This window comes from Carlito syrichta, unplaced genomic scaffold (assembly GCF_000164805.1).
Source record: "Carlito syrichta isolate Samal-C Ts95f unplaced genomic scaffold, Tarsius_syrichta-2.0.1 Scaffold301531, whole genome shotgun sequence".
Classification (NCBI taxonomy): Eukaryota; Metazoa; Chordata; class Mammalia; order Primates; family Tarsiidae; genus Carlito; species Carlito syrichta.
In genome coordinates, this window is record NW_007245627.1 from 290,038 (window position 1) to 362,126 (window position 72,089).

Genomic DNA, 72,089 nt, shown 5'->3' on the forward strand with positions numbered 1-72,089 from the left:
CCTAGGCATAGAGGGTACATAAACCTCAAAATAGTAAGTGCTATCTATGAAAAACCCATAACCAGCATATTGCTAAATGGACAGAAACTGGAAGCATTTCCCCTGAAAACCAGAACACAACAAGGTTGCCCACTCTCGCCTCTCCTGTTCAACATTTTGTTTGAAGTCCTAACTAGAGTAATTAAACAAAAGAAGGAAATCAGGGGTATCCAAATAGGAAAAGAGGAATATAAGTTATCCTTCTTTGCTGATGATATGACCCTGTACTTCAAAATTCCAAAATAATCTGTTAAAAACCTTCTTGCACTGATAAAGAACTTTGACAAAGTCTCGGGGTACAAAATAAATGTGTGCAAGACAGTTACATTCTTATACACCAACAACAAACAGGCAGAGAAACAAATAAAAAGCACAATCCCACTCACAATAGCCACAAAAAAATGAAATGCCTTGGCATCTTCCTAACCAGAGAAGTGAGAAACCTTTACAACAAAAACTACAAAGCATTGCTCAAAGAAATCAAGGAAGACACAAACAAGTGGAAAAATATTCCATGCTTGTGGGTAGGAAGAATCATCATTGTTAAGATGACCATCTTACCCAAGGCAATCTACAGATTCAACACAATACCCATTAAATTACCAACATCATTCTTCTCAGACCTGGAAAGGACAATACAGTAATTCAAATGGAAACATAAACTACCATGAATAGCCAAAACAATCCTTAGGAAAAGAAACAAAGCAGGAGATGTCACACTTTCAGACTTTAAACTTTACCATGAGGCCAACTAATCAAAACAGCCTGATGTTAGTACAAGAACAGGCATAAAGACCAATGGAACAGAATAGAGATTCCAGAAGCAAAACCTCAATTTCTCAACCAACTCATCTTCAACAAAGCCTCCACCAACAACTACCCAGGAGAGGAGAACCTATTCAGTCAATGGTGCTGGGGAAAACTGGCTAGCCACATGCAGAAGATTGAAACAGGAACCCTACCTATCACCATACACAAAAATCAACTCTAAATGGATCAAAGACCTAAATGTAAAACCTCAAACTATAAGACTCTTAGAAAACACGAGAGACACCCTTATTGGAATCAAAGTAGGCAATCAATTCTTGATCAAAACCCCAGATATCCATGCCATAAGAGATAGACACGTAGAACCTCATTATACTGAAAAACTTCTGCAAAGCAAAATAAATCATCAAAAGAGTGGGGAGACAACCCACAGAATGGGGAAAAATATTTGCCAACTGTATATTTGACAAAGGTCTAACACCCAGGATCTACAAGAAAGCTAAAGGTGCCAAAAAGAAAATAATAAACAGTCCCATTAAAAAATGGGCAAAAGACATGAATAGACACTTCTTAAAAGATGGCATATGTGCAGCCAACAGACACATGAAAAAGTGCTCAGCTTCACTAATCATCAGAGAAATGCAAATCAAATCCACCTAACCCCAATAAATATGACCATCAAAAAAAAAACACACAAAAAAACCCCACAACAGATGCTGCTGAGGATGCAGAGAAAAGGGAATGCTTCTACACTTCTGATGGGAATGCAAACTAGTTCAACCTCTATGGAATACAGTATGGAAATTTCTAGAAGAACTAGAAAACTAGAAACTGACCTTCCATACGGCCCAGGAATCCCCCTCCTGGGAATATACTCAGAGGAATTCAAATCATTCTACTAAAAAGATACTTGCACAAGCATGTTTATTGCAGCATTATTCACAATAGCCAAAACATGGAACTAACTGTGCTGCTCATGGAAAATGGACTGGATGAAAAAAAATATTGTACATATACACGATGGAATATCATGCATCCATAAAGAAGGACAAACATGGATTTCACAGCAACTTGGATGAATTTAGAGTCTTCAATACTCAGTGATCTATCACAGAAGCAAAGAACTGAGTACCATATATTCTCGCTCATAAATGGTTCCTGAACATTTACCATAATACTATAAGAAAGGTAATGATAGTAGCCAGAAACTACCAGGGGAGGGAGTGGGGGAGGACAGTTGTGTCAGTAAGAATACTTGATCTGAAACTAGGCGAAGTAGGGACCAAAGGGAGACCCAAGCTTTACTTGTACGATGACCACTTATATACCTAATTCTGAATTGTACCCCACATCTTTAAAATACAATTAAATTAAAAAAGAAAACAATCAGAGATGTTATTTCAGTGCTGTTATAATTGCCAAAATTTGGAAACAATACAGATTTCCAAGGTAGAGAATAATCCATGTTATAACAAAAGAAAAAAATAGGAAACTCAAAGAAGTAGTCAGGAATTATTATAGACTGTATAGTATAGGGAAGGGAAGAATTGAAGGCATTCTGGGCAAAAGGAAAAGGTCATGGAAGGGCCAAGAGGTGAGGTAGAAAAGGGACCCATCAAAGGATATGAAAACATATCAGTTTCACTGGAATCAATGTGACATAACTGAAAGAAAATAAGGATTAGATTCTTAATATTTCTCATTTTGAACTCTGAGGGAGATTATTTTAAATTTTTTCAAAATCACCAGTTTACTTCTATTCATTTAATTATTGCATATATATGAATTGGAGAGACTTCTGCCAGGTCTATGGAATCTTTAAATACAGGTAATTATATTATATTATCTATAGTCATGTTTTAATATAGTCAATTCCTGCTAAACCCGTATGCAAATGAGGACAGTTATGCTGCATGGTGCTATCAGTCCAAGGAGAGCACAATGAGGCACCCCAGAAGCTGATTTACTGTGATCTTTTGGGAATGAAATTGGAAGAAAATAAGAAGCCAGAAGGAAAGACCATGGGAAGATGTGAGCAAACCTTGTCTTCATGCTGTGTCCCTCCTGGCGGTTTGATGCTAAAGAATGGTTCTATTTGAATTTGAATAAGAAGGGGGCTCTGTTTTAAGAAGTTTGCCCAGAAGCATTCCTAGGGAGTTTATTGTAAGGATCTATAAGAATATTTTTCAAGATCCTAAGAACTTTCAACTACGACTGGCTGTGAACACCATTAGGCAGGTATACAGTGGGAGACAGAACCAGGGGCAGGGAGACGAGAATCTCCAAGCTGTGGAGTTCTTGCTACTGAGAGATACGCCACTGAGGAGGAAGAAAGAGTGATCCTGCTCCTCCTGAATGCTCACTATTGCCAAAACAGCCAAAGGCACAGAAACCTAGAACCCCCAGGAGGTGACCCAACGTGGAACTGAGTGACCCTTCCAAGTGGGGCAGCCCAGAAGATACCAACAACAGAAAATTCTCACCCCTATTTCTTAATGCCAAAGTCTTCTCAACAGTATGGTATTATTGAGGAAGTTGCCCGAGCACCAGCAGATCGTGATTCCATTTTTTAGTAGTTATTTTCTCATACATTTGGAATATTTTGAGATGGTGGCGATACCTTCCCTGAGATGATCTAAATGGGGTGGGCAAGTGCCCAGCTTGTGAACATGATATCCCTGCAAAATAAGAAGATCCAGGGGAATCGTATGCCTGGAAAGAATTCCCTCAGGGCCACCAAGTCCCCTGTGGCCATCTTTGGTGAGCACATGTATTAGCTGGCCACGAGGAAGACCACACTTTCCTGCGCTGGCCGCTGCTTCTCGTAGTCTTGGCTGTTTGGTGGCTTTGCCAAGCTGTTCCCCACGCCCCATCCCACTACAGGGTCCCAGTTTTCTGACAAATTCCTTCGCTTCCCTAACGCTTCAGAAACATATTGCTAGTAATACGGCCCAGCCCCCAGTCCTGAGGGACTGAAAGGGACTGCAGCAGCTTCTAGAGGTCCTAGAAGCCTGGACCTCTGGGGGTGTCTCCCCTCTGATCCAGAGCCCATGAAGGGGTTTTGCACTTGTGGAGAGCAAAGTGAGCAAACGTCTGCAGGAAAAACCAGCACCCAACACACAGAGAGACTTCTCCTGCCCAGCTTGCTCTGGAAGCGTTTTCTTTGTTGACTGGAGGAAGTCGATGTACTTCTTTTTTTTTTTTTAATTTGAGTTGGAGTCTCACTCTGTCGCCCAGACTGGAGTGCAGTGGCCGCCCCGGCCACGGCAGCCTCAACCTGCTGGGCTCCAGCGATCCTTCTGCCTCAGCCTTCCACGTAGCTGGAGCTACAGGCACGTGCTACCATGCCCGGCTAATTTTCTGATTTATTGTAGAGATGAGGTCTTGCCTGCCCAGGCAGGTCTCGAACCCGAGGGCTCAGGCAATCTACTTACCTCAGCCTCCCAGAGGCGCGGGATTACAGGCTGAGCTACCAAGCCCGGCTCAATGTACTTCTAACTGCAGGTAGAAACCTATTTGTGGGTCTAAAAGTCACCCTACTGAGTGCTAGCCAATATATATACTCTTTTAAATTTCTGTATAATTTCTGGAGATTTTAAAAATGTTTTCTTTAAAACCAATAAGACACTCATTATTGACTGTCTCACATTTTTACTATGAACCACTTTTAGATAGAATTTGCCAGATCCTAAGGGCTCTTAGCCATGCCTGAGAGGGAATACCTTCAGCTCAGGTGTCCCACTGGGTGACGCACTGGGTGATGAGAGCCCAGAGAAAAATCAGCCGAATAAATACTAAGTAAGAATAAACAAACAAATAAACAAGTAAATAAATCAGAATTAGAGCAGCCAGACATAGAAGTATTATCTCAGGAAGCATTAACATATGAAAACATAGTAAGATGCTCTTATAACACCCCTGTCACCATGTAGTAAAGTTCCACACAAAACAAAGGATCACCCTTCTCAGTGTTTGTAGAAGGAGAACATGGGGGAAAACTGATTAGTCGGAAGCAGTTGACCTCTCTGTGAAAAAAAAAAAAATTTTTTTTTGAGTCAGAGTCTCATTCTGCCACCCAGACTGGAATGCAGTGGCACGATCACAGCTCACTGAAACCTTAACCTCCTGGCCTCAGGTAGTCCTTCTGCCTCAGCCTCCAAAGTAGCTGGGAATACAGACATGTGCCACCACTCCTGGCTAAATTTGTTTGTTTGTCTGTCTGTTTGTTTTTCGTAGAGATGAGGTCTTACTATATTGCCCAGGCTGGTCTCAAACTCCTGGCTCAAGTGATCCTCCTGCCTCAGCCTCCCAAAATGCTGGGATCGCAAGCATGAGCCACCTCTGTACCCGGCTTCTAGTGAGAGCTTGAATATTCCTTTTGAGTCTAGGATCTGCGAGGCTTCATATATCTTAACGTCATCAAACCAACACCATTTCCCACCAAGGTGGGAAAAATCAGCACGTACTGAAAGGCCTTTACAAATCAGAAACTTCTATATGCTTGATCTTGTTTAAGCTGTGTAGTAGTCCTGGTTAGAATGTATCACTGTCCTCACTTACAAATACGTAGCCAGGAGCTTTGGATTCCAAGCAACGTTTCCAAAGTCACCTGACCAGTAGGTCGTGAGAATGAGAGCCGCTGCAGGACCAGCTCTGCAGAGTGGGCTTTGTTACCTGCAGTATGGAATGCTTCCTCTCAAGTCACATTTAAGAGACTCTAGCTCACTTTCCTTGGATGTCGTCAATCTCTGTGCCTTCTTTTTCTGTGTATTTGGTTGTGATCATGGGACTCTCGGTTTCAGAGTGTCTTACAGAATCACAAACGGAGACGACCAGTCTCAGATGGCATGTTTCTACCTAGTAACTCCGTTTTGAACTCTTTTCTTGAAGCTTCGACTCCACAAAAGATGGAGCACCCCTCAAAGCATTTTACTGCTACAGTTTTGCACAAACCAAAACACGTTTTTTGGAATCTTAGTTCGAAGATTGACTGCTTTAAGAGCCTGCTTCCATTACCACTTGAATTAAATTACTTTTCTCCACAAGATGTATGCTTTTGTCTAAAAAGAGTAATGTGGTGTGTAGCTCAGTGAATACTTCATTCCAACAATGTGTTTACATTCTTCCATCTTCCATTATTCAGGACCGGAATGTCTTCTTGGTGGATTATCTAAACTTCAGTGTTCCCTCTTGGCTTTCTAATATTTGCTCCCTGCTGGCTTTCTAACATTTGTCCACTCTTTCTGAAGTTGGAACTGCTTAGACGTCAGGAAAAAAAAAAAAAAGAAATAATTTAGACAGGAGGTAGAGCTATTTTAAGGATACATTTGTCTTCTTGGCCATGGCGTTGGGAGATTCTCTGACAGCCTCTCTCAGGTCTTTTTCACAGGCTGCATAATCTCTCTCCTCTCTGCTTCCCTCTGTGCATCCCCCTGCCCCCTCCATTGTCCTTTCTGTGAGTAGCTTCTCATTTTAGAAAACATTTTTTCATTTTATTAGACAATTAATTGTTGAAATCTAACGAGTGCTTCCGCTTGTTGAGGGAAAGTGTTTCGTTTCTTCACTGTCCCAGAGTGTAACCAGTCCCTGAGAGTCAGGGTGAGTGCCAGATGTCAGAATCGATTTTTAGAAATACTTCTTCGTTTCTCCTTGACAGAGTATGGAGTGAAAGTGGATCTGCCAATCAAGGACGTCGTGTTAAATTTTCCAGGGATGCCGATGTCCGCTGTGCCCCCGATGCTCACCCCCTGCAAATCCCTTCCCCACTCATCAGCTTTCTGGGAGTCACTTTAAAGGAGTAGCTGTGATCACCCAAGCACTTCACCCTGCTCTTCTGACTGGCCGAGTGAGCTCAACAAAATCAAAGCCAGGAGAAACTTGAGGAAGGCATAACAGAAACACGAAGCATGGCATGTCAACGGCAGAAATGTGCTGCTAGTCTCGCTGAAGTTGCCAGTCAGAGAGAGCTGGGGAATGATCCTTCAAGCATGCGCTCTAAGAAGAGTCCTGGACTTCGCGGGAGCTTGCTTTAGTACTGTGTTTGCTGAGCCAGGCAACCTAAGAGGTGCCCTGGACATTCACCAGAGATGTCAGTTTGATCTCTCTGGCACTAAGGGGACTTCAGCTCAGTCCGGAGAACTCTCCAGCGCTCTGCAGTTGCCCTTGAAGCTCACCAACTGGAGGAAGTGCTTAGCAGGAGAGAGGAATGACCCTCGAATGGTGGTCAGGAAACAATAAATCTTCAGCAGGGCCTGATTGTCTTGGCCAACTAGGAAGACCCAGCTTTCTGATAAAGTTAGTGTTCCCTCTTGCCAGAGACCCTCTCCCAGAGCATGCTGCTTCCTGCTGTCTAACAGAATATCAAGGAGGGCCTTGAAGGCACTCTCGAAAGGATACTAGTGTTTGGGAGATCTAAGCAGTGGGAGCCAAAATGCTTGTCCATTAGGAAATGCAGCCTCTAATCTGTAGCGTGAAATGGGACCTCAAAAGTACTTATGCTGGTCAGTGCTTTCATGCTGTAAAGGTAATTGTGGCAATACTGATTTTCCCAGGTCTCCTGCTGCAGTAAACTGCCATCTTAATCTTCAAGAGCTTGAGTTAATACTTGACATCCTGTTTCCGGAGAGTTGAGTGTCAATTTCCTCATCAGGAACTTGGGGCATTGTCTCCCACAGCGTGTGAGGTCCTCTTAAAGATTTCATTCCAAAGGGCTGGATTTATCTTGTCATACATGAGTTCATTGAACAGTATCAACCTCAGATGTCATCACTGGCATGATAGTCCCTCAGTCCACCAGCTCCTTGCTTCTCCCAGGGTCTGTCTTCTTATCCCTGCCCTCCTCAGGGAAATGACCCCTAGGCTCCCCTGCCGTTTCTCAGGAAGGAGGTCCAAGACAGGACTTGTCTGAAATTATGGAGACTAGGGCAAGTGAGAGGGCCTGGAAACAGGAGCTGTGTCTTACTGCCTTCCTCTGACAAGAGACACAGACAGATAGAACCTCAAGAATTTCAGCAGTTGAGTTTTTCTTCTGAGAGGACCGTAATAAAGTATACCATAGACTTAGGTTAAGAGCATACTATAACCCAATAAATATGTAATCGGCTTGTGGACAATAGCACAGTCATTTTTAGTTTTTAGTTTTCTGTCTTAAAACATAACCTGTAACTGTTTAAAGTTCCAGTTATGGGAAAAACTGCAAAGCTCCAGTTATTCTTCCCTTATCTCACTTTCCCCTTAGCAACAACCAATCAGGTGCCAGGGGTAATCACCTAAGTTTCCAGATGTCTCTGCAACTTCCCTAGCTAGTGGGCCAAGGTCAGCCCGAGTCAGGCTAGCCAATCCTCCACGATTAAGCTGACCACCAGAGGAACTACCCAATTAAATGGTAACAAAATTGGAAAGCCCCCCAAACTCCTCCTCCCTTTGTGTAAAAGCATAAAAGGCATATGCTTAAGGAAATCAGAGCCTCTGAATGTACTCCGCTGTGTCGGTTGTCGACAGAGGTCCAGGCTCGAGCTTGTAAATAAAGACCCTCTTGAACTTTCATCGGAATTGGCTCTTGGTGGTCTCTTGGATTGAACATTCGGCCACTACACTTCAAGGGACAGGGCTTCTGTTTCTTCACAACTTGATGTGTCTGCTGTTTGGCTGACCATAGCACCCACTCTAGTTTTTTCAGCTTGTTTTTTCAGAATAAATCATTATCACAGGATTTGAGTCTCCTAGTTTAATTTCTCAGTGGAGAGAATCTGATTAGCTCAGCTCAGCCTAGCAATGGGCTCCTCTTGGGCCAGGAGATTGCCCTGAGTTTAATCAGCTGTGGAAAGATTACAAGGTTAGAGTCCCATGGATACTTGGTAGAGAAAACTCCAGGAGTGGGGGGCGGGGGGGGGGGGAGTAAAAGACTGGGATGAAGCCCTTAAATTATCTATATTAATTAATTTTCTCTAATAGAAATGATTAAAAAGTTAAAAAGCATAAAACCTAAATCTCATTTATTGGTGACTCCAGTGATTTACCAGTTAGTTATGGAGCTATGTTGCCTATACTATATAGCACTTTATCTAAATAAAACAGCACTTTTGGATTTGTTTTTACTGATTTGCATTGTGGCTGTGATAAAGTCTAGGAAATTTAATAAAGGAATGTTAGTAAGAACACTGTGCTCTATATCAGCCAGGGTCCCTTAATGAGGATCTTGAGACAAAATCTCTTTAAAGGTCTTAGTTTCAGGAAAAGTATATTTCTTCTGAGTAACTGTGCTAACTTTATGATATGGGCATTTTGACTCTTAGACATGATTGTTTCTCTCTCTTCTTTGGCTACTAAGAAACTCAGATCTTATTTGTAGACCACTTCCAGCAAGTGTATATCATCTTAAGATATGTGTTCCTGCTGGCTCATCTTTCATCTGGCTTTATTTTTTATTCCTCTCATTGGCTCTGTCTTCTATGTATAATCTCTTTCCTCATTTACTTAGGTGGTCTCTGCTATGCCCCAGACAATTCTAATCTGAAAGAGACTCTGGTCCTTACTCTATCTGCAGGGAAGGAGAGCTCTAAGGTAGTTCAAATTCAGAATGGAATTTCCAGGCTAACTAAATTAGGCTACCATATTGACAGGAGGGGGGAGGTGAAGATTTTAGTGAGCAGATGAACCAAATTATAGACCAAAAAAAAGGAGATATTTCTCCCACATCATTTTAATTTCCTTATCTTCTCTCTCTCTCTCTTTCTCTCTCTCTTTTTCCCCCTTTGTCTCCCAAGAACTGGCGTGGTGAATCAAGGACTGGAAGTGCCTTCTGTCTGAGGTGTCCTGCCTTGGAAGATCGAGTAGAAAGAAATCTGAACTGGGCCCAGAAAAAAGAAAACTTGGATCAACTGATCATGTTCGTCTGTGGACTCATCTTCGAAAGGCGTCGGTTACTCAATACCCACTGAGTGGTTCCATTCGCCAGGTTGACTGGGGCAAAGCCCTAAAGAGAAGAGTCTATGTGGGCCTGGAGCATGCCTTGTGCCTCTGTTCCTCCAGCCCTCACGATGGTGGTGGGCAACCGGAAGCGGGATCTGAATCCTTACCACAGAGAACCTGAATAACAGCCACCACTTCCTTGTCTATTTACTTAATCCCATTAGCTTCTATTTATTCTTGAAAACTGCCTCAAATCGCGTTGTGAGCAAAACAGGTTATGCACGTGTGAACAAATGCATAGAGGCCCAAAAGAAAACATGAGGATAGTAAGCCTGTCCCTAGTGATGCCAATTTCTTTCACGTGGTGGTCTGTCACAACACTCACATTCCACCATTGCAGACACTTCTTTGAAATGACTCCGTTTCTTCAAAAATATGTGGTCAAAGGAATACATTTTCTCCCACCAACACATTGATGATTTATGGTTGTATCTTCAAACACTTTGTAAACTGAAAGCCCTTTACACATATAAAGAATTGTGTTATTAGTGCCTTACCTTGGATTCATCAGGATTAGGTTACTGTTATCTTGGAAATCAGAGGGATGAACCCTGGCACAGTACGGGTAGAGGACTGACGAATCTTAAAAGCAAGGGGAGTGACGCTCAGAGGGAAACCTGGGATTCAGAGAGAAGACCTCCGTGCCTACAGGAGGTCAAACGAGTCCCATGGAGGATGGACCCTAGGGACAGGCTGTCCAGTTCAAATCCTGGCTCTGCCACACTATGGCTGCATGATCTCAGACAAGTGACAACCCTCCTGTGTTGTTTGCCCATCAGTGAAATGGAGACAAGAGTAGAACGAACCTTATAAGGTAGCAGTGAGGACCAAAGGAGCTGACATTAGGAAAGTGTTTAGAGCAGTGTCTGACACATGGTAATACCATGTGGGTTAAATAAAATATGGGGAGAAAAAGTAGTTCTGGGAGGGGCTAGGTGTCATGGATGTCACACATTGCTTGTGATTTTACCTCCAACATGAGCTTATATTTCCATTTTAAGAGACAGATTCATAAGACGTAGTATAAGATAAATACATATAAAAAATGATTAGTGAAAAAAAGAATGCGTGAAAATGATGGAAGAGAGAGAAAAGAGTAGATTGAAGACTATTTTAAGGCAAAAACAGAATTTGAAGACAGATGGAGTGATAAGGCTTTTTTTTTTTTAAGAACAGGTGAGATGTGAGATAGTCCTTGAATGCCAAGAATTGTGGTTACTCAAGTGTAAGTTCCTGATGTTTATGGAAAAGTATCCTGGGCCTGTTGTGAGCACGGATGTTAAATAGATTGTGATGATGCTTTTAATGAATGGTGAGTGGCAGGACATAGTATTTCAAGACTTAGCTTCTACACCAACACTGCCCAGTAGAAACAAATGAGCGTCACGGATGCAATTAAAAATTTTCCAGCTGTCTCATTTAAAAAGAACTAGGGGCAACCCCTTCGGATCCCCTCCCACTGTGGGAGCTTCTCTGTCCTCTCAATAAATCCTGCTTTCTCAAAACAGAAACAAAAATCTAATAAAAAAACAGACAGAATCAGTATTAATATTATATTTTATTTAAATTAATATATGCCAAATGTTTCAATAGGCAATCAAATATTTAAAAATTAACCATGACACATTTTACTTTGTTGTTGTTTGATCTTTACTCAATGTGTGTAATCTGGGAGGTATCTTATACGTCCAACACAGCTTAATTCTGACTGGCTGTGTTTCACAGATAACTTGAGAGATCAACGTGACCAGCGGCTACGTACGGTGTTGAACTGAACAGCTCTGGACCTTCAGTGAGAAGGACCCTTGTCACTAGCTTCTGCCCAGGGCTGCAGATTACCTTTGTCCATCAGATTAATATCTAGTTGTTCCATTTTGTTCGTCCATGGCTTCACTACATACATTAAGTTCCCATTTTGTGTTGGGTCCTGATTTAAAAACTGAAGATTTAAAGATGTGCATAGGAGTATAATTTTATATCCCCAGTGAGCTTTAACTGGATTAAACTAGGACCGACCCATTCAAATGGAATTCAACCACATTAAACTAGTTCAAATGTAATCTGTTGAATACTGGATCAAACTGCTTAAGACAGCAAGCCAGTGTGAACCTGTTTTAACGAGAGCAAAGATTTCTGGTTAGTATAGCTTAATTACATTCTCGAAAAGCTGTTCTGATTTTAAATGGTTCTTATGCATTTTGATGATTTAACCTGGACTCTGTGTCTTCCAGCCATTTCAAAGTAGCTCATAATATATTCCAAAATTGCTTATCAATTCTAAGTTGAGCTGTATGATTCTAATAATATTAAATATTTTCAGTCACTTATGAACAGATACATGTTTCTAAGCCCACAACACCACGGGAAAGAAGGCAGAAATCAGGTTACAAGAATTAGGCCCTATGATCACAGTTCTTTAAGCAAGAAGCCTGTCTTTAACCTGAACTGGTGAATTCTTGCGCGAGAATTCCCCAGACCTTCCGGATAAGGGAATGCTCATTCCCAGAAAAAAGTGCAAACATGAAACATTTGAGTTCAAATAAAATAACCCTGGTGGTAAGTTGAGGTCAGACTTAGCCCTAAGGTGCTAAGTGATTCCTGACACTTTGGACTCTACGTAACAAGTGAGTGGGGAGAGACCTGGGTTGGACTCCAGTTCCCCCGCTGGGGTCAGGCTGAGGTGCCCAGTAACTGTACTGGAGAAAGAGACAATGACAAAGGAAGCAGAGAATGGAGATAAGTTGCCCAGCACCCTGAGCCCTTGCCTGGGTAAAGGCAGATGGATGGTGGGGTGAGTCCCAAGCATGTCTTGGGCCATGGGGAAGGGATAGGAACGGCGAACTGAGGCAGGAACAGGAACGCAAGTCCTCAGTGCAGACTCTTTACCATTCAACCCATGCAGCCCAGCACTAGTAGGCTAATTTTTCATGAACTATCCTTTCCCTTGTTTTAGCTCTTTCTTCTCAAGAATACTCAGTGGCTCCCGCTTGGATACCAAGTTAAACTTTCAATCTGGCTTTTTACGTATCACCTGCTTTATCTTTGCTAGCCAGGATACTGTTTTGGCCACTTTCGGGTTGCTACTGAGCCCTACAGTCAGAACTGTTATCTTTGAAGTTTCATGTTAATTTATCCTATGTATTGATCTCCCTGTCTTCATTTACTGTTTTTTATGCTTGTCTAGTTCTACTCATTCAACAAGTTCCTACTTCCCCCGCCCGGGTGTCATTTTCTACCAAAACTTCCAGTCCGGTTAGCATCACACAACTTGTTGCCTATATTACCAACCTTATTCCTTAAGAATTTCTTCAGTGCTAACCTCATCACCCCTGAGTAGCTTGAAAGATATTCAATAGCAAGAGCCATGTCTTTGCCGTGATTTCCCACCAGCATTATCGAGTTATGAACACACAGATTCTCAGTGTATTCATTTGCATGGGTTTTGATGCTTACGACCTGTGAGGCAGCAGGGAATAAGGGCCCTGGCTTCAAGGAGCTTCACGATCCAGTGGGGGGGAAATAAAGATGCCAATTAATAAATAAATCAGTTTACTTCTGACTGGATATATTTTAAAATATGAGAAGAGAAAAGGAGGCCATGGGTAAAACTTTAGTAAACAAGATTCAGAGAAAGCATCTCTTGGGAATTTTTTAAAAATTGTTTTTGTTTGTTTTCTTGAGTCGGGGTCTCACTCTGATGCCCAGGCTGGAGTGCAGTAGCATGATGACAGTTCACCACAGCCTTGACCTCCTGGGCTCAGGCAATCCTTTCACCTCAGCCTCCCAAGTAGCTGAGACTACAGGCATGCGCTACCACGCTGGGCTAATTTTTGAAATGTTTTGTAGAGATGAAGTCTTGCTGTGTTGCCCAGGCTCATCTCGAACCCCTGGGCTCAAGCAATCCTCTGGCCTTGGTTTCCCAAAGTGCTGGGATTACAGGCATGAGCCACCACACCCAGTCCTAGAAAATTAAATAGAAGCAGAGACTGAAATAATGAGAAGGAGGAGGCAACCCTACAAAGGAAAAGAAATACTGAATGTTTTATCCTTTGTGTTATCTGTAAGGCAAGGAGGCTGCCAAACACACTTAGCCTCTCCATACCTTTCTTCCAGGTATGAAGGCAAAGGTATGAAGAAAACTTTACCTACTTGACATCATGGACTGTAAAAATAGATACCAAGCCTACAGGAAGCAAAGAAAAAAATTGTCCATAGAATGATAGAACATTTTCCCAATTACTTTCTGTCTTTGAGAGGATATTGATTTAGATGTAATGGTTAAAGCAATCTTATAGTAGAATTTATGACCTAGAGAACATTTCAACAGATTTTTTAAAAATGATAATATAAAAGAAAGGCTACCAGAGATATTGAGGAAAATAAAGAATGGATCTTCTAGTCACACCTTCTGTCTTCTGGAATGTCTAGGAAATATGAAACTTGTATTAGTCAGGGTTCTCCAGAGAAACAGAATGGTGAAGGGCGTGTGTGTGTGTGTGTGTGTGTGTGTGTGTGTGTGTGTGTGTATACACACACTCTCACTTTTCATGATATATATTTAAATATAAATATGCATATATTTATGTATATGGAGGGAAAGAGAGTGAGAGAGGTTTTAAGGAATTGATTTTCTTGGCCGGCAAGTCCACAACCTGCATGGTTAGGCCAGCAGGTTGGAGACCCAGGGAAGAGTTGCTGTCTGAATCTAAAAGCAGTCTGCTGACAGAATTCCCCCTTTCTCCAGGAAGGTCGATTGTTTTTCGGTTAGGCCCATGATTAAGGTGTGAACTATGGCAATGGTTGTAGGGATAAGGTGAGGGTTATACTCAAGAGATGTTTGCAAGATAAAACAAGCACGACTTAATAATTAGATGCATAGAGAGACAGGTTGACTTCCAGGTGCCTCGCTTGGATATCCACGTGAATTTAGGCTCTATTATTTGGGAGCAGAAACTGGAGAGAGAAACAACCTCGTTGAGGAGAGAGGTTGAGGGGATTTGACACAAATAATGAATTTGTATTGGAACATAGTGATTTCGGACTCTCAGTGGGACTTCTAACAGAAATGTGCAAAGGTTCTGAGAGGCTTCGGTTCAAAGGCGGTTTGGGAATTTAAGACCAAAATGTGGGTCTCATCAGGGCAAAGATGGTAGTGTTCCTCCAGAAGTTCAGTGAAACTTGACAGACAGAGCCTGAAGAGGAAAAGAACAGTGAATCAAGGAGAAAGGAGGAGGAAGTCATGAGGAGGACTGGGAAGGGGTAGTTGGAGCAGCGGAAACAAGCCAGAAATAACAAGTATCCCAGAAGCCAAGGCAAGAAAGGAAGCAAAGGGAATGACAGCTCAAGGTTGCCAGTTCAGCAAAGAGCTGAAAGACCGTAACCACCGGCCTAGGTCCACAGCATCTGGCAACAAGGAGACCACTGGCAGCTTTATCAAGAACAGCCAGAGTCGCGTGATGGGAAGAAAGCCAGACTGCTCAGGGTTGAAGAACGAGAGGGAAGCCAGGCGATGGCAGCTGTGACAAACCTCTGACAAAAACTGGCTGAGACGGGAAGGAGAGAGTCAGAAAGGCTCGGGTTAAAGGGAAGATTGTGACTTTTAGTCCAGGAGAAACCTGAGTGTGCTTACAGACGACGGGAAAAGAGCCAGGTGGAAGGACGGGCGGAAGTCGTGAGATGAGAAGGCAATCAAGGATGGAGCCCAGCAAGTTCCAGAAGAAACGAGAACAGATCTGCCCAAGGGCCCAGCCCGGAAGGGCTGATTTGTGGCTGGAGGGGAGCAGAGAACACGGGTCACCAAAACCGGTCCATGTGTCGTCGGGGAAGCCCCACACCGAAAACTTCACGTATTCCTCAGAAAGATAGGAGCTGAAGTCATCGTCAGAAAGCAAGTGGGAGAGAGATCTGCTGAAGGTTTGGGATGGCAAGTGAAGAGCAGGAAGACACTGCCAAGAGACCGCCTCAAGACTGTGAATTCCCAGGTCGTTGCTGCTGTGTGATGTCTCTGTGCGGTGACTAACACAACCAAAGGGAGGGCTAAGAGCGCGGAGAGTGCCGATGAAGAAATGCTTTCAATAAACCAACACTTTAGTCCTTTTTTCTTTTACCTTTAGGTCGTTATAGAGAACCCACTAAAAATATGTCCATGCTGCATGCTCTCAAAAGCCTCCTATCTGAGCCTGTTAACCTAGTACTATCCTTAACTACTTCAGCTTCATGTGAAAAGAAGACTAATTAGAATTTCCCTCATGGGAGAGGAATGTCCCCTCCAAACACGCAGGTCTCAAAGCTATCAGATAAATAACAAGGGGAGCTTAGCTGTAAACACTGCATTTCCTTCCAGCGAACCCCTAGAATTCTGAATATGGAATTGTAAAGATATGCCTATGCACACAGGTGCCTATATTTGACACAGGACAGACCTTTCATTGGAAAACTAAATGCTATTCATGTTGAGTAGTTTCCGTAATTGTTTTCTTTCTGTATTATTGAAAGAGAAGCAAATCTGCTTCCTCTGTATTCACAGGAATGGAAATTAGTATTGGAAATAAGCAATTAAAATCCCCAAGAAGACTGCATTAAAGACAAATACAATAAGTTAAAAATACCATATGGAGCAGACAGAATCTGATATGGAGCCAGGAGAAAAATAACCATAAAGGTCCAGGATTCAAGGACAAGCTTTCCCTGCCCCTTCATTCCCCGCAAGGTGCAGGATTTCCACACATATGGTGTTAGAATCTTCCGCTGCTTACAACCCCTGGTGCAGGACCATATGTGCTGAGATCTACAAGCACAATAGGATGAGATGGGAAATATCTGCCAGTTTTTCCTCAGAGTTCCTTTGTGATAAGGAGTTTTATACCTCGCCCCTATTGTTATAATTCATTCACTAACTGCAGAAGCTTTTAAATATTTGACATCCCTCTACTGCCCCAGCCTCATGTATGAGGCTTTTTGTTCAAGTCTGTGTCTAAGATCACCACTACAATCCATTTGGGCCTCAATTTAATCTCATAGAAAATCCAATCAACTAAGTGATCAGGTACTAAATTGTACTTTTGGTGGTGGGGGGTGGGGTGGCGGGTTCTGTTTTTGCTTCTAATTCAAAAATGTTATAATTACTGACTCCTTTTCCCTCCAACCCTTCACCCATTTTGCTTAGTTTTAAGAAGTTAAGAGTAGCATCTTGGTATGCCATATTCCCAGTTCTGCATCTTGTTTGTTTGTTTGTTTGAAACATGCAGCAAGGATCTCTAGATGCAGACATTAGAGGCAACTTCTGCAGTATTATTCTACTTGACCAGCTTTATGAGGACATATAGGGCAAAATTTGTGTTTCTTGGCACTATGAACATTTGGGGTCCCATAATTATATCCTGGCGGGGGGGGGCAGACCTGAGTATTGTAGAATGTTCACCAGCACCCTTGCCTCTATCTGCTAGATGTTGGTCACCACCCCCTGCCATTGTAACAGTCAAAAGTGTCCCCACATTGTCAGATATCCCCTGAGTAGCAAAATCATCTCGGGTTTAAAACCAAAGATCTGGGGAATCTTTGAGAACCGTGTGATATATACCCACACCAACAGATTCATCCTACTAAGAGCAAATAGCATAGGAGGAGACAAACATTAATCCTTACCACAGTATTTGACGAGTGAATATAAAAGACTACCAAACCCTGAGAAAATATGTGGAGAGAGGGAAGGAGGGACGAAGGAATGGAGGGGGAGAGAGAGAGAGAGATTTATTCTGGAGAAGGTTGAGCATTTCAGAAGTTAGAAACTAAAGAAACAACACTGAGCAGGAACAAGAAAGGGGGAGGCTGAGGGCATGGAAAACAGAATTCTCTGTCCAAACTTTCCTCAGTTCTGTCGTCACTGAACTGGTCAGTAAAGACTGATTGCCACTTATCTCTCCCCTCACCCCCACCCCCAATCCATTTGTCTTGACCTCGCTTACTCCACCCACTGGTTTCCATCCCCCTCCACTAGTCTAAATCACCATCCCTTGTCCAGACTACATCAACACACACCTACTAACTGTCCCTTAGCTTATATATATATATATATACATACATGAAATTGTTATTATTTTCTTTTAAAGATGTGGGGTACAATTCAGGGTTAGGTATACAAGCGTTTATTATACAAGTACCCTTGTTGATGTGGTGTGCCCCTCCCTCTCCTGGCAGTCTCCCTCAACTGCCAATCCCTTTCGTATAGTATCATGATCATTGTTCAAGGTCCACTTATGAGTGAGAACACATGGTACTCTGTTCTTTGTTTCTGTGATAGATCACTGAGTATGGTAGACTATAAATCCATCCAAGTTGCTGCAAAGTTCATATGTCTGTCCCTCCTTATGGCTGCATAATATTCCATTGTGTATATGTATCACTTTTTTTTAATCCAGTTCAGCTTTGATGGGTAGAATGGTTGGTTTCATGATTTTGCTATTGTGAATAGAGCTGCAATAAACATGCATGTGCAGGTATCTTTTTTTGTAGAATGATTTGTGTTCTTCTGGGTATACTCCCAATAGGGGGATTGCTGGGTCACATGGAAGGTCAATTTCTAGTTCTTTCAGAAATTGCCACTCTGTCGTCCAGAGAGGTTGCACTAGTTTGCATTCCCACCAGCGGTGTAGAAGCGTTTCCCTTTCTCCACATCCACATTTTGAGAAATGTCTATTCATGTCTTTTGCCCACTTTTTAATGTGTCCTCTAGGCTCTAATCTGACCTTACTTCAATTCCTTCTCTACCCTGTAGTCAACACGATGTCTTCAAAAATTCAAATCCCGTCAGGGCTTCTCACTGCTTTCCATCCCTTAATGTGTTCCCTTGCTCTTAAGGGAAAAAAGAAAAACTCCTTAATGTGAGCAGCATGCCCCTACACGGTCTCTCCCCTACATGGCTCCAGCCTCACATCTTCTCATCTCACTCACTTTACTCCTTCTTTTCTTACATGTTTGCACATTCTATTCCCTTTGTCTTGAAGGCACTTACCTCCCTCTTTTATTCATCTTCCAGATCTCGCTTGTGATTTTGCATAGATGTCATTCATATTCATCTCCTCCCATCAGAATGCTTGGTCCCTGAGAGCATGAAGAGATCTGGTGTCTGGGTCTAGCTTGTATCACCAGAAACCAGCGGCACAATGCCGGTAGAGAGTAGGTAGCCAGTAAATATTGGTTTCATCACTGAATGAGCAATAGGTAAATGAATAAATTCTGTTGCAGAGAAATCTTTAAAGAACTTTGAGGGAGCAGTATCTTCTTAATGTCTCATGCTATCCACATATATGCAAATGTTACCCATTCAGTCCCCAGTTTATGTGCCAACCAGACTAGCAGGTCTTGGTGAACTAGCACTGTCCTAAGTATTTTTGTTTTTCCCCAGGAACCGCATTAGGTGCCAAAAGTTGACTAAATGCATATGAAAGGGTAAACACAAAATGAATCAATCAATAAAGAAAAATGTTTTGCTACAATCTGCATAAAGTCGAGGCCAAGTCTACACGTTCCTTTACATTTTAGCGCTAGAGACTCAGTCTTTTTGCCATTAATCTGGTAGGAGGATGCGTTTCCTCGTGTTCTCCCTTATCACTGTTCTCTCAGAGTTGATTCTGAAACAGTTGGCTTCAGGGTAAGGAAAGCCTGGCTGAGTCCTGAACGAACCAGGGTGAATTTATTGAAAAGCTGCTTCTGCAGAACAGAACTGCTGATGAACAGAACTGTGGTCTGGGCAATGCAGACCTCATCTCTGTTGGCTTCTTCTGTGGTCTCAGACCTCCAGCTGGAGAGAGAAAAGGAAGTTCTAGGAAGGCCTGAAGATGAGAGTGGCACATGGCAAAACATTTGAAAATACAATGGATTGGGGACTGTCGTCCAGGGGAATATGTTTTCTTTTATACTTGCATCTTCATGATACAAATGAGAATTAGGATAATAACAGCGATGATAGTTATTTTGATAACTATCAAAATGGTTAGTTATTTGATAGTTTTCGTGAACGCTTAACTAAGTTCTAGACTTGGCGACTGGCCGTCTTCATATACATCACTTAGTCTTGATGACTACTCTATAAGATATACAAGTTAAGGTCTGGGAAATGACTGAGAGAGACTAATCCCTGAGTTCAGAGTCATATGCTATTTCTGTCTCTCTATATTGGAGCATGAGAGAAAAGAGAAGAAGTTCATAGAGGTGGAGTTGCCATTAAAAAAAGTTATACTAAAAACTATGGTCTGCAACCGTAAGTCGCTGTGTTTTGACTCAGTCATGGCCAGTATTTCTTGGCAGTGTGTGTGTGTGTTAATACTAACTCTGCTCAAATTTGAAAAGCGTTTTGCTTTTACAAATCAATTTCGTATGTGTTGTCTCATTTGATTCTTAAACAATCTTCTCAGAAATTTTATCCCCATTTTGCAAATAAGGATGTTAATACGCAGGGCTAGGCCCGTAGCCAGTCAATAGTTCTGCCAGACCTTCAACCAAAGTCTCGGAACTGTGAGTTCAATGCTCCAATTCTGACAGCATTTACCAAGCTGAGGAGAGAAGAAAATCACCGCTGTCCAGGGCAGGAAAGGATCTGTTATGAAAGAAGCCTGTAGTAGTGTGTGGAATCTTTAGGGTTAAGTGATGGGCTGTGTGGTGTGAAGAGAACCTTGGCATGGGGGTGAGAATTCATGCAGCGCTAAAGACAAGTCAGGATTGAGATAGGGGAAATGGCTTGTAGGATTAGGAATTTCCCCAAAAAACTTTAGAATCAGGGAAGAAATTCAAAATTACCTGTGGGATGATGTCGTGAAGAATCTGAAGGAATGGCTTAGAGACTTGGCCTACAAGGTTGAGACTTGAAGTGGAAAAGTCAGGCAAGAACGTACTGATGTGTGCATGGAAAAAGATCCATGCAGGCTGATCTAGCACTACGCTGCTTTGGCCAAGTGTGTCGGTTCGACAGAGTTTTAAAGATAGAGCACTGCCTGCAATGGTCATAGCTAGTAATGGTCTTGAGATGTTCCAGGTACAATTCTAAACACAAAACAATAACTCATCTAATCCTCTCCACACTTGCATAATGCTTGTAGGAGGAAGAGTCCAAAGCAGTACTGCCTGGGTGCAAGCCCTGTCTCTGGCTTTTGCTAACTGGTTCACCTCGGTCAAGTGGTTGACCCACTCAGTTCCTTGATTGCCACATCCGCAAAACGAGAATCATAACGGGAGGCTGAGGTGAGAGGCAGCCTGGAGCCCAGGAGATGGAGTCCAGCTTGGGCAACACGGTGAGACCCTGTCTCTAAGACAAAGGAACGGATAGACTCGTGTTGTCTGAGTCCGCTTGTCGTCATCTGCCATAGCAGGAATAGAAAACCAGTAGAGGAGATTACAGTGTGGCTAGAGAAAAAAGGATGCAGCGATGGCCCTGCTCACTGAAGACCGGCCACGACGACCTCGTGGTGTGGAGGGTGGAACGGTGGCTGAGAGTTTCGTGAGCAGATCGAAAGTGTGCTTTTTAGTGTGGCAGCTTTTTGGGGTATTTTGAATTTTTTGGCCTCCGAGGCAATGGATTGTTTCTGAATAAAACTGATGGTTGCACCTCAATAATAATAATAGCCCTTGCTGTCTCTGAAGTACTGACTCTCCCCCTGCCACCTTTTACTCTTGCGGTCCTAGGTGATCAGGGAAGGCTGTATCTGACACGGTGTGAAAGAGTGAGAGAGACACAGCTCTGGGGAATTAGTAGTCCCAGGTTCAAGTGCCATCTTCACCCATGGGAGCTGAGCATGGGATGAAACCTCGCCGAACTGCCATTTCTTTATCGGTAACCCACCAGTGCTATCTTTTGGTGAGAGTTAAAGGGAATGCGGTGCTGAGGGTGCCTGCCGTTCAGGCAGATATCCTGTAAGTGAGTTCCAGTCTCCCCATGTCACAGGTGGGAAGACCAAGGCCAAAAGAGAGGACAACTTGAGTGAAACAATCAACTAGTTGGTCACAGAGCCAGGACTCGATCTGTTTTAAAATCCTATTACGGAATTCTTTTCATCACATCTTATTGTTTTCCTGAAATGACTTCTTAAAATGCATTGCTGTAATCAGTTACTTGCTAAACTAATCCGACTGCGTTAATCAAGTTATTTATAATTTACTCCCTGCCTGCTTCCAATAAGAATTGGAAGTGGCTCGATCAGATTTAATGCCTGAAGAAGGTCCCTTTGTCAGCCTCCCCGGCGGTGCTGCCACTAAGAGCAGAGCAGGCCTGTTGTCAGATAGCACGTTCTAGATCCCACAGGTACTGCTGGTTACGTGTGGTGACACAGTCCAGAATTCATGGATTCTCTGACTTCTCCATCTAGCGTTTGAGCTGCGTGTAGATGGAACTTGCTCTGGAGAATATACTATCAGGAGTCCGCTAACGAAAACGGTCTGTTCTCACAATTCAGGATAAGTTCAAAGTCAAGACATGAGTTGGATCACAACTGGAAGGACAGAAATGGTCAGTGAATAGCAAAACTGGCCACTCGCATTAGAAAATGACTACCCACATCGAATGAGGTAATTTTCTTCAGGAAATCAGTTTTGAAAAATATCTTGCAAACCACTCTCAACATTAAATCTAATGATAACAAGGCTTAAAAAACTAAATGATTAAGTTAGTAGGTTACCAAGCTACTCCTCAGAGTGAGTTCAAATAGACTGGGTCTTGATGTTGGCCAAATTAAGGAATTGGAGATTAGAAAGCAAGTTCAATTTTAATGTTATAACTGTAAATCTTTCTAGTTCAGACTGTAGCCTGAAGTTGTCTGAAATGGATATACAAATTTTATATATATATATATATATATATATATATATATATATATATATATATATATATATGTTAAACTATATTTTCATGAAATACACTCATTAAACTTTTTGTTCAGTTTTTAATAAATATAGATTTTAGTGGTAGCCACTGTGTAAGATACGAATCAGTGCTTGACCTCGTAGGTCCATTACAGAGGTGGGCCATTTCCACGCACAATTGTAATGAAGGCAGGGAATTCAGGGAACCGTAAGTATACTCAGAGTGGAACCGAAAAAGCATTTGCAAGTTCAAGGAACTTTAGTTGGGGAAATGAGGAAGGGCATTTTGGAAGAGCCATTTTGATTTAAGCTTCCCAGAATAAATAAGACTTGCAGTTGAGGTGACAGGATAGAGGGAAAGCCAAGTATGAATGTGCGTTGCGTGTGTGGGTTGCGTCTAGTCATGAACAAATGAATAAGGTGGGACTTTTTCGGTGGGAAGATCATTACAGAAATATTAATTTGCTTATTCAATCACAAATATTTGCGGAGTGACTCCTGTGTGTGCGCGCTGTGCTCATTTTGAGGACAGAGAGGTGAATACAACAGACAGCATGCCCACCATTCCAACAGGTAGTAAATGTTGTCTGTGGACACAGTGCGTTAAAAGAAAATCGAGATAGAAGATGTCAGAACCAGAAGACGCACACACAGGCTCTTGGAATAAAATGAGCATTCTTTTTACTTTACCATATAAGGAGGTTGTATTTATGAATAACTGTTCAAAGTAAATTCATCACTCGCAGATTGATTTCACAACCACAGACAGGTCTGTAGTTTGTCTAACATACTTGGGAAGAGACAGAAAACACTTTTCACTACCCCGCACCTTACTTTTTTTTAATAGAAAAGAGATATTAAAAATCCTCAATAACTGCTTATATAGATGCCTTTATTCCACAAAAACAGTAATAGTATCTACTATCCATATTGAGTTCATGATGCGCGTTGTATGTGTACTTGCAAGTTAATACTTGCAACAATACACAGTAGCTATCACTGTTATGATGTCCATTTTACAGATGAAGAAATAAAGGCATTGGGGGATTAGGTGACTCATCTGAGGCTAGTGGTTTTGGCAACAGAGCTGAAACAAACTCAAGTGGAACAGTTAAAGAGTCCATGTTCTCAGCTTGTCTAAGCTGCTTCTGTTAACAAATTACTCACTCCTCGAATTTTCCTGGATGAGCTAACCACTGAGGTTGTGCTAGATACTGCCTCACATTTCTCCTGAAATTCTCTTAAGTGATAACATTTACTGCTGGACGCATTCCAGGGGCCTATGTGGATTGGTGTGAGAATGCGGCACCCACATCTGAAGATGAAAGATGTCACTCCTTCCACCCCTGCGAGGATTCTGATTGCAGTGAGTGGTGCTTGGCCGTCTAGGCTTGTGATTCCTTTTTGGGAGGGCAGCCCGTCAAACTTCCTAGACCAAGGAGGGCCCGTACAGTCCAAAAGCGCACACTCAGCTTTTCTATAGCAGGGAAATAGAAATCTCCTGCTGGGTTTAGCATTCTGGCTTTGTTCTCTAATCAGCAAAAATGCTACCCACCCCCAGTCAGTATTCGTTCATGCATTTCCAGAGGCCTAGGAGGAAGGATATTATGCAGAGAACACGCCCAAGCATATAACTGGGTAGATTAAAAGATCCAGATGGACACCCAATGAACTCGCATAAATACAGAAAAAGCCAAACTGGAGGACTAAGTGGTGGCACTTATTGTAAAGTGGCGCTGAACACTGCCGCTTCTTCTGTTTCTAAACCCATTTAGATTTCAGGGCTCATTTGCAGTACTGGTTCTACAGCCACTGGTCACCCAGGGGACTTTTGCATTCTCCACATATATTAGTTTTTTTTTCTTCTGTTCCTTTTAAAGGCATAAAACTTTTTAACAAACTTATTCTCAAATCTTTCCTACACCAAGCCGACACTCCCTGAGCCTCTCGTTGCAAAGCCAGGGAAAGCGAGCCTTGGGTTGTGTGTTCCTGAACACCTGGGGGTGTTTGGCTGCTGTGAGTTGGACTCATGGCAGTCACCTCGCAGGTCAAGACAAGCACCAAATGTAATGAGGAAAAAAAAAAAGAAGCAGTTCAAGAGATATCTTTACACAAGGTCATGGGGATCTTGGGAAGCCTTTGATGTGTGTTCTTTCCAAAAAATTAAGGTATTTTCAGATGTCACAAATAATTATTTCTGCAAAGAACCAGAGATGGTTAACTCAGTGCCAGGTCTCGTTATGAGCTGAGACAAAAGGTTCGGCGATTCATCCTGAACCTTCAGCACCTGATCTCCATGTTTGCATAGAGGCCTGTCTGGGACAGTTACTCGCATACATGAACCAGAGGGGTAGGGAGATTTTACATAGAAATATATTTTTTAATATTGCTATTCTTGTAAATACTTTAAAATTGAAAAGGGAAATCTACTTTTACAAGAAATCACTATGTGCTGAGGTTTTAAGATCGCGTGATAGCAAGGGCAGGGTGGGGACAGCGGGGGAGGACACCAGTGTTTCCATCCCCGAGGAGTACGATGAGAACCCCTTGCGCCCCAAGATGACCTGGAATGTCATGCTGTCATTGGAATACTTTTCATGAGTGGCTGACATGACTAGATTCTGGAAACAAACACATTAAAGAAACTCCAAGAGTCCGGTTTATATTCACAGATGCCTTGGTATCCCCGTAGAGTATCTTGCACGTACTGAATACATGCTGTGCTTTTTTATTTTTTATTTTTGTATTTTTGAGTTGGCATCTCACTCTGTCGCCCAGACTGGAGTGCAGTGGCCGCTCCCGGCCCCCGCAGCCTCGACCTGCTGGGCTCCGGCAATCCTTCCGCCTCAGCCTTCCCAGTGGCCGGAATTACAGGCGCGCGCTACCACGCCCGGCTGATTTTTTGATTTGTTGTAGAGATGAGGTCTCGCTGCCCGGGCAAGTCTCGAACCCGCGGGCTCAGGCAATCCACTCACCTCAGCCTCCCAAAGGTGCGGGATGACAGGCTGAGCCACCGAGCCCGGCTACTTGCTTTTTTAATAATTGTTAAAAGTTCACCAAAAGACAGAGATTGACAAAACTACACACATTTCCAAGCACACTGGAAGCCATTAGGATGTGCAGACAGACTATAATATGAGAAGGTGTTAATTATGTAGCAGAGAGGAGCGGATGAGACTTACAGCTGGGAAGCCTGGGGGTGGAAGGGTCACTGTTTTCAGGCAACAACTGCTTAATGAGTTGCTGAAACTTTAAAATTATGCGTGCTGCAATTTGTTAATAATTTGGGGGCCTTAAATAAATATATTGTATGCATAAATGGTTAAACAAGTGATCTTTAAAAAAATGTTCCCATGGAACCCTGTTCTTTTGAGAGATACTTTAGAAATTGGGGGTGAGGGAGGGATGAGGAGAGGCTAAACTTTTGGAGATACAGAAAAAAATCTGCAGTTTTCATCTAAAGCAGATTTGTTCTATGTATTTTATATATGTGGAATTTCCGCATAAGATTTCAACTACAGAACTAGTCCTACTGATGAAACAAAAGATTGAAGACCACTGAATTAATTCCATTCATTTGGGTTTGGAATTATGAAAATAGGAGACGCCCCAAATGTGCATGAACCGGAGATGAATAAACAGCTTGTAGTGTATTCACATAATGAAATCCTACTCAGCACTGAAAAGGATAGGACTACTTATGTACACCACAACATGGATAAATATCAAAAATATTATGCTGAGGCAAACAATCCAGACACAAAAGGAGAGATGCCTTACTGCTTCATTTATATAACCATATGTTTAGGCATCTTCCTCTAAAGAGCTATTGACTGAAAGGAAGCATGAGATAACTTTTCTGGAATGAAAGAAATCTTACATATTTTGATCTGGCAAATGGTTACTCAGATATAAAAAAAAAGTCATTGGACTGTATGCTTAAGAGTTTTGCGAAGACATACGAGCAGCCAACAGACACCTAAGAAAATGCCAAGACTCACCAGTTATCAAAGGAATGCAAATTAAAACTACACTGAAATACCACCTGACTCCAGTTAGGATGGCCATCATCAATAACTCAAAAAACAACAGATGCTGGAGAGGATGCAGGAAGAAGGGAAAGCATCTACACTGTTGGTGGAATTGTAGACTAGTACAACTTTTGTGGAAAACAGTTTGGTGATTCCCAAAAGGTCTAAAAATTGACCTTCCGTATGACCCTGCAATCCCCCTACTGGGAATATACCCCAAGGAACTCAAATCACTCTATGAAAAAGATACCTGCACACTCATGTTTATTGCAACATTGTTCACAATAGCAAAGACATGGAACCAACCATGCTGCCCATCGAAAGAGGACTGGATAAAAAAATGTGGTACATATACATGATAGAATATTACGCAGCCATAAAGAAGGACAAAATCACGAACTTCACAGCAACTTGGACAGACTTAGAGTCTATGATACTGAGTGATCTATCACAGAAACAAAGAACTGAGTATCACAGGTTCTCGCTCATAAGTGGACCTTGAACAGTTATCATAATACTATAAGAAGAAGACTGTCAGTGGTGGAAAATTGCCGAGAGTGGGGGTCAGGATTGGCCGTACTGGGAATCTGCCAGGGAAGAGGCCGGCACACCTCATCAACAAGGGTACCTGCATGATGAACATTTGTATACTTAACCTTGAATTGTACCCCACATCTTTAATATAAAAAATTTAAAATAAAAAAAGAGCTTTGCGATTGACTCTATTATTTCATACCATGATTTTTAAAAGTAGGCACAGTTTGTTGGTTGTCTGGTCATTGTAGTACAGAAGGAAAATGGAATCCACTAAGTTCCAGAAACATATGGATGGGAATGGTGAAAATGTAATCATCTCACTATGACAGGTTATCACCCCACTTCTAACCCCCTAAACACATGCACACAGAAACACATACAATTTACACACTCATACACACACTTCTGCATTAAGCTAATTTCCCTTCTTATCCCCTCTCTCTTCTTTCTATCTTTTTCTTTCCAGACTCTAATAAGTGGCTCAATGGGACAAAAACTCACTGAGTAACAAGCTTTCTTAAATTTTAAAGTTATCTTGCCTTCTTCTCATTTCAGAAGAATCTCTGATGGGTAGAAAGATGTATTAGCATACCTGAAAAATTACAGTTCCTGAAAACAATCTTTTCCTAGAAAACTATTTTACTTATAACCCTGACCCAGAAATCGATTTCTAAGGTCTTAGGGATGCTTACATATAAAATAATAGTTAACAATTATGGAGCACTTACTACGGGGCCAAAGACTATTCTAAGTAATTTGTATGGATTTAATTTTTTCGACAAACTTTGCAGTATGTGCAGATGAGAAATCAAGCCACAAAGAGACAAAGCAACCCCCCTAAGGTTACACATCAAGGGCGTGGGGAGCTGCTGCGGAAACCCAGGCAACCTGCCTCCTCAATTCGGTGGCCATGCGGGCAAGGCAAGTAACTCTAAGCAAACAGTGTATTCACTTTCAGCTCTGATTGTCCTCTGTGATCCTTGGCTTCCAGCTGGATGCTCTTCCCAGTTGTCCATTCTGGTGTTTTTTTCCAAAGGCTTTTTTAAAAAAAAATTTATTTTAAAAATGTGGGGTACAATTCAGGATTGGGTATATGTTTGCTGACTGTATATCTGACAAAGGCTTATCATCTAGGATCTACAAGGAACTCAAACATGCCAGAAAGAAAAAAACAAACAGCCCTATTAAAAAGTGGACAAAAGGTATGAATAGACATTTCTCAAAGGCTTTTCAGACTTAGTGTCTCAACTGGATAGGTGTTCCTAGCTGATAGTATCATTTGAGAGACCAGTACACTTTCCTGAAAGGTAATACAGTAATCAACAAAGAAACAGAAGACATCTGTGTGCCTGGCAGGCTGAAAGAAGTGACACCAGTGTGCCTCCAACCTTTTGAGCAAACTAAAGGCATCATGACTCCTTAATCAGACTTACAGTGCTGAGTCTAGTACGAGACACAGGTGGGCAAGTGCTTGGTCAATGTGTTTTATGTAGAGGTCTAAATCACAGCAAATATTTGTACTGCTTATATTCGTTTCCTAAGGCTGCTTCGACAAAGTTCTGTACTACGTAGACAGGGTGGCATAAAACAAGAATTAGCTATTCCACTGGTTTGGAGACCAGACATCTGAAATCAAGGTGTTGGGCAGGACAATAATCCCACTGAAGTCGCTTGGGGAGGATCCTTCCCTGCACTTAAAAAGAATGGTTTTTAGGGCAACCCCTTGGGTCCCCTTCCACGGTGGGAGCTTTTCTGTCCTCAATAAATCGTGCTTTCAAAATAGATTGTTTTTAATTCACAAATAGTAACTGTATCTATTTATGGGACATAATATGATGTTTTGATATGTGTACATTGTGCAACGATTAAACCAAGTGAATTAATATGTCCATCACTTTACATACTTTTCTTGTGGTAAGAACATTTAAAGCCCCAGGGGTTATAGGTTTACAGCTGCATCACTTCAGTCTTGCTTCTGTTGGCCCCAGAGTGCTGTCCTTGTGTGTCTGTGTCTTCATACGGCCATCTTTCCCTCTTATGAGGACACCAGACACTGGATTGAGGTAATACGCTTATCTTAGCTTGATTTCATCTGCAAAGGCCCTATTTCTAAATACGGTCACATCCAAAGGTACCAGGGATTAGGACTTCCCAACATTTCTTTCTGAGGGATGCAATTCAACTCCTAACAAACCTGAGCCACCCAGGTTTCCCACACACCATTCCTCGGTTACAGTCATTTTTCCCGAATTCCATCTTCACCCTTCCCCTCCCATCGCTCTAATTTGCAAAGTCATTTAAGCCATGTTCATGAAAAGCCATATCCCAGTCTTCTCCCTGAGACACTGGCATGGCTTCATCTCTCTTCTCAGTAGATTAATCATCTCTGAGAAAAGACTTTGAAAATGAGTTCTCTTCACTCTGACACGAAGTTCATTTCGCTCTCAAAACTCCAGGCTAAACAAGACCTTTGAAATAAATTTTGCATTCGTTTATCTCTACAAATGAATATTCCATAATGCCGTATTTAATGTCATTGGGCTACCTCCCACCCACGCAGTCGCCTGCAAATTCCCACCAAGTTGACATCAGGGTGTGAAATTAGTGACTAATAAAATGAAACAGACAAAAGGAGAATGCTGAGTTATAAAAGGGATAAGCATGATATATGAATATCATTAGCTGTTCCGTAAAGAACATTTATGTGATTACATGAATGTGGAAATGCAAAGCAGTATTTTACAATTTCACCAGTCATTGGAATGCTCTGAAGCAGATGGACTGTGTGACTGATGATTCAATAATTGCACTCATTAAAAATGTTCACGCTTTTAATTTCTTCACAGGCCTCACCCCCCACCCTATTCTGTAAAGAGCTGAGGAATGAGATGTTTTTGTCATTGTCAGCAGATAGATAATAATTGAGTTTGCTTTGATTTCCTGGGGTGCCCCTATCCTACCTCTGGGTTCCTGATTGACAGCTCAGAAGTCCGATAAAATGTTGCAACCAGCCCCAGCTGTCTCATAGGCAAGAGATATCACAGGATGACTTTCCCTCTACCTTTATCATCTCACACAACAGCCTACCTCACACATAGACAGAGTGTGTGCTTGCGTCTTCTCAAGTGGCTATACCCCAAATCTCAGGCATAAAAAAAATGAGCTGACAGCTTTGGATTCAAGTTTTGAAACTCTGTCCACCCCTCGTTATAGCCAAGAATAAACCGGAGAGCGAACGGGAGGCAGACAGCAGGTGGGAGGAGCCAACAGCTGCAGGAGTGATGTCAAGATGGGTAGCAGAAGTCAAATTCAATGGCTAAGGTTATATTTTGTGTCTGTAGAAACCAAAACATCTCTAGAGCAATACAGTGGTTTGAAAGGGTTTAGCACGGGCTGAACCAACTCAACAACCATGAAACTTCCTCCCCTTTAAATTTGTTGATTGATTGATTGCATTCTTTCCTTCATTAGTTTTTTTGAAAAATGGTATTTAAGAGCATTGTCCACTAGCAAAGGATCTAGAGCTGATCTGACTTATAGCACTAACCAGCTGCATGTCCTTCACCTCGCTGGGTTTCATGACACTCAGGCCCCAGCTCTAAAGCTCTATGACTTTATGAAATATCAACTGCTTACTCATTGAAAGGAGTGAGTAGCAAGGAAACACTGGCTACAGTACTGGCCCCTCTGCAAAAGCCCACGGTCTCCCTGGGGAGATAAGGCATCATCTTGCATACATAGGAAAATAGCATCCTCAAAACCAGCTGGACTCCCTCACCCAAAGGTCTGACAATAAGCTCTTTGATTTCAGGGAAAAGAGAGAACCCCCTGGGGTAAGGGAGGTTTCAGAGTGGCATTTTTTGAAGCAAGAATAGAAATTTGAGAGAGAAATTGAAAGGGGGCGTGCTGTGGGGGAAAAAATAGTTTGAATAAACGTTCAGGGGTTTGGATGAGTCAGATGTCTCAGGATAAATCTGATTGCAGGTTGACTTTTACAAAAGTTACATGAGGCGAAAAAGGCTTGCCATGGAGCAGCGCTGGGCTTCTGATATTTAGGGAGACCCTAAGCATCTTCCTCCAAATCCTAAAAAATTGCTACTCAGGACTGAATGAGATTGGGCTCACATGAAGAAACGTCTTAAATGCCACACAAAAGAACAGAGTCTGTAAGCACCAGGGTGTTGAGCTCTTGAGAGGGAAATAACATATAATTAGCAAGGAATGGGAAGTTTAAGCAAGGAGCAGCCTGAAGGTTGGACCAAAGGCAGAGAGGCTGCCTTAATAAGTCAGATGTCATCAGGACTTTAACCAGAGTAGGGCAGAGAGGAAAGGGTTGGGTTTGATTCTCTAACAACGCTCTTATTTGCAACCTTTGCTAACTTTTTCAATATGAAGATTCAAATTTGTCCTTATGCGCTCAGTGTCAGATTATACTGCTAGACCCTCAACTCACCACAAGCACACGATTATGTATGCCTTTCTAGAACTTTATATCTCCGGTACTCAGCATGGCGATTGGCCCACGGAAAATACCCGAAACGCCGGGGGAAAAGAATGAATGAATGTAGAAAAGAACAACCAAATTAGGTGAGTCAAATCATTCTTAACTGAGGATATAGAAACATGGTGACATGAACCGAAAGAAGCAAAAATAGGAATGTTGGAGAAAAATGATGCTGGAGTTGAATTGGAAGTGATGCTCGGATATCTGTGTGGAAATGTTCCGAAGGTCATTGGAAACATGAGGTTGTAGGCTGAAAAAACTGCCAGGGTATCCTCCTTCAATACAGAAAAATCGAGCTTGCTGGCTGAGGTCCTTTGATTTCCAAATTCCATTCAGCAGAGAATACATTTGAGGTCACAGACCACTATTTTTTTAAATGTACAAAAATGAAAAGGCATGGTTACTTTTTTCTTCCCCATCCTAGTATTTTGTCAGAAATTTAGTATCTACTTTCATGCCACTTTTTACTTTTTTATTTTTTAATTAAATTGTATTATTACTTTTCAAAGAGACCTTTTTTGTAAATTAAAAATCTGGATTTTCCTTTTTTATGCTCCACTGTATCCAAAAAATCCATTGTAGCACAAAGTAAAAGAAAACACATTAGGTTCGAGAATGCTTTGTATTTATTCAAGATATTATATCTCCCTGTTGTCGAGGCAGTTTTGCATCTACCTTTGGATACCACAAGGAAGACCAGTGGTGAAAGGACTGGTGTCTTTTTTAGATACAAATCAGCCAACTTTGATGTCACATTGACCTACATTTGAATGCTGGGTCTATCACTTTCTATCGAGGTACTTAACTACAATGGACTTCCTCATCTAGAAGAAAGATGGCTTTCTCATCTTTCTGCTGCCTACCTAATGGACTTTATGAATGTTAAATATAAACGGTATGGGGTTGAACGGTGGTCCCTACAAACGCTTTTGTCCACATCTCAGAACCTGAGAATGTAAAGTTATTTGGAATAAAAATCTCATAAGATGAGATTTTTGAACTGAACTCTCGGGAGTGGGGTCTGAAATCCTGTGACAATTGTCCTTATAACAGACACAGAGAGAAGAGGAAAGGATGGTGTGAAGACAGAGGCAGAAACTGGAGTGATAAGGCTGCAGAGAATGTTGACAGCTGTGAGAAGCTGGAAGAGCCAAGGAAGGCTTTTTCTCCAGAAGCTCCAGAGGAAGTGCAACCTTGCCAATACTTTGCTTTTGGACTTCTGGCCTCCAGAACTGTGAGGGAATCGATTTCTGTTGTTATAGGTCACCGGTTTGTGGCAGCCCTAGAAAATGAGCACACACACTTCCTAGTCACTTAGTACATGCTGGTTCATATTCCAAGCCATCTTGTATAAAAATGAAATAAACTGATGACGGAAAGCATTCCACTGGAAGGAGCAGGAGGAGAGGCCACGTGAGAATACTTGTGTGTGACACTGGTATTAACGTGAGGGAGTACTCGTGAGAGATTCAGGGAGAACAAAGACAAGAGAAAGGAAGGAAATGAAAGGGTGAAGCAGAAATAGGGTATGAGTGAAGGAAAAGCGATGTCTCCCCCGTCTCACTCCCGACCCTCCCTGTCTCTTAGGGTCCTTTCCTGGTGGTCACTCAATGGAAACTGGAAGGAAATGAGAGGAGATCTATTATGGGAAAGAGAGCCACAGATATTTCAAACTTACCCTCACGACATGCCAGAGCTGCCATGTCATTAATCTTCCCAGGTTGGAGAAGCTGAGATATGGGGCCATTGTCAAGGACACTGCCATTAGAACCAAGGCCTTCTGGCCCCTGATTTTCAATCCACAGGATTTTACTGATCTGCTTGAGATCCAACATATATCACTCTTTCTCCCCTCTTTGTCTCAGCTGCCAAATGGAAAGTTAACAGAAATATTAGACATAACATAAGACACAGCAGTAATCACAGCAGTTGTAATTTTTGCCCCAGCAAAACATTTTTTTCTGAGTACATTAGTGACTTGTCATTTCTAGAGAGCATTTTTAACAGTAGAGTTATTTTTTATGCATCAGTGGCTCACACGAAAAAATAGAAATAAAGAAACTTAAGCTATCCAGCATAAACCACTTAAAAATATTATTCTAAATCATCTTATGCTATGGGGGCACGGTGAGAATTGAAAGAATAACCTCTTCCTCCAAACAATGCATTAATGTAGCTGGAGTAATGGAGTCTACCACATATGAGGTGATTGCAGACATTCCCGTAAGTTCTCCAGAAAACAATATTTCCTGGGGTTCTTGATCATCACAGACTCTCTCAGTCTCATCTGCTCAGTCCAAGCCATGGTCCAAATGGCTCAGGACGTAGTCCCAGGAGAAGGGAGGTAGCCCCTCATCACATGGTCAGCAGCCATCCAGATAAAGGGGCACGAGGGACTGCTACCTAGGTGACAATGAGTCTTGTTTCGTTTGTTTGCAGCTGTAGACGTGCTGGGAACCCAAAAAGTAGCTTCTTCTCTTCACACCCCTCCTTCACTGAAGGGAAAAAGAGACCAGCACTGTATTTCTAAAGACCCTGGAGAGGGATTAAGCACAAAGCTCCAGGAGCGCAGAAGCCTTCGGGGTAGATCTGGTGACCAGCCTGCCTTTGAATGGAGCCTGTGGGTTTCTACAGGAGCCATAGGCATAGTGGGCCAAGGACTTTCTCCACTGTCTTGGGACACATCAGCCCCTGGGAGTTTTCTGCCATCTAATTCAGAGGGAAAGATCTTTGAAAACAAGACTCCCCTGATCTGTCTTGGCAAATGGAAAGCTGAAATTGAATTTACTGAAATTAGAACCACCGAGAACTGTGACCTATCCCTCACTGTTGTGAAACACAATCCTTAGCTTTAATGCTGGCCTCAAGGACAAAAGAGAGCAAGTGAAAATTCGTCCAGTGTTGTACCATAGACTGCCATTTAGTTGCACTAGATCCTGTCTGTGAGAAATTTTCAGTGCCACCAACACATTGTTCCCCGGAGAAATCGATCTCATAGACAGCAGTTGTCTCACCTCATAATGCCACAGAGATTGGGCTGCAACCTTCGCCCTCTTTCTGACTAGAATGAATGGCCTCTGGTGCAGGTCACAGGGAGTAACCAGGGTGAAAGGTTATCAAAGCGTGCCATGCCTCTGGACAGATTGCTGGTGTTTTTGCGAAGGATGACAGAGTGATATTCTCCCAGCCGGCAGATAACAGAGCTGTGTCCCTGTGTGAGGACAGGGAATGGCAGATGCCCCGGGGATTTTGGAGATCAAAGTGGTCCAAGTCATCCTGCCATTGCCAAAGTGTTTTTACTAAAGAGAGAGAGAGAAGGAAGGAAGGAAGGAAGGAAGGAAGGAAGGAAGGAAGGAAGGAAGGAAGGAAGGAAAGAAAGAAAGAAAGAAAGAAAGAAAGAAAGAAAGAAAGAAAGAAAGAAAGAAAGAAAGAAAGAAAGGTAGTTCTGGGAGTCTATGGCCCTCTAAAAACTGCGGGCAAAATTTTGTGCATTTTTGTCAAGATAAATCTATAAACTTATTATTCCAAAAGGTTTATAGACCAAGTGGAGAGGGTGGGGATCCAATATCTACCCTCTCTGGGCTGCATTTATTAACATGATCCCCAAGAAGTGTAAGTTTCTGGAACCTAATTCTAATTCTGTGGCTCAATGCGGAAGTGAAGGTGAAACCAGGGGTCTCTAGACTAAGTTCTCTTTTCATGTCTTGTGACTCTGTGCCTGCTAGGAGCCATGCATTATGAAAAGTACTTTGCTGTGAAAATTGCCTCACTATGAAAACTCACCTCACGGGAGTTTCATTGCAACGCTGCGAAGGAACTATTTTTACTCCACAGAAAAATGAACTCAGAAACACAGAGGTTCAGTATCTCATCAGACAGCACACAGTCAGGAGCAAGCAAGCCCAATATCTGAACCCAGGCTTGTGGATGCCGGAGCCCGGAGGGTTTTACCAGTTTGCACCTCTCAGAGCTCTCACGTGATGATTTCATAGGCATCTCCCATTCCTGCTCAAATGGGTTCAGGTTCCTTCGACCGAGGGGTCCATAAGCAGGTAGTAAATATTTCTGTATTTTTAGTATTCCCTGGTGATTTAAAACCTAGAAAGGAAAAAGAAAACTATCTGGCTAGAGGCCTTAAGAGTGACTGTGACTATTTAACACGTGGTGTTGCTCCCTTCAGCCCAGCTTCATTGAGGGTGTGACTGTTCACAAAGTACAGATTCTGTGACAGATTCAGGGTGCCTGAGTCTCAGCTCTGGCTCAGTCACCACTCAGTGTTGATATTTTGGGTACGTCACCTTTCCTGTATCTGTGTCGTCATCTATCAAATGGGGACAGTGGCCTAACTCCCAGGACTGTAGTGAAACTTAGACAAGATAACTGATTTAAGAAATAGTTTGACTATTGCACTGAAGGTGACATTGGTAAGACCCACAAACATTTTGCACAAGGCACCAGACAGAGTGCTTTTGGTACTTAATTTCAAAACAGTAAGCTCCTTAAGGGCAATATGCTCATCTAAGGTGTGCTTGTCTCCACAGTCTCTTGAAACTCGTAAGAGCTCGGTAAGCATGAACTGAAGAAACAACATATTCAGCTCTATCAGGAAGTCATGATGCCATCCAATATGCAAAATGGGTGTATATGTGGGGGTCGCAATTTAATATTTATGTTGTGAAAAGTAATTCGAAAACCAACTCATTTTAGTCCATTTGAGCTGCTATAGAAAAATGTCTTAGACTAGATAATTTATAACCAATTGAAATGTATTATTCACAGTTCTGGAAACTGGGAAGTCCAAGACCAAGGTCTTGGCAGTTTCAGTGTCTGGGAAGGAACCATTCCTTGCTTCAAAGATGGTGTCTTATGAAGAAAGGGCAGAATAGAAAAAAAAGAAGAAAAGAGAGAAAGAACATTTTCCCTGAAGCCCCTTTGTAGGGGCATGAATCCTACCCCCGAGAGTAGAGCCTTTATGGTCTACCCAAGGACCTGCTTCCCAAAGTCCTCTCAATACCATCATTTTGGGGTTTAAGTTCCAAGTCTGAATTTTGAAGGAACATCTACTTCAAACCATAGCACACGTGAATGATGTCATTACTTATTGTCAGAATTCACAATTTACTTATTGTCAGAATTCACAAATAGCATGAGAAGTATTTGTTGCTACTTGTATAATTCAAAGCAATTTAATAGTGGTCATAATCAAAGTGGAAGTCTTTACTTAAAAGGACAACATCCCAAACCATGTTCAGCTGGATACTATCCCAAGAGACACGCAGGCAAATCACACTGAAACACTTACACTATGTGCATTTCATAGAGACTTAGCATATTAATACCTTGATAAACCCTTGAAGAAAGAGTCCCATTTAAATGTGTTTAAACCAAGATTATTTGTCACTAGAGTATTCCTCACTTTTCTCCATCCCTCACTCTTTATCATCATAGATACTTAACATTCCATTGGATAAATTTTGGGAAATCCTGACTTGGCAATAGACGAACAGGCAAAAACAACGCATGCTTTAGCTAACTGCTGTAATATAGCTATGGGCATGGGTTAAAACTTACATAGTAGAGTTCCATCATAACTGAGGACTTTGTATGAAACAAAACTACTTTATCAACTTTTGGTGGTGAAGAGGTATTACAACACAATCTCTATCAAAATACCAACGTTATTTTTCACGGAACTAGTAAAAACAACCCTAAAGTTTATATAAAATCAAAAAAGAGCCTGAATAGCCAAAGCAATTCCAAGTGAAAAGAACAAGTGCAGAGAAATTACACTGCCTGATTTCAAGGTATACTACAAGGCTACAGTAACTAAAACAGTATGGTACTGGTACAAGAATAGGCAGCTAGATCAGTAGAACAGGACAGAGAACCCAGAAATAAAGCCACATACCTATAACAAACTGATTTTTGATGAAGTTGACAAAAATAAATGATGGGGAAAAGACACTCTACTCAATATATAGTGCCAGAAAAATTGGCTAGTTGTATGCAGAAGAACAAAACTGGATCCCCACCTCTCACCTTATTCAAAAATTAACTCAAGATGGATTAAAGACTTAGATGTAAGACCTGAAACTATAAAAATCCTGGAAGAAAATCTAAGAAAAACTCTTTTGAACATCGGCCTAGGCAAAGACTTTATGCCAAAGACCCCCAAAGCAAGTGTGACAAAACCAAAAAATAGACAATTAAATTAAACTAAAAAGCTGAACTAAATTATTTAAGCTCAAAAGCTTAACTGCACAAGAAAATAAATAATCAATGGGGTGAGCCAAACACCTACAGAATGGGAGAAAATATTTGCAAATTATGCCTCTTTCTCAGATAAAGGACTTATATCCAAAATCCAGTGCACATTCGTGTTTGACTGGATCAAAAAAATCTGGGCTATATATGCCGTGGAAATGCTACACAGCCAAAAAAAGAACAAAGTCATGTCCTTTATGGTGACATGGATGGAGAAGCATTATCCTAAGTGGACTAACTCAGAAACAAACAGAAAACCAGATGCTGCATGTTCTCCCTTATATGTGGACACTAAGTGGCCACAAAGACGCAAATAATAGGCTCTGGGGACACTGAAAGGGGGAAGGTGGAAAAGGGCATCCAGCTTTAGAAGTGACCTGTTGGGTACCATGCTTAGTATCTGGGGAATGGCCCACTGGAAGCCCAGTCCCCACCAGTACACAATATGTCCAGTGACAAACATATACTTGTACCCCCGAAGCTAAAATTAAAAGAAAAAGAGAATTAGTTCAATCATGAATATCTTTCAAAAATAGTTCCCAAATTACATATGCTACCAGACAAAATCTTATGGACACACACACACAGTCAAAAATACACTTGGAGTACATATAACATTGGGTTACTTTAGTGAATATGTAACAAGTCCCAGTAAATCCAGGAAACATATAAGAAAATGATGAAAACCTCATAGGTATTGAATTAACGATTCAAGGCCTCCTCAAACACAAATATCATTTAAACTTGTCTTACAATAAAATAAATGCAAATTAAGATTATAATGAGATAAAATTTTCACTTGTCAGATTGCTAGAATTAAAAACAAAAACTATGATATATTGGCAATAATATGGGGAAAATGATGTTTCCATTCATTGTATAGGAAAATAAATTAATGCAATTCTATGGATAGTGCAACGGGCTGAATGTTTGTCTACCCTCAAAATTCATACGTTGAAATCTTCCTCCCAGTGTGACAGTTTTTGGAGGTGAGGCCTCTGGAAAGCCATTAGCTCGTGAGTGTGGAACATTCATGAACGGGCTTACTGTCCTTGCAAAAAGTTATGAGAGAACTTGCTTTTCTCTTTCTCTTTCTTCCATGTGAAGATGCAATAAGTAGACAGCAAACTGCAATCTGGAAGAAGGCTCTAACCAAAACCAGCCCACGTTAGCCTTGGCATGCATATTATGCCAGGCACATATTATATTAATTAATTTATTTTTACTTTTAAACAGACTTTGTTGTTTAGAAGAGTTTTAGATTCACAGCAAAATGGAGTGGAAAGCACAGAGACTCCCCTTATACCCCTTAGCCCACATAGGCACAGTCTTCCACCTTATCAACATTCCCCACTAGAGTGGCACATTGGTGACAATGGATGGATCTACAATAGGACCCTTCATTACTACTCAGAGTCCCTAGGGTCCCCTCGGATTTACTCTGGGTGTTGTGTATATTTCATGGATTTGCACAAAGGCTTAATGACATCTATCTACCATTATAGTATCTCCCAGAGTATTTTCACTGCTTTAAATACCCTCTATGTTCCACGTATTCAATATATGATTTCTTAACATCACTTACCACTCTTAGTTTTAATTGGGTGTTCATAATGGATCGTTTGGGAGATCTGAAGAAGATGGTAGACCATCCTCACTCTGATACTGTGTTGAAATTCTTCAGCAGAGGAACCACCAAAAATTGAAGCCACTGAAGGGTTTCTTTTCCTAGAGTTTAAAAGGGCAAAGAGATCTTTTGCAACTTTTACAAACTTTATCCCTCCTAGTGAAAGTAAACAAGAGCGCTGTTTTTTGTAAGACTTACTATATATGAACTGGGAAATGGCCGTTACTGAGTAGGGAAAAGATTATATTGTTAGCCCTGGACACCTGAGAGGGATTGTTCTCCCTTTTGCTATAGAACTGTTCATTACAAAAGGGAAGCTAATGTAAATTCCCAGCAGCCAAATTGTATCGCTTAAGACAGAAGCATTTCCTTTAGGGGATCTTACTTTTGTTGCAGAGATGAAAAAATTCAATAAGGAACAAATGGCCATTGACTTTGGGGTACGTGATCTTTCAAGGCTAGTCGTAGATATGTGTGTGTTTGTAGACCAACCTGATGGGTACAAAGGTCAATTTGCTCAGGTAGCTATAATTAATAGAGAGCAAACAGTAATTTTGTTAGATCACATGGAAATGGCTGGGCTCTGAAATATGTCTTTTTATTCCATGTAATTTCATCATTCAAAGCAAAGGACAACAATGCATATATGAACATATAACAGTGTTTCTATCCATAACATTCAATTCTTTTAGAGATGCCCTAAGCCTTATTGGAAAAGATTCCATTTAGTCTAGTCTGGGTAAATTCCAGCCACATCTTAACTGAAATAATACAATATACCCTGACTGTGGGCTCTTCTCTCTGATGGATAGTTACATGTTTATTGTTACTTGAAGTAATTGACTAAAGCTTATATTGACAGAGAAAGAGTAAGAACAGAGGAAGAGTTTATAATTTAACATGACAAACTCATTACTAGACTAAGGCAAATACTAATGTAACTCATTTATAATCCCAATGACATGATTCAATGAGTAATGAATGAAAAAGTTGGATACTCTTTTTTTTTCCTCCATCTAGAATATGTGAAGTTTGGTAAAGGCCAGATAATGTAACTCAGTTGAAATAGTGTTGAATTTGCAGCCCAGGAGGATGGATTATTATCCCAATTCTGCCATTTGGTAGTTGAATGACCCTAGATGATAATTGGATTTTGTTGGCTTCTGTTTGTTCATGACCTGAGAGAGTTGGACTAGATGATTCCTAAAGTTTGTTCCAGCTATAAAATGCTAAGATTCTAATTAAAATTAGCCAGTGAGGTTTGCCTGCCAGCAAATCACAGCAAGAAGATGGACACACTATTCTCCCTTGAAGGCTATCACACCAGAGAAGTTGTGCAGTAGCTAGTAACATATTCATCTTTTGATTCTGTGAATACAGTTTGGGGTTCTTAGCACCAAGGTTTAGCAAACTAGCGTTTTATAATATTTGTGAAGTGGCAGGAAACACCAACATGTTATGTTGAATCACTTCCTTTACACCCAGTTCCTTAATGAAAATAGTTCATTTATTCATTCACTCTATCTAATTTCCCTCTTACGCACAACCTCAGAGCCTCACAGGCTCACCTGTCTCAAAGCCCGTCTTAGGATTCTCGCCAAGTAATTTGTGCAGGGAGTACCTTGGGGAAAACCTGCAACAGAATGAAAGAAGCAAGGTAAGTGAAACAGAAAAGGCGAGTCTGCTTCCCTAGAATCCAGATGAGCACATATTCTAATCAAGATTTTAAAACTAGAACACAAGTATATCTGTGTATTAAAGCACTGTTTTCTCCAGCTTTTGAATTACCCACTTCAAGAAGAATATGTAGCCCTTTGAGTTCACACCACACCCCGGAGCACTTTGCAGTAACTAGTAGAGTTAGACACAGGCATGAAAGAAAGAACCCTCACGCTTTCTCTGCTGCTAATCAAACTCTAAGAAACGTGAGCTCCTCCAGACTTGATACAAGACACCACTTGGTAAATATGAAGGAACAGATAATAGCCACAGGCTTTTAATGAAGCCAAGAATGATGGGAGGTTTAAACTTAAAGTCTTTACACAAAAATTCACACAAAAACGGCTTTTGGGGGGCAGTGTCCGTACTAGAAATTCAGTTTGAGCATCTGGAAAATGAAGGTTGCAGAAATCCAAAAGAGAAGACATGTGACTCAACCATTGAAATATTATTCCAAGGTTGTAGGGCTGTGAGGAGAAAGCCAGCTCCCTCTCCCTCTGAAGGCCCCGAGGAGACCATTCTTAGTAACAGCATCTTGGCACAGTCTTACCCACCCAGACACATAAAATGTCAGCACCCCACGTGTGTACCTATTTGAGTAGTAGATACATTGACTAAGCTCCCATGGCCAATGTAAAAGAGTAGAATGTCTGCTGACTTCTATGCCCTGAAACCCATAGATGGATGACAGGGCTGGAGGCCTCAAGCCTACGCCACTCTTTCCCTGTAACATTGAAGAACCCACGTGGCCATCACCAAGTTGCTTGCGAGCAAAAGGCAAAGCGAAGGAGCTGATGAAACGAAACCTCTGTTGATACCTTGCGGTGTATCCCTACCCAAGGCACACCTCTGAATTCCCCCGCCTCTGTGGTGGGCAGTTTCAGATACACCACGGACAGCTTCCCGCTTTATTTGTTTTTATTTTTATTTTTTTTTGAGTGGGAGTCTCACTCTGTCGCCCAGGCTGGAGGGCAGTGGCGGCTCCTGGCCCCTGCAGCCTCGACCTGCTGGGCTCGGGCGACCCTTCCGCCTCCGCCTTCCGTGTAGCTGGAACGACAGGCGTGCGCTACCACGCCCAGCTAATTTTGGATTTATTGTGGAGATGCGGTCTCGCCAAGTTGCCCAGGCGGGTCTCGAACCCGCGGGCTCAGGCCATCCACTCACCTCGGCCTCCCAAAGCGTGGGATGACAGGCGGCGCCACCGAGCCCGGCTAGCTTCCCACTTTAAATGCCTGCTTCTCTCCCCATTCTTCTCCTGCTGTAGCTCAGTACTGAGGTGCATCTCATATTTCTCAGAAGGTGCCCGGCAAGTTGGAACCTCAATTATCCACATTTGATATTGTACCCTTGTTGGGCCTTCTCCCTTCCTGGGCTGCCAGATAAAATCACAGCTAGCTCAGTTCAGTTTGAATTTCCGATAAACAGTGAATGATTTCTTTGGTGTAAGTCTTTCCCATGCAAGGTTTGGGAACATCGTTATACTGAAGAGTTATTTGTTGTTTATTGGAACTTCCAATTTACTGGGAAGTCTGTATTTTTATTTGCTAAACCTGGCAAAGGTGCTCTCATTTCCTAGGTTCCTTACTTCCTGCGATCGTCTCCCAAAGAAGTTAGTCTTGGGTCCTGCTTTTGGGTGATTTCAAACTAAGACAGACTGCGTCTTTGAGTCAAACAGCACCAGCTCCTGATGTCCATCTCCCCTTTCTCCCAGCCCAATCCTGGTTTTTATCCCGGGTAGCAGTGCCCCCAGCTAAAGCCACATGTGCACGCCCACCCTGACTCATAAGATGGAGACAGAAGCCTTCAGACGAAGTTTGAGAGAAGCCGGCAACTTAGGGAGCTCCTCGGGAGATAGAGCCTTTTGTCTTCCCTCTTTCTTCCTGTGTAGACTGCGGCTGATAATGGCTGGCGCTCCGGCAGCCATCTTAGACACAGGCCAGTTTCAGGATTGAAAGCATGTGCTAAGGAAGCATGATGAAAATACAGAAGACAAAGTTTCTGATGGTTGTAGAGTTACTGAAACAGCCCAGAACTGCCTACCCCTGGATTTTCTCTGTGTTTGAGAAAAGGGACTCTTAATTTCTTCGAACTTCTGAGACTGAGTTTCCGTTTATAATAGCTGAATGTAGTTCCTAACTGACAGAGCCCCTGTAGCAATAGGGGTCATGTTCCCCCCACCGGACCAGAATTCTTCTTTTAGATGTTATCTTCTTAGGAAATTCTTTTCTGATTGTCTTATGTGAGATTACACTAAGCACCATTTTTTCCATCATTCTCCATCCCATATTCACATGCCTCTTTAAATAATGTTTACTTTGAATTACTTGTTGTAAGGCTAAATGAAGTAAACTTTCTAATTGCCTGGCACAAAGTAAGCAATGAGAAGGGGTATTCACTATTGTGCTCTATTCACTACCTCATCTTCAAATGAGATTTCAGAGGGTCGGGGAGTAGACATCAGTTTACTTTAAGTTCTTGGTCACCAGAACGTGGCAGTATTTCTGTACGGAGGATCACAGAAAGCATTTTCTTCTTAGGGTCTCAATCAACAATGGTAGTTTTTCCTGCAATGAATTATTTGCACATGCACTTGGAAAGAAGTTCAAACTGTATTGACATTTGGAAGTAAAGGGGCATTGTGCGTGCAACCTTCAAATGAGTCAGAAAAAAATTGTAGATTGATAGGTGAGATAGACAGATGATAGATGGATGGATGGATGGATGGATGGATGGATAGAAAGATAGATGCAGTGATAAAGAAAGCGGGACAAAGTGTTATTAACTATAAGAGAATCTGGGTAAAGAATCAGTTTTCTTTGTATTTGTCTTGTCGCCTTTCTTTAAGTTTGACATAGTTTCCAAATTGAAAGTTAAAGTAGTGAGGCATCTTCTAATAATTTGGGAACCGCTGGTCTAGTTCGGCCCTCATCTATAAATGAGGAAACTAATGCCCAGAAGACATGCCCAAGCACTTAGTAGTCATGTTTGACTGGGTCTCACAATATTCAACATTCACATGAAAAGAGCTTGCCACATGAATACTTTCAGTTTGTGTGATATATACCTCATGCATCTACAACGCTGTTTTCCTCTATTTGTGTGAATAACATAGAGCTCATTCTTGACTTGCTAAAATATCAAACTTCATTTTGTTCCCAAACTTCACACCAGTTTGAACTTTCTCATGTTTTTTACCTGGAGAAACTTTCCTACTTTTGTTGTACCCCATCCATTTATTTAGGATAAATTAGAACTGTCATGTAACCTTGCCTTAGGATATGTTTATGTTCCATGGGGACAAGTCGGTGGGAAGTGGGGGTGGGGTGGAATCTCTACCTTTTGCAGCTGTGGGAAGGGCTGGGGGGAGGAAGTGACAGCAGCCGGGCAGGAGACAACCTTCCAACCTTCCACTCTGTAGGGTTTCTGTCTTTGCCAAAGAGATTTCCTTACTTTCTATTCCCTCTGTTTTTCTGGTGTTTTTTAAAATAGCTTTGAAGGAATGGAAAATTTCTGCGGTAGCTGATAGCAAATACAGAGAGGCTCATTTGCATATAGATGTTTCGGCTTGCGACTGCATAATCCCCCGAGAGAGGCCTTGTTTAAATGGGCAGGCAGGCTGGCACAGGGTTGCCCGGTTCCTAATGAAAACTAAATTGAAACTTGGGAAACATTTGCCTTGGAGGTGGCCAGGCTTTTTCGAGTATCAATTTAAATCTGAAAGATGCAGGCGGGCATGTGCCAAGCTGCCCCTCACTCTTCAGAAGCCTTGAGACAGAAGGTTGAGGAAAACTGGTGAGAAAGCCATACACAATCGGGTAAAACCCGAGTTGACCGATGTGCCTCTTTTACTTAGACGTTGTGCCTGAAGAATTCCAAACACTGAGCAGGTGGGACAGTGAAGAGCACAGGATGGAATGTGGAGGCTTCGTCTATTCTGGAGAGGCCTTGGAAATAAGAAACCTCTTTTCCAGGCATCTTGGGGAGCCAACTCTCTTGAGACAACTGGTAATCTATTTAGAGGCTAAAGACTTTTCAGATTGAATGTTCCTTTGAACTTGACCGTGGGCTAAGCAGATAAGGACAACTCTGAAAACAAGATAATGTGGAAAGAAAAGAGATTACTGAAAGGTCAAGAGATTAGCTGGGGGATAAGAAGAAGTTAGAGGAAAATCAGGGAACAGGTTAGAAACTGATACCACACAAGGCCGATAAATCAAGTCAGCCAGCGGAAGACGTGAACACAGGAGGAAAATAAGAAACGGGATCAGGGGAATTGGCCACAGGGTGAGAGATGAGCACAAAGATGATTAAGAATAAAAATGCAAGAAGACAAAAGAACTGACAACACGGATGACAGAAATGAAGTAAAAATATCAAACCCAGTACCTCTAAGTCACCTATGTCTGAATCCAAAGTGAATTGGTATGTTAAAATTTTCTTTGTTTTTCTTCCCAGAAGAACAGTATTTCTTTGTTGTTATTATCAAAAACTTTGTTTTCCTTTGATCCAACTCTATTTAATAATCTTTTTGATTCAGCATCTGGAATTGCATATAATGTCCTCACTCATTAGCTAAAGCATCACAGGATTGGATCAAGCTTTTGACAAATGATACATGACAAAATAGCTTAAAGAAGCCTTTAATATATGTGGGAGAAAGATAACACAGCTTCTCCAACACACAAGTATGCACACAAACACACACGTGGAAACTCACTAGATACCGAGCATATTATTATGTACTACCCACAAGTTAGAAAGTAGACTCATTCAACAGTGACATGCATTTCAAATGAACATTTACTGAATGCCTAATATTATAGTCAAGGTCAATGCTAAAGTGGTGAAACTGACTGATAGTTTTTGTGCTTACACTGCTTATAGTCCAGTGCATCAATAAGTAATTAGATAATAAAATATAATCTTTCTAGGAAAGAGAAAAATACTGAAGTGAAAACAATTATATTTGCCATCTGTAGGATTCTATCTAGAGAGGGTAGGACCTGAAACATGGAGTAACTTCTGTTTACTTATCTTAAAGAGAGTGCAGTCATGTCTGACAAAGGCCTAATATCTAGGGTCTACAAGGAACTCGAACGTGCTGAAAAGAAAAAAACAAACAGCCCCATTACAAAGTGGGCAAAAGATATGAATAAACAGTTCTCAAAAGAAGACGTACAAGCAGCCAACAGATACATGAAAAAATGCTCAGCCTCACTAGTCATCAAAGAAATGCAAATTAAAACTACATTGAGATACAACTAACTCCAGTCAGGATGGCTATCATCAATAACTCAAAAAACAACAGATGCTGGAAAGGGTGTGGTGAAAAGGAAACACTTTTACACTGTTGGTGAGAGTGCAAACTAGTATAGCCTTGGTGAAAAACAGTGTGGTGATTCCTAAAAGTTCTAAAAATCGACCTTCCAGATGACTCCGCAATCCCTCTACTGGGAGTATACCCGGAAGAACTCAAATCACTCTATAAAAAATATACCTGCACATGTATGTTTATCGCAGCATTGTTCACAACAGCAAGAACATGGAACCAACCATGCTGCCCATCAAAAGAGGACTGGATTAAAAAAATGTGGTACATATACACAATGGAATATTATGCAGCCATAAAAAAGAACAAAATCACGAATTTTCCAGCAACGCAGTCTATAATACTGAGTGATCTTTCACAGAAACAAAGAACTGAGTATCACATTTTCCCACTCATAAGTGGACCTTGAACAACCATTATAACACTATAAGAAAAGAATTGACAGTAGCAGGAAACTGTGGAGGGGTGGGGGGTAGGGAAATGGGATTGGCAGTAGTGGGAATCCTGCTTGGGGAAGAGAGGGCACACCTCATCATCAAGGGTACCTGCATAATGAATATTTGTATACCTAACCCTGAATTGTACCCCACATCTTTAAGATAAAAAAATTAAAAGTTTTTTAAAAAAGAGTATAATCATGTGTTACATAATGACATTTGAGTCAAGGATGGACTACAGTGGCCCTGTAAGATTATAATGCTGTATTTTACTGTACCTTTTCTATATTTAGATCTATTTAGGTACATAAATACTTACCCTTGTGTCACAATTGCCTACAGGAGTCAATATAGTCACATGCTATATAGGCTTGTATCTTAGGAGCCATAGGCTGTACCACGTAGCCTAGGTGTGTAGTAGGTGACACCATATAGATTTGAGTACATATCCTCTATGATGTCTGCAAAAATTGCCTCACAGGCATTTCTCAGGATGTATCCCCACCGTTAAGCAACCCATGACTATATCAAGCAATGTGGATGCCAGATTATAGGAACTAAACGATTTTGTGCATGAGATGGAGGATGCTGAAATAAAGTAGAGGTGGAGGGGCTTGGTTGGAAACAGGAGTCTAGAAGATTAAAGGCCAAAAGGCATCTGGGAGGTCTGAAAAGGAAATGCATAGTATGTAATATACATCACCTTTTGCTGTTACTCAGCTAAACCTCCAGAAAAAAAAGAAAAGTCTATTTTTTATCAAGGTTCAATTAAGTAGACTCTAGGGGGAGAATGAAGAGAGTTGCTGAATTCTGTTCAAGGTTGAATTGGGAGAATCATACCTACCCATCTGAGAGCATTTGTTATGCAGAAGTAAAATTAAAAAATGAGAAAGACATGACAAGCTCAACACCTGCTTATTCAGCACTTACTCTGTCCCAGGGTGTCTAGAGGGTACGAGGGCTTAAATGGTAACTAAACCAGTCTCTAGATCAATAGGTACATCATCTATGAGACTTAAGTAGAAAAATATTTAATCTGTCTTTCAATCTATCATTCATGTGTCGGAGGCTTTTACAAACAAAACAAAGAAGCAAAATTCAACTCAAACAAGTACAGAATCTAAGTATCTAAAACTAATGCATTGTGGACTAGTTATATGTCAGATGTTATGCTGAGCACTTTACATGTAATATCTTATTTAATCATCATAACCAGTTTTTGAGGTAGGTATTTTTGTTATCTTTATTGTATAGATGAAGGCATGGGAGCATACATCTATTAAGTCACTTTCCCAAGTCATTATTATTAAGTGTCAAGTCTGACATTGAGCCTACATTTGTTTGATATGAAAGCCCATGTGCTTAAGAACCCCATGGTCATTCTTTGGAATTCAAAGTAGAGTACCTTAAAAATTGAAACTACTCATCTTAGTCTGTTGTGTGCTGCTGTGGCAGAATAACTGAATCTGGGTAATTTATAACGAACAGAGATTTATTTGGCTTGTGGTTCTGGAGCCTGGAAAGTCCAAGGCCAAGGGACGTGATGTGGCCTGGGCTTTCTTGCTGTGGGAAAGAGCATGCGTACAAAAGGGAAAAGAAGGAAGGGAGCCAAAGTCATCTTTTTAAAATCAGGGACCCACTTTTAGAATAACTAACCCACTCCCGTGGTAACAACATTCATTCGTTCACAAGCACAGAGCTCTCATGACCCGAATTCCTCTTAAAGTTCCCCCTCTTCACATTCTGGCATTGGAGATTGATTTTCCAACTCATGAACTTTGGGGAACACATTCAAATCACAGCACCATTTAAATGAGTTCTTTGTTATCCACCAAGGACCTAGTCCAAGGGAGAAATACTCAATTTTAGAGTGACAACTGCATTTGGCTTTCATATTGGTTAATGTCTATATTATATTCATAAAACATTTTAAAATGCATTTCATCATGCAAGTGTGTGACTGTTGGTTGTGATATTATTAAGAGAGTCCATTGGATTTTTTTCCTTTGGTGTTGTGATGTGGAGTTGACATAGGAAATTATTGCAATCTATGATGCAAATTTATCTTGAACAACACAGATTATATAATTGTATGGCACACAGTTTCAGGATATTTTAACATTTGGCTCTTTTGTTTGTAAAAGTACCATTTAAATGTGACAAAATATTCATATATTGCTTGTGCTTAAAAGAAGAAATAAAAGAAGAAAGGGAGAAAGGAAAGAAGGAAGGAAAAAAGTGAATGGATCTCTTTGGCTGTTGAATCGGGAATCCTTACCTTTTGCTTTACTAGTTTACTTGGTGTACCTTTATCCCTGTCGTTGACCCCAAGTGACTTCAACCCTAAGTCAAATTTCTTCTCTGGTATATCAAGAAATTTTTTAAAAATTAAATATCTATAGTTAAGCCAAGAAATTTAAGGGCAAGATGAAATTCATGTATTAAATACTATTCTCCTGTAAAGAAAGGAAGCCAGCAGAAGAGAAACACTTTTCTTTCAAGCATTTTAATAACTGTTGGACTAAACTCACTCATTACTCTGAGGCATACTGCACTTTGGTTGACCTTGTGGAATGTCTATTTGATGGTTTTCAAAATCACTTATCCATGCAGTTTTGGCACCTCTGTGCTGTGTTAGCAATCTCAATTTTGTGTTAGATTTTACTTCACTCTTTTATGTAGGTTCTGAGTTTTTCCCATTCATGTCCCTAAAAATATGTAAGCCAGTACCCTGCATTTGCTGATGACCCCCAAGGAGTAATCAAGGGCTATGAAATGATCCAAATATTTCAAAATATTTCTCCTAAATCATGTATATATGTATAATAAAGGTGCCGAAGTTAAGTGATGGTTATCTACCTGAAATCTTGAGACCAATGAGAAATTCTACAATGTAGTGATGAAAATCCTTATGAAAAGTTTGAGAACCATCTTAGTAAACCTATACAACGTTTACCACCAGTAGATGAGTTTAGTTTGAATTTTGCTTCTACTTTCTTATCAGTGATTCAAAAAGACGTCTATCCTTTTCAGTCACGTCACCTTCTTTAAGTATTTAAGTAGTTGATAGTCACAAAGTCTGCCAGATACTGTGTTTTATATATACACAGGGTCTCGCATAATCCTCACAGGAAATGTATGAGCTAGGCACAATGAATATTTCCATTTTATAGGTTTATATACAGAGACATTAAGCAAATTTCTTGAGGTTCCACAGCTAGCAAATAGCAGAGATGGAATATGAATATATATCTGTTTGACTCTAAAGCCTGAAGTCTTAATGCATACTAACTTCTCAGGGTTGTAGCTAGAAACTAAGTGTTGGAGAACTGATAGCTTAACATGTCTTCTTCCCTTTTTTTTAATAAAAATGCTCTTATTTTTTCTTGGAGAGCAGACTCTACCATGGTCCAGGTGGGGCTGACCTATCCTTTGGTCCCTAGGATAGGCACATCAGAGGCCTAGCCACACAGAGCACTCTGTGCCCCTGGGCATCCTGACTGAATGGAGTGCTGCTTGGGGTCACTATGTGGGCAAAGATGACCTGAGGGGAAGCTAAGATCCTGAGAGCCAAGACATGACAAGAACCCTAGACCTGGGGAAAATATTTGAACCCCTACATCCTGTGATACCTTGGATCCTTAAACTTCCCAGGAACAAGAGTCAGTAGATGGCATGTTTACTTTTGTGTTTCTTAAGCCAGCTTGACTTGAAGTGCATGTATAACCAAAAAAGACCCGATGAAGAGAGCACAGAGAGCCTTCATGTAGTAAAGAGACAAGGCCAGCATGAAACTCCCTGGAGCCCTCTTCCTCCAGTCGCTTGCACATCCCTAGCTGCTGATGGTGTACAAAGCTCTCCACATCTTCCAGCTTGCTGTTAAAATAATAGCGACATTTTGAAGTCTCTACCCTGCTCTTTTCTTCCTGCTGAAGTCCTGAATACACGCTATTTTGCTGCATTTGATAGTTTGTGTTGTTGCTGTTGTTCTCATTATTGACACATCTACACGATAGGGTCCAGGCCAAGGAGGTGTGCAGTGATCACGCTTAGAAGTCTGGTGATGAGTATCCATGCTTAGAAGTCTGGTGATGAGTATCCGTCTTTATAAATGATAGATGTTACAAATATATAATATATAAACATTACAGATATTTATAATGTATAAATGCTATTAATATAGTAACATTAATATACTTAATAAATTCGAATGTTTTGATTCAAATGACCAAAAAAATTCAGATTACATTTTTTTAAAGGTAGAGATTGGCTTTAGAGATCCAAATATAGACATCTTTGTCCTCTAACATAGAAATGTGGTCCATAAATATGTATTGAGTGATGAAAACCAAATATGCTCTCTCTCTATAAGTCAGGGTTTCCCAGAAAGACAGAATTAATAGGAGATAGAAAGATAGATAGATAGAAGATAGATAGATAGATAGATAGATAGATAGATATAGGAGAGTATTTATTAGGGTAATCAGTTCGTGCAATTATGTAAGCTGAAGAGTCCCACAATATGCCCTCTACAAGCAGGAGAACCAGAAGAACTGATGACGCAACTCTCATTCTGAGGTCAAAGGCCTGAGAACCTGGGAGGGGAGAGCTCATGCAATCCTGGAGTCTAAAGGTCAGAGATCCTGGAGTTCTGATTGTGAAGGGGTAGAGAAGATGGGTATCCCAACTCTACAAGTAAGAGAAAGAGAATTCACCTTTCCCTGCCTTTTTGTTCTATCCAGGCCACCAGCCAATTAGATGGTGGCCGCCCACATGGATGAAGGTGGATCTTCCTCACTCAGCTTGCTGATCCAAATGCCAGTCTCTTCCGGAAGCAACCTTAGACACATATTCCCCAAAATGTTTTACCAGCTATCTGAATATTCCTCCATCTGGTCAAGTTGACACCTAAAATTAACCATCAAAATCCCCGGTCCATAAGATATCAGAACTTCCAAAACAACTAGATTATGGTAAATGTCAAAACCGATTGTCTTCTGCATCTGTGCCTTTATGCATATGCATATGCATGTATGTATGTAGGTATGTATGCCCCCATCCATCTGTAGTTGGGTTCAAAACTTGCCATCTCCCTGGGCTGTGAAATCACATATGCATTGATGGCTTCACAATCCATAAATGCTTAGTAAGGAACTTTATCAGCAAAAGATGTTGCTGGTGACAACGAGCAGATCCTTTCCACCGTAATCAGAAGTAGTCAAACTGCTGCCGTCTTCGACGTGAATCCCGTTTTAGATGGGGGCTATATTTCCAGAATCTGTGCAATAAGGAGAAAGGAAATATGATCAAGTGCAACAAGGAGAAAGGAAACAGTTTAAAAAGTTTAAAATGTTGCACAAACACAAGGTGCTTATCAACACAGTGTGGTCTAGAATCATTGCAAACATTTTGGAATTAAAAAGAATATATATAGGCATTCTGTGAATCTGTGAAGGAGGTAAGGGGAAGCATTTGCAGGTACGGGGAGAGGAAATTCCCTTTTAGGGAAAAGTTATACCTCTCTATGAAATGTCGTTAACATACAACAATCCTGAAGATAAGCTTGAGGAACTTGCCCAAGTTAGATTGCGAGGGCCAGAAGGAGAGTTTGAACTCAAGTTTCTCTGAGCACTCAATACTATATTGCAGAATGAGTACAGGTCTCAAAAACACAACATCCAATTTCCTGATTTCCATCCTGATATCACCACATTTCATTATAATATTGTCATTATGATCAAAGCTTGATGATGTGACTCAACAAGGAATTGTTAAGCATCACAAAATATATTCTTAGAAAAAAGATTTTAAGAAAAGATATTGTCTTTGGCCTCTGAAGTTTAAAAAACGAAACAAAAAATCACTTTGTAGCACTTTTCAATTTTTATGTTGTAAATGGTACCATTATGACTGATTTCAAACCAACAAGTTTATTGATTGGATTGTACAATTCCTAAAAGTTTAGCAATTGGCTCTTATGAACCATATAAGACCAGTAATTAGCTCCAATACACCACTGGAATGAGTTTTCTTTTTTAAAAAAAATAAAATCTTATGAAAAGTTTGCAAATATCTTCATGCATCTGGCAAAGGACTAATACTCACAATCTATAAAGAACTCAAATAAATAAACTAGAGTAAAGCAAATAACCCCATTAAAAAGTGGACAAATGGCATGGACAGACATCTCTCAAAAGAAGAGATACAAATGACCAACAAACGTGAAAAAATACTCAACATCACTAATCATCAGGGAAATGCAAATTAAAAAACCACAATGAGATATCACCTTATGCTAATCAGAATGGCCATTATTAAAAAATAAAAAATAATACGTGTTGGTGAGATGTTGGTGCAGATATGGTGAAAAGGGAATGCTTATATACTGTTGGTGGGAGTGTAAATTAGTACAACTCTATAGAAATCAGTATGGAGATTTCTCAAAGAACTAAAAGTAAATCTACCATTTGTTTCAGCAATCCCACGACTAGGTATCTGCCCAAAGAAACAGAGGTCATTATACAAAAAAGACACCTGTGTTTGCAGGTTTATTACAGCACACTTCACAATTGCAAAGATGTAGAATCAACCTAAATGCCCATCAACTGATCAGTGGATAATGAAATGTGAAATCACATTTTATATGTGGATTCCATGGTATACACATACTCAGTCATACAAAAAAAATGAAACAACGTCTTTTGCAGCAACTTGGACAGAACTAGAGACCATCGTTCCAAGTGAAGTAACACAGGAATGGAAAACCAAACACCACATGTTCTCACTTATAAGAGTGAACTAAACTAAGGAACTGCAAAAACATATAGAATAACATAGTGGACGTTGAAGACTCAGAAGGCGACTGTGGGAAAGGGAGTAGGGACGGCAAACCATTTAACAGATACAATGTACACAGGTGGAGGTGAAGGGTACACTTAAAACCCAGACTTCTTTGCCGCTAAACACTACTATCACGTAACCAAAAATCTACAATCCAAAAACCCAAACTTTTGAAATTAAAAAAAAAAAAAATCTTAAAGAAGGGCTCAGTGGATTGCCAGCTGCCAAATTCCAATGAATGGAAGAGAAATTAGTGTCATCTAGTGATTTGTATCTTTTATGTCTGAAGAATGGTAAGCACCTGTATTAATAAAAATGGATTCAGTTGAGCAATTAAAAAAAAAAAGAAAGGCTCTGACTTGATTTGAGTGACTTACTATCATTTTAGACCAATCACAGTGGCTAAGTGTGTGGGTAACTCTACTCCTCCTAGGTGTTGTGACACCTCTCCCGGCCCACACCAGCTTGGTAGGCATTGGGGTGGCAACTGCACCAGACCACATGCCTGATGCTTGTGAGAAGCAGTCTTCAGAAAGGACGTGAAAAGAGAAAAGTGGACTGGATAGTCAAAATCCAGTGATGTGCTATACAATCCCTGAGAGAAAGGTAAGGTATACAAAAATACAGCTGTCAAGAATATATGAGTATGATGTTAACTGCAAAGAAGAATGGAGGGGAATGAGATATTTTAAGAGTTAATTTCTTGATATGGAAAGCAGAAGAATCAATTGGAAAACATTACTTACCTGCATGAGTTAATTTTTTAAAGACCTTGAGCATGGCCTTACTCATTAAGATGAAGTGTGGAGATGTACCCACTGTTCTCTTCCTCGGGAAAATGATCCTGGGGACCTTTAGAAACATGCAATAAGTATATTGCTTGTTTAAGGGCTGCTGAGGTTGTGAATATGAGTTTTTCAGTGAGCACAAACACAGGTGTATTTTATATGCTTCAGTCCCCAGCAGTTCTGTCACAACAGGCTCTACCGTTGTAGCTTTGTTTTGATCATTTTTTTGGCTCCAGAAAGAAGTTTTTTGTTCCGTTATTCTATATTTTGCTTCTTTGATGTGGGGCTTGACTGCCATGTTGCAAAAGCACATTTCCCAAACTTAAGAAAAAACAAGCAATACCCAACACCTACACATTTGGCCTCCTTGAACATTTTTTTCCTTACAATTAATCCAAAGAGAGTCGAGATGTATTGCTTCCTCTATTCATCAAGGCGATTGTCAATTGAAAAGGGGAAAAAATAGCAAAAGAAACGAACGCTCTTCAGAAATTCTTAGCAAAAAAAGCCAGGAAGAGAGGAAACTCTTTAGAAAGCATTTACATTTTTAATTATCCTGGTAGAATGTTCAATGTTTTTATGTATATTACAGATTAAAGAATTTAAAAAAATTATTGAGCATTTTCTTTAGCTTCTTTTGTGTTAATTTGAGTTTGAACTGCTCTGAAAACTTTGCTGGCACTCAAATCAGAGAAAAAAGCAAAGATGTTTCTCACATTATTATTTATAAAAGAAAAGAATTAAAAACAACTTAAATGCACAAATATAGAGGATGTTTAAATGAATTATGTTAGATCCACAGAACAAAAATTAGGTAGACATTTAAAATAGTTCTGATTTTTGTTTTTTGTAGAAGAAAATCTCCATATTCATACGTTATTTGTTTATTTTTAAAATTTTTATTATAAAGATGTGGGGTACAATTCAGGGTTAGGTATACAAACATTGACCATGCAGGTCATTGACCCCTGTTAATGAGGTATGCCCATCCCTCCCCTAGCAGTTTCCCTCAACTGCCAATCCCCTGCCCCCACTGACAGTTTCCCATTACTGCTAGTCGCTTTCCTATAGCGTTACAATTGCTCAAGGTCCTCTTATGAGTGTGGGAGGACATATGGAGCTCTGTTCTTTGTTTCTGCGATAAATCACTGAGTATGATCGACTCCAAATCCATCCAGGTTGCTGCAAAGTCCATATATTTGTCGTTCTTTATGACTCCATAATACTCCATTATATATACGTACCACATTTTCTTAATCCAGTCCAGCTTTGATGGGCAACATGGTTGGTTCCGTGTTTTTGCTATTGTGAATAGAGCTGCAATAAACATACGTGTCGAGGGTATCTTCTTTGTAGAATAATTTGAGTTCCTCCAGGTATATTCCCAAAAGGGGAATTGCTGGGTCATATGGAAGGTCGATTTCAGGTTCTTTCAGAAATCTCCAGAATTTTCCAGAGAGGCTGTACAAGTTCGCATTCCCACCAGCAGCGTAGAAGCTTTCCTTTTTCTCCACATCCTCGTCAGCATCTGTTGTTGTTTGTTTTATCAATGATGGCCATTCGTACAGGGGTTAGGTGGTATCTCAATGTGGTTTTGATTTGCATTTCTCTGATGATGAGTGAGGCTGAGCACTTTTTCATGTGTCTGTTGGCCGCCTGTATATCTTCTGTTGAGAAGGGTTTATTCATAACTTTTGCCCACTTTTTAAAGGGGCCGTTTGTTTTTTTCCTTTTGACGCATTTGAGGTCCTTGTAGATCCTAGATGTTAGGCCTTTGTCAGATATACAGTTGGCAAATATTTTTTCCCATTCTGTGGGCTGTCTGTTTTTTTTCCCTTTCAGCATATTTGACTTCCTTATAGATCCTAGATGTTAGACCTTTGTCAGATATACAGTTGGCAAATATTTTTTCCCGTTCTGGGGGCTGTCTCCTTGCTTTCTTGATGGTTTCTTTTCCTTTGCAGAGGCTTGTTAATTTGATGAGGTACCACTTGTCTATCTTATTTCTTAAGGTATTGGCCTTTAGGGTTCTGGATAGGAATTGGTTCCCAGTTCCAATTTCCATAAGGGTGTCTCCTGCGTTTTCTAAGATTCTTATAGTTTGAGGATTTATGTTTAGGTCTTTGATCCATTTAGAGTTAATTTTTGTGTATGGTGATAGGTAGGGGTCCTGTTTCAATCTTCTGCATGTGGTCAGCCAGTTTTCCCAGCACCATTTACTGAATAGGTTTTCCTCTCCCCAGTGGTTGTTGTTGGAGGCTTTGTCAAAGATGAGTTGGTTGAGGAACTGAGGCTTTGCTTCTGGAATCTCTATCCTGTTCCATTGGTCTATATGCCTGTTCTTGTACCAATAGGTTGTTTTGATTACTGTAGCCTTATAGCAGAGTTTGAAGTCTGGAAGTGTGACACCTTCTGCTTTGCTTCTCTTGCTAATGATTGTTTTGACCATTCGTGGTCGTTTATGTTTCCATATGAATTTCTGTATTGTCATTTCCAGGTCTGAGAAGAATGATGTTGGTAGCTTAATGGGTATTGTGTTGAATCTGTAGCTTGCTTTTGGTAGGTTGGATATCTTAACAATGTTGATTCTTCCTATCCATGAGCATGGAATATTTTTCCATATGTTTGTGTCTTCTTGGATTTTTTTGAGCAGTGTTTTATAATTCTCATTGTAAAGGTCTTTCACTTCTCTGGTTAGGAAGATGATGAGGTATTTCCTCTTTTTTTTGGCTATTATGAATGGAATTGTGGTTTTTATTTGGGTTTCTGCCTACTTGTTGTTGGTATATAGGAATGCGACTGACTTTTGCACGTTTATTTTGTACCCTGATATTTTGCCAAAGTCCTTTATCAGTGCAAGTAGGTTTTTGACAGATTCTCTTGGATATTCAAGGTATGGGATCATATCATCAGCAAGAGGGATAACTTGACTTCCTCTCTTCCTATTTGGATACCTCTGATTTCCTTCTCTTTTCCAATTGCTTGGGCTAGAACTTCCAACACTATATTGAACAAGAGGGGTGAGAGTGGGCAGGCTTGTCTTGTTCCAGTTTTCAGGGGAAATGTTTCTAGTTTCTGTCTATTTAGCAATATGTTAGCTGTGGGTTTGTTGTAGATGGCACTTACTATTTTGAGGTATGTTCTTTCTATACCTAGGTGTTTGAGGGTTTTTATCAAGAAGGGATGCTGGATTTTATAAAAAGCTTTTACTGCATCTAATTAGTTAATCATGTGTTTCTTGTTTTTATATCTGTTGATGTATTTAATTACACTTATGGTCTTGTGAATGTTGAACCAGCCCTGCATCCTGGGGATTGAAGCCTTCTTGGTCATGGTGGATGATTTTTAAGATGTGTTTTTGGATCTGATTTGTAAGAATCTTGTTGAGGATTTTTGCATCTATGTTCATGAGGGGTATTGGCCTCTTTCTTTGTTGGATCTTTACCCGGTTTGGGTATCAGTGTGATGTTAGCTTTGTAATATGATTTGGGGAGAATTCCATCTTTCTCAATTGCCTGGAATACTTTCAATAGGATTGGTATCAATTCCTCCTTGTATGTTTTTTTAGAATTCTGTTGGAAAGCTATCCAGTCCAGGGCTTTTTTTTTTTCTTGTAGGTAGTTTTCATATGACAGAGTCAATTTCCTGCATTGTCATTGGTCTATTTAGTGTCTCAATGTCTTCTTGTTTCAACTTGGGTAGGGTGTGTGATGTCAGTAACTCTTCCATTTCATCTAGGTTATCAAGTTTGTTTCCATATAGGTGTACATAATAATCTCTGATAATCTTTTGTATTTCTTCAGGGTCCGTTGTGATTTGATCTTTTGTATCTCTGGTTGTGTTTATTTGGGCTTTTTCTCTCTTTTTCTTGGTCATTCTGGCCAGTGGTCGATCAATCTTTTTGTTTGTTGATGTTTTCTGTGATATTTCTACCAGTTTTTTGTTTGTTGATGTTTTCTATGATATTTTTTTCTTCTATGTCCCGTATTTGGGCTCTTATTTTGATGATTTGGATTCTTCTGCTAAAGTTGGGGTTTTGGTGGTCTTCTCTTTCCAGTTTCCTTCGGTGATTTGTTAGGCTCTCCACTTGTGATCTTTCGATTTTCTTGATGTGTGTTCGTAGAGATATAAATTTCCCTCTTAAAACTGATTTCATGGTATCCCAGAGGTTTTGGTAAGTTGTTTCTTCATTTTCATTTGTTTCCAGTAATCTTTCAATTTCTCCTTTGATTTTAGTGTTGACTCAGTCGTTGTTCAGCATCATGCTGCTTAATGTCCAAGTCCTTGTGAGCTTTGGGGAAATTTCGTTGATGTTGATATTTATTTTTATTCCATTGTGGTCTGAGAATGTGCATGGCAAGATTTCAACCTTATGGAATTTGTTTATGCTTGATTTATGGCCAACGATGTGATTAATCTTGGAGCATGTTCCATGTGGTGATGGTTGTTGGATAAAATAATCTGTAGGTATCTTGCTGCCTTTAGTATTTTTTCTTTTATATCTACTTTGCTTGGGCGAATTATTATGTGTCTGGGAGTTAGTCTTCTTATTTATTGTCTTGCAGGGGTTCTCTGAACCTCTTGTGCTTGAATTTTTGCATCACTGATAAGATGAGGGAAGTTTTCTTGAATAATTTCATGTAATGTTTGTTCCAGGGTTGTCTCTCTCTCTTTCTCTCTTTCTGCCTCAGGAAGTTCAATTACTCATAGGTTTGGTCTCTTGAAGTAATCGTTCATCTCTTAAAGTTTTTGTTTTGTTTTTTTAAGTTTCTTTTCTATGCTTTTGACAGTTTTTTCTTTTTTTAGAAAATAGGATTAATTTAGAAGACAGAAAAGCTCCCGCAGTGGAAGGGAACCTAAAAGAGGTTGCCCTGAAATTTTAAAAATAATTAATACATGTATCTGTTTATATTAAGTAAAAATGCATCATTCGAACTTAAGTGTATAATATACAAATATCCATAATAGCTTTATTCTTAATACTGAAAAACTAGAAACAATTCAGCTGTTTCTCAGAAGGTAAAAGAATAAACAAACTTTGTTGGATTCATGCAATGGAATACTACTCAACAATAAAAAGACCAAATTACTGGTACATGAATAAATCTCAAAAACACTATGCTAAATGAATAAAAGTCAGACACCAAAAATTGTATGCTCTATGTTTCCATTTCTAGAAGAGGTAAGATTAAGCTATGGCAATAAAAAGCAGATTAATTGTAGCCTAGGGCATAATTTAGGAAAGGATTCATTTCAAAGGGGCACAGAGAACAATTTGAGAGTAAGATAAATGTTTGATAACATGATAAGGATAATGGTTACATGAAAGTATATTTTTATCAAAAATTATCAAATTATGTCTTTAAAAATTGCATTTTTTTTGTATAAGTTACCCCAACAAAATTGTCTTTAAAATCTAATATGTTATCTTAGTCCATTCTAGCTCATATTACAAAATACCATAAACTGGGTAGCTTATAAACAACAGGAATTTATTTTTTAACAGGTCCAGAGACTAGAAAGTCTACAATTCAGGCACCGGAAGATTTAGTGTCTGGCAGGGGTCTGCTTTCTGATGTATAGATGGTACTTTCTTGCTGTGTCTTTGTGTGGTTGAAGGAGCAAACAAGAAAATGGGTCTATTGTATAAGGGCACTAATTCCATTCATGAGGGGGGTCCCCCATGGTGACCTAATCACTCCCCCCCCTCCGAAAGGTCCTGACTCCTAACATCGTCATCTTGGGGATAAGGGGTTCAACATATGAATTTGGGGAGGGGGGCGGGGAGAGACACAAACTTTCAACTCATAGCATAATATAATTCAATTCTGTCAAATAAACAAATAAGAAAATAAACATGGAAAAATAATGTAAGAAACATCAATAAGTCAAAACATTTCTATTCATCATCTCTAGCTAAGACATTAAGAGAATATTTTTCTTTCTTCCATTTGATGCTCGGTGGCTCAACCCGTAATCCCCTGCCTTTGGGAGACTGAGGTGAGTGGATTGTTTGAGCCCGCGGGTTCGAGACCCGCCTGGGCAACTTGGCGAGACCTCATCTCTCCAATAAATCAGAAAATCAGCCGGGCGTGGTGGCGCATGCCTGTAATTCTGGCTACTCGGAAGGCTGAGGCGGAAGGATGGCCGGAGCCCGGCAGGTCGAGGCTGCGGGGGCCGGGAGCGGCCACTGCACTCCAGTCTGGGTGACAGAGTGAGACTCCAACTCAAAAAAAAAAAAATCTCTATTGGAAGCGTATATTACATTTTTGACTTTGTATACCTCTCTACTATACCTACCTATCTATCTATGCATGGGTCTCCTGTTTGTCTGATTATTTGTCCATCCATTCATCCATTTACCCTCTTTTACCTTCCTAAATTTTTACTGTTATGAAGCTGCAGTCCCAGTTTACATGTGTTGTGTGTGTGTGTGTGTGTGTGTGTGTGTGTGTGTGTGTGTTTTAAATGTGCTTGTGTGCTCGCTTGTGTGTGTGTTTTAAATGTGCTTGCCAACCCCAGCATTGTAACAATTCTGTTTCATAGTGATTTAACCTGAGGAAATCTTTTTGGTTAGTTTTGTGGGCATGCTTGCCCCAGCCTGTCCCTGATTTGGATGGTCACTTCAGAAAAATAATAAAATACTTGGTTTCGTTAAAGAGACTCAGGCTTATTGACTGTTTAGAATGCTTTGATCATTCATTTTGTCAGGATCAAAGAATAAGGACTATTGATTACCTTATGTTCTATGCGGACCTGCTTGTATGACACAAAGATTACTTGAATTGCATTGATTGTTATCTCTGGAGTCCAATGAAAATGGAAATGGTTCTCCTGGGAGGCTGTCACTCTAAACAACAGCAGCCTCAACTCCTATCACCCCTCAAAAACCTCTTTAAAAAAAGACAATGTTAATATTAAAGTGATTTGGAGAACTTCTGTATTTATAAAACACATTTGCTCACAATAACTCTTGGGATACAGCAACCCTGTGAGGTAGATAAGAGAAGGATCACAGGCCTAGTTTTTAGAAAAAACTCTGAGGCTCACGAGATTCCCCACACAATTAAATGCCAGAGCTAGCATGCAAGCGCAGGTCTCTTGAAATATGACTTTCACTATACTACACTGTTTGTCTTAATGACCTTTAAAATGTCCTCTTTTATCCTCTTGTTGATTTTCATTGCAACTTCTTTTTCTTCTGGGTTAAATAAAAAGAAAATGGTTTAATGGAAGTTTGGTGGTTATTATTATTATTATTAAAATTTTCTCTGCTTTGCTTTCTTTGAAGGTGGAGAAGATGAAATGTAGCCTGCTATCACTTACAGATATTTTTTGGACCAGATTCATCAAATTCACTAAAACATGAAGATTCAGGTACATAAGGACAATTAAATTCATTTGACCATGTATTCCTTCCTCTGGTCAAAGTGTCAGTATTTCATATGCATCAGTAATCTGACTGATTTTCAAATGTGGATTACTGGCAAAGGGTTAGGCATAGTGGGTAACAGAACACAATAAGCACAGAGACAATTTCGTTGAAGTATTTAAACCTAGGCATCTCTCGATTTGCACAGAGAAACAGATTCTCATTCTTGACTCTACAACTTATTCAGTTTCTGTAATCACTCAGCTTAGGATACAGAAAGTTTCCTTTTGTTCACTAGGAAAACAATTTTTGTTGTCAGATAAATTAGTGACAAAAAGACTTATTTTACCAGAACATTTGTTTTAAAGACTTCATGTTTACATATCCAGAAACATGATTCCTTTTTTCTTATTGGTACAAACACTTCTCATTTAAAACAAAACAGAACTTTGAGCTGCACTCCTCGTGAAAAAGCAAGTGAGAATATTTGAAAGTAGTGCTACTATATAAACTAAAGCACAATGAAACATCAACACTATTAGCAGAGTGGGATCCTCACCCAGCTCATCTAGGTTTATGACTTTAATGAACTAACTTTGCTCTTTCCAAAGTCATGCAAATCAAAGATGCCAAAAATCACTTGATGAGAAGAAGGAAGCACTATTTCTAAATCATTAAAGAAGCCAAGAGAAACTGCCTATGGACAATTGGCTTAATCTAAGAGTTCTTCTTTTTTCTGCCTGAAGTTTCCCTGAGCAGATGTCTCATTTTTCTTATCTTCTTGAAATACGTTTCAAAAAACATCCAGGGGAAAATTTAAAATTTTATGAAGGATGATGGTTTTTACCTTCCAGAATTTTCTTCTTCAGGCAGATTATTCAATGGGAGTTCATATTTGAAAATAATTGTAAACGCTGAGAGTTCATGTGTCTAAAAAGAGGGACCTGGTTTGAGCAAAGCATAGAAAACCAGTAGACTTGAGGGAAGATGGCTGCTGCCATGCAGTTGCTTCAAGTTCTGAAATAATTTTTTGCCTCCACTTTTTTTATTGCATGCGGAGAAAAGTCCTATAAGCCAGCCGTATTCACTCCTTGGGTTTCTAATTCCAAAGTGAGTTGATGCCCTCAAGTGTAACTTACTTGGTTAGGCGACCGACAGAAGGATGGGCATTTGAGGTGCGTGTTCTGCCGTCTTTCTGCGTGGCTTCCGTCTTGTTAAATGGGAGCAAAAGGTGGAAACGCAAACTCTGGAACAGAACCAAGAAGCCAGTGATCTGCACGGGGACTGAGGCCGTAGCAGAACTTAGACAGACTATGGCGAGTACAGGGAGCTTGCTCATTCTTTCTATTCATTCATTCAACGGTAACTGCTGCTTTCAGTTGTTGAAGTTAGGCAACTGCTGTTTGGCAAATGGTGAAGCCTGGCTCTTGGTTTGATGCTCAAAATTATTAGTTAGAAAACTGTTTGGGAGTCTGGGTCTCTCTGCTGCTCTTTTCAGGTTATTCTTCGGTGCGCTGGCACATATTGGAGGAACAGCCAAGGAGCCAGAAGCATAGACTGTTTCCTACCACCCCAGCATGGTCATCACCACTGTCATACTAAAGCATGGATTAAACTTTATCTTACTATGCATGCAACTGTTTCAAGCAAGTAGAGAGGTCGCCCAATCAAGCTGAAAAGAGGATCAAATCAATGTGTGGGTAGACAACCTTCATAAAGCAGGTTGGATACATAACCCAAATACAAATACAAATACATAACCCAAATACAAAATGCAACTTGTGGGTGTTTCTGCCACTAACCAATTACATCACTGTGAGTACTTTACTTTTCTAAGCTTTAATGTTCTAATAAGTAAAACAAGAATATGTAATAATGTCTGCCTTAGAATGGTATTAAGATCAAGCAATTAATAAGACATCTAGCGTAGATATGCTCAAAAATATTTATTATTAAATTTTTTCATAGTCTATTAACTAATGCAAAACCTAATGGAATACTGTGCTTTTTCCTTTGAAGATTCACATACCTGTTTGTGTGTATATATATCTATATCTACATATGCACGTACACATATGCATAATTTTTTTAAAGGAAGTCTCTTTGCTGTAGTTTCTGCTAAGCCATGATTTCAGTGAAATTCAAACAATACAGAGAAAGTAACTTACACATCTGCACAGAGGTCAGGGGTAGATGAGAAAACAGTTTAATCACTGCCAAGGAGCCTGAATGAGGTCTCTGGACTGTGCCTCCATTTTGCAGCAGTTGTTTCACACGTAAAAGGAGCCTTCAGGGTGAGAACGAACGAACCCTGTTTTCTCATGACTGCATAATCTTTCACGGCATTGTTTTAAGCCTTCCTGGAATCTTGTGCTGAGTCTGGGGTACGAGAGTGAACAGAAAAACTCTAGATCGACAAATTCTCAGAAGGCCACTCACTAGGCACCTGGACAATATCAGAATTTCTGAAATAGAACTGTCAAAGATTTCACTAGCTAAAGTTCAAGGGACTTCTTTCCTTAAGGTTTTCATGATGTTTCATAATTTTCCCTGACAGACGTGTAGAAGGTATTTGGAGGCAGCCTGGAGAAACAACTCACTTCTCAAACCAGGCACCAGAGGCGGCTCCTTAGATCTGCAGAAGCAAAAACGAGTCTCAGGACTCCTCCTTCGCTGTCTTGACACCCGGAGCTTGTGATTTAGTGAAGCGAGAACTCGGCGTCATGACCATCTCATTTTTTGAGACCTAAGGTTTTTTTAAATCTAGGAACGGCAGGGTCTATGTCCAACTGGGAGAATCTCTCAGATGAGAGGGAAACCACAGCAGAGGATCTCTTGTCCATACTAAGTATTCAGTGATTATCTATTGGATAAACTAATACGTAATGAATGGTTCAGAGAGTCTTGTCTCGGTTTTTCCCTTGAGTCTCGGGTTCCTCATCTGTGTGTGTCTTGAACAGATCAGGGCTAGACACAATTTTGGGGGATGAAACTATTCTCTGCTTCTACATGCCCACAAGTAAATAGGAACCGACTGGCCAAACCATCATCCTCCCCCCAGGATATATGCAAACCCGGCACCAAATATTCAGTCTTCATAATGCAGTGACATTCCTCTGGGTGCCTGTGTTCAGAGCCCAGCCAGCCGTTGGGAAGTCAATGGTTGCCAGCAGCGAGGAGGAAGATAGAATATGGGGACATATTTCTTCTCCCTGGGGGGAAAGGTCTTTGAGAAGCCAGGCGATGTGCAAGGGCCCAAGTCCAGAGTGCTGAGACTCGGCAAAGGGCTCAGGTCCCTGCAGGAAGCTGAGGCAGAAGGCCAGGCCATGTGGACCAGGCCCAGAATACACAGGGAAGAAGAGGACTACCATTTGGTCAGGCCCCAGGCGCCCAGCACTCACACCAGGCGCACCAGATCCTGAATTTATGGCTACACAGTTATTTTCAGACCCCTCCTGCTAGTAAAGCCATGACTCCTTGCACACTGCCTGCTTCGGTTCAGGAAGTAGGTGGGGTTTTCTGCAGGTGGAAAAGCACAGCTGAAAAGGGAGCGGGAAAACAGCTCTGACAGACACAGAACAGCATCCTTTCTCTGGTGCTAATTTGAAGAACTCTTTTCGTTATGTTGATTTGAGGGCAGTTGTTCAGCCCGTGAGATGAAGGTGAAACAGAATAGACGTTTTCTTCAATCTGGCACAGACGACACTAAGATTCACAAAATCATCTGCTGAGGGATTAATGTCAATGTGCCCCACTCACCCTCCAAAAAAAAAAAAAGGAAGAAGAAGAAAAGAAAAACATAGGATGTAGAAAGAAGGTTATTTAAAGATATTGCTTTCTCTATCTCAGTGATATTTTTTATATTGATTTCATGTTGAAATGATAATATTTTAGATCTGTTGTGTTAAATAAAATATACTATTATAGATAGAAATATTATTTTATTTCTAGCTGAACATATGCCCGTGGAGTGTTGGAGAAAGACCACCTGACAAGCAATTACAAGCAGGTCACACGTTAGTTTAATGGAGGCGGAAACATAGCTGGATCCAGCTGAACAAGGTACACCAAATTAATGTAGACATTAGGGCAGCTTCAAATTTCAACCAGAGTAAAAAGCCCCCACATTCAGATACAGCTGGGGAAATTTTTTCATGGTGTAGAGGCCAATCAAGGATAAGATTAGTCCCCTTCCAGCTTTACTCAAGTCTTAAGACACCAAATCCCGGAGGTTTAGCTAGCATGTGACAAATCAGGACATTCCCAGGAATGCCCTTAGGAATTTTTCTCAAGCAGAGAAGCTGCTTTAATGGCGTCAATAGATGCAGACACAAGAGTTTCTTTGACAATTGTATTTTATTTGATTCCCAGCTGTTGCTAAAAGGTGTGCTTAATCTCCAAGTGTAGTCGCACGACAGGGTTAGGGCTTCAACATATGAATTTGTAGGGGACACAATTCAGTCCAAAGCACCCTGTGATTTTGGTTTTGCAAAGGCAAGTGGGAGATGATAGCTGTAGAAACTAGAACTTAATTCTAATGGAAGAAGTTCCTAAATGAAACTTGAAGACAGAAAATGGTAATGACCTATGCATACATTTATACTTCGTTCTCAAAATGCCTTCATATATATATAAATTTTCTTGACAACCATGAGAGGTAAATTGGAAAAATACTATTGCCCCCGTCTGGCAGGCAAAAAAACTTGAGGGAGTGATTAGGAGCATGTCAAGTGGCTTACCTAAAGTGAGTCTGAGAGCTCGGAGGAGCTGGGGTCTCCACACAGGCCCTGCTGTATACTTTCCATAGCCTTGTCTCCATCACTTGCCTTTCCTTTGCAAGCTGCCAGCAAAATATTTTTCAGATGTCCCATAATGACGCAACACGGCAAATATCTATAGCAATCCCAGACACCAGCAGTTATTTAAAATGAGTAATATGAAATCATGCCCCAAAAGGTTGAGGCTCTGTAAGTTATTTCAATCTTGGTATAATTTCATTCTCAAAATATTTTCTGGGCATGGTTCCTCAAGTAAATGGAAGAAAAATACCCTGGAGGAAGATAAAAACTTTAGTGTGAGATCTATTGTATTTTTTTTTTTTTTTTAAGAAAAACGAGCAAAGTTCAGCCAGGAACAGGAAAATTGAGTACCTGGGGTAAGAAGGGAAGATTTCTCAGATGGAGTTTTTAGATGACCCAGCATCCTATCAGGAGGAATATGCCAGTAAGACCTGGTTTGGAATATTCCGCAGGGCAAGGGCAGCCTCTCTGGGATTTAATGGGAAGCGTATCTGTGAGAACAGCAGCCCTGTCCTTCTGAGTTTTTTTCCAAGCGCAAATCAGCATCATTGGTCCGTTCTTCCTCTTCCTCCTCCCCTTTACAAGCAGCTCTTGTGGATAAACACATTTGGATTCTGGAAAAGGAAAACAAGGGAGATTAGCTAGTGGTTCTCTGAGGCTGTGCAGGGGCAATACGGTTTCTTCTAGATGCCAGTCCCATATTTCAGCGATCCTATGCTCGTAGCCCTGTGGATTCTGCTCCATAACAATGGGCTGGATGTATATTCTCTCTACAAAGGGCTCCCTTCCCCCTGAATTTTGTTTGTTTTGTTTTGCTTTGCTTTCATTCATTTTTAATTAATTAATTAATTATTATATAGATGTGGGGTACAATTCAGGGTTAGGTATATAAACATTGATCATGCAGGTTATTTTTCTGTTAAAAGAACATTTGACAAACTGCCAGTTTAGGGACAATTGACCAGCCTGAGCAGGTGGGGTGCTATTGCTTGCAAGGGGCGTTGGACTATTTCAGAGAACAGCATGTTGCAGTGATCTCAGTTCAGCCCTCTGGGATATGGATACATATCTGCGGATTTGTTCTGGGTGGAAAAATCCACGGAAAGGAGAGCCGGGCTGCACTGTGAATCCACAATTGTGGCACTCTTCAAATAACAACATTCACCAGAACTGCCACATCACTGGCAGTTCACGTGTCATGTCAATTGCTACTCTATCTGCAGGCTGCTCAGAAACGGCCCACCTATATTGCCTAGCTAAGACCATATAAAACAGAGTCCAGGGAAAATGAACAGAGTGAAACATAAAAGTTGATATTTGGCGAGCATCTGCTGGAAGCTAGGTTCCCAGCGAACGTTTCACAGCCATTATCTCAATGCAGGCTCATGTCCACTCTGTAGGGTGAGCACTGTCACCCCTGTTTCACCAAAGAGGAAACAGACACTTAGACATGCCAAACCACATGGTCGAGATGACTTAGTGACAGACAGAGCCCAGACTGGAACCCAGGACTCTGACTGCCCAAACTTATCTTGACTAGACGGTACGCTGCTTCCTCTAGAAGGGCTTCGTTCCCCTCCCATTGCAGCACTTGCTGGCCTATGGTCATCCCACCAAGTGGAACCATAATGCCTCAGTAGGTTTGGGTGAGCGCTGTGTTCAGACAAACTCTCTCTACCAAGTGCTTTTGAAATACTTGGAACGTTTTTTTCATCTCCCCGACAATGTTAAATGAAGTAATTAATCTGCTGCTTTGAAATGCAAGTTGTAATTAAAATTTCAGACAGCTGTATAATACAGTGGTGCTCCGTGTCATTCTTTTTCCGAAGCATGTGATCGGTGGGAAATGGCTGTCCTGGAACTGCAGATAAACTGTGGTTCTGACAGCAGAATTGAAGCCCTTTATCAACTCTGAGAAAATTCACTGTTCATTACCAGAAAGATTACAGATTGATTCTATCTGTCCCACAACCTACGTTTTTTAACATTTTAAAATAACTTGTTACACAAACACATAACAATATCGATGGAATGCGAAAGAAAGAGGAGAAAATTACCCACAATCCTGACAGATTTTTTAAAAAATCTATTTTCATTTCTCTCTATTCCCTTCCATTCCTAACCCATACAGACAATTTTTACGACGTTAAAACCTAGCAGAGGTATACTTGTGTTCACTATTTTGGTTCTTTCAATAAACGTTGGAGCAGAAACTTTGTCCACGTGGTTTCAGAATCTTGAACCGCTGGCGCTGTGGACACACAGCTGCCCACTTCCAGCCAGGGCCAGGCTGTGGGCAGCGTGCAGGCCCAGGGGGGCAACGTCAATGGTCCTGGGAGGAATGATGGCTTCTTTTGCCTCCCACGAAGTTTTGGGATCTCCATGTGGAGAAATGTGGCTAGAGTTCATGCCCTTTAAGATATAATGAACATATTCATGAGCATACTCCACTTTACCTAGTTCCAGGGAAGAGTCTGAGCAGCTGGGTGGGAATGGGTCTGCCAAGAGACATGATTCAGTACTCAGAATCTAGACTAAGAATCAGCTCTGGAAGCCTGAAATCTTTGCAAAAGTGTCGCTGTAGAGGTAAGGAGGGAATCAAAGGACGTGCCCCGTGAGCAAGTCAAAGATGGATGCTGGGGAAAGGAGGAGGTACTTTAAGAGGAGGGTCCAGTTCGAGCTGGGAAGAACAGAGTAAAAGCAGTGATTTCTTAACCCTGAGATCCAGACAAATCATCACTAGCTAGGATGATCATTCTTTAGTGTTTTTATTTATATTTGAGTTCCACAAAGCTCGCTGTACATTTGTTTCTTATTTTAAGAAAAATTTGTTGTAAAATATTTAAAACATTCTTAACTCCCATGTGTTCGCCACACAATCTGATCAAATGTTTTAATGATATTGCCACATTTGCTTCAGATCTCTTTCTTTTAAGTTTTAAAGTAGAGTTTATCAGAGAGAATACAAGAAGGAAAAAGGAAGATTCATGGCAGAAAGATCTGCTATGGGCAAGTTTCTCAAAAAAGATAAGCTGCCTCAGATTTTTTTTCCCATTTAATTATTATTTTAAAAGTGTGGGGTACAATTCAGGGTTAGGTATACAAATACCCATGGTGCGGGTCCCCTTGTGGATGAGGTGTGCCCCCACCTTTCCCAGGCAGATATCGACTACTGTCCATCCCCCCTCCCCCCAGCCCCCACAGTTTCCCGCTGTCGTCAAAGGTCTTCTTAAGGTAATACGGTAGGTGTTCAGGGTTCAGTTATGAGTGAGAACATGTGATACTCGGTTCTTTGTTTCAGTGAGGAATCACTCATTATCATGAACTCTAATTCCATCCAGGTTGCTGCAAAATTCATGATCTTGTTCTTCTTTATGACTGCGGAGTAGTCCATCGTGTATACGTACCACATTTTTTTTATCCAGTCCTCTTTTGATGGGCAGCACGGTTGGTTCCATGTTCTTGCTGTTGTGAACAATATTGCAATAAACATACATGTGCAGGTGTGTATACTTTTTATAGAGTGATTTGAGTTCTTCAGGGTGTATTCGCAGTAGGGGGATTGCGGGTTCATATGGAAGGTCAAATTTTAGGTCTTTTAGGAATCGCCACACTGTTTTCCACAGAGGCTGTGCTAGTTTACACTTCCACCAACAGTGTAGAAGTGTTCCCTTTTTCCGGCATCCTCTCCAGCATGTTATTTTTTGAGTTATTGATGAAGGCCATTCTGACTGGAGTTAGGTGGTATCTCAGTGTAACTTTAATCTGCATTTCCTTGATGACTAGTGAGGCTGAACATTTTTTCATGTATCTGTTGGCGGCTCGTATGTCTTCTTCTGAGAAGTGTCTATTTATATCTTTTACCCACTTTGTAATGGGGCTGCTTGTTTTTTTCTTTTCAGCACGTTTGAGTTCCTTGTAGATCCTTGATGTTAGGTCTTTGTCAGACACGGAGTTGACAAATATTTCCTCCCAGTCTGTGGGCTGTCTCCAGCTCTCTTGATGGGTTCTTTGGCTTTGCAGAAGCCTGTCAGTTTAATGAGGTCCCGCTTGTCTATCTTATCTCTTATGGCCTGGGCACTTCTGGTTTTGATCAGGAATCAGTTGCCAGTTCCAACTTCCATAAGAGTGTCTCTTGCATTTTCTAAGGTTCTGACAGTTAGAGGTTTTACAGTTAGGTCTGTGATCCATTTAGAGTTAATTTTTGTGTATGGGGATAGGTAGGGGTCCTGTTTCAATCTTCCGCCAGTTTTCCCAGCACCATTTACAGAATAGGTTCTCCTCTCCCCAGTAGTGGGTGGTGAAGGCTTTGTCAAAGCTGAGTTGGTTGAGAAACTGATGTTTTGCTTCCAGAATCTCGATCCTGTTCCATTGGTCTGTATGCCTGTTCTTGTACCAATACCAGACTGTTTTGATTATTGTCACTTTATAATAAAGTTTAAAGCTGCCTCAGATATTTTTTTCAGCAATAAAATATTAGAGTGTTGAATCTGCCCATGTCCCCCTCCCCAATCACCTTTCCATTCCTCTTAAGTAGAAGTGACTGTTGTTGTGAAGTTGCTCTCTCCCCTGTGCATTTCATGCTTTTAGATCATAGCATGTGTGTGCCCAAATGGCATATTGTCTGATCAATTCCATCCCATACACAGACACTGTCATACCATTTGTGTCTTGCAACTTGCTTGTGTAAAATTCACTCATTTTTTAGCCACGGTGCTTTTTTCCATTGTATGAACATACCACAGTCTATTCGTTTTCCTTCTGATGGACAGGTTGTTTTTAGGTTTTGCTATATATATATAGATTTTTTTTTTTTTACGTTGGAGTCTCACTCTGTTGCCCAGACTGGAGTGCAGTGGCCGCTCCCGGCCACCGCAGCCTCGACCTGCTGGGCTCCAGCGATCCTTCCACTTCAGCCTTCCAAGTAGCTGGAACTACAAGCGTGCACTACCACGCCCGGCTGATTTTTTGATTTATTGTAGAGATGAGGTCTCGCTGCCCAGGCAGGTCTTGAACCCACGGGCCCAGGCAATCCACTCACCTCTGCCTCCCAAAGGCGCGGGATTACAGGCTGAGCCACCGAGCCCGGCTTGGTTTTGCTATATTTAAAATGCATTCCTGTATGTATCCTTGTGAATTTATGGATTGAAGTAATTATTTGATAATGCCAAATTGCTCCCCAAGGTGTCTATATTTCTCCACATCCTCATTAATTC